Genomic DNA, 72089 nt, shown 5'->3' on the forward strand with positions numbered 1-72089 from the left:
AACTGCATTTCAGAAAACCATGGCATCACGGCTGGGTTTTATTTTTATTGGTTTAGTTGTCTGCCACCAATCCTGCTGCTGCTGGTTCTGGCATTTTTCACACACGCCTCTATGAGCTCACTGCCCACAGGATTTTGATTTGGTCTCCATCTGTCAAATAATGACACTATTAAATTGCTAAAAGAATTACTATGAAATAAATAGACTGAAACTCTAAGTACGAGCAATGTCAAAAATAATATTTGGATTTGTGTTGCATCTGCTTCCAGGTGTAATACGTTTTTAGATGAAGTTATTCATAACCTGGCTAAGTGGGGTTGTTATTAGAGCCTTGATGATGAGAGTCACTGTTCAGGCTTGTAAAATATGAGCAACGATTATTTTAATTTTAATCATTCTAAACTCTATTTCAGTGGCCATTGGTGCAAAACAACCATTTTCTCACCTGGATATCAACCACATGGACTGTGAACTTTATACAAGGTTACTGAGAATATGTATTTCAATTACCTTGCAAGGAAATTGATTTTTTTTAAGCAGGAAACAATTCCTTAGTACATAAAATCAGCCGCAATGTTTGTGTTTTATAAAGATTGCTCAAGTTCTTTGGTGCTCTCTATTTTGGAGGCATTTTATTTAGGCATCATACTAGCCAGAATATTGCTGATTCACTTGCAGTAAGTTAAAACTGTAAAAGTAGTATAGAAAACTCTACACCTTACTATTGCTCATATAATTTAACTAATTCATTGTACTATATTTATTCATGAAATTAGACACAATTTGCAGTAGGCTACATTTAATTATTTATTGAAGTATTCATTCAAAAATCATATATCTTTCAAAGAAAAAAATTAAAGCCCATAAAATGATAAGAAATGCCAACCAGAGATACATGTATAAAACACATGAGTCAAATGCTGAGCCCTTTAGTTTTTCTTTCCCTGCTGTTCAAACTGATTATCATTGTGCTTTACTGCACAAAGCAGTGATAAGATTGCATCAGATCACAAGATCTAATTCAAATCAAGCTAAGAATAGAACGCAAATATAAACTCTAGACATAACAGAACTCCTGAGTTGATACCAGAAACATGACACATTTATCTTAAAGATGCAATCCGTAAGTTTCATGTCCTACCTGGGATTTCAACAAACTTCAACCACTCTTACAAGACAGAATCCTAGCTTGGCCAGGGGTAGCCTCGGTACCCAGGCTTTTTTATTGTTTTGGGTTGAAAAATAGGCGAGGGGAGATATTGTGCTTATGAACTTCAGGTAGTACTACTTGTCAACCAGCAGGTGTCCTACCCGACACCAGGGTCTCCATTTCTCAATGGAAGAGTTGGGAGACCACCACCAACCACAGCAACATACTCTACCATACAGATTGGTTAAATCATGTATTATTCATTAAATTAAAGTTCCAGACTGCAGCTTTAAAGGACGACTTCACCCATTTTCAACCTGTCTTCATATAATTGGTCCTCACTAATGCTCATGATAAAATGGTACAATTTTTTTCTACTTGGTCTGTGCGTTAATAAAAATCTAAATAAAAAATGTGAAATCTTATTGGGGTTTCTGGACTGTCCACAGCCCTCATATGAGACACAAACCGAGTAGAACAAAATGGTACCATTTTATCATGAGTATTAGTGAGGACCAATTATATGAAGATAGGTTGAAAATGGGTGAAGTCGTCCTTTAAGTAAGCATTGATTGCTTAGCTCTACCAGTCTTCTTGATAGACAAAGCTGGGCTTGCTACACTAAATGCATAACTGCTATAAGGTAAAGGAGAGTACATGGGACATCATAGGAACCCGTGTCATATATTAGCCATTTAACTACAAAAAGCTATGAATATTTTCTTTATGTACTATATCAGTACTTTGTGTGCACTCCTTTCCCAATTCAGAGGCAAATTCTCTACACTAAATTGTATTTAATTTTAACCGCTTTCAATCTGATACCGGTTTCTTTTTTTCCTATTTTTACAAACTCAGAAACACGCCATGCTGTAACGTGTTGTGAGCTTGGCTATTTTCGCTATGAAAATAGGTGTGCCTTGAGATTTTGATTTGCCCATTGGTGTGCTTTAGGCACAAAAAGTTTGAAAAACACTGGTCTAGGGGTTGTGTAACTCCACTTTTGGCCTTAACAGCAATACGTTACTCTTCCTGTTAGTTTTTTTCTACTGTTCTTGACAAATATTCTTTTTCAGGTGACCCTGTAGTTTATGCATGATTTATCTGAAATTTGACATTTGTGGTTGTCAACTGCATCTGAGTTCTAATGAGAGGGGCGTGGTGGAGGACGAGATGGAGGAGGGGCTCTACAAGGGGGCGGTTCTTGAGGCAGCGGGGGCAGAGAGCCAGTTGGGGAGGGGGGTGTGGAGGAGCAAAGCAGGGGAGGGCTAGGGGGAGCATGCAACATGGTGGTTGGGGGTAGTGCTCTGTTTGGGGGTGGAGTGTAAGGCGGAGGAGTGATAGAGGCAGGGGGAGGAGTGGAGGGCAGTGGGGGGAGAGTAGACGTTGGCGATGGGGGCACATGAGTGAGGGGATGCGGTGAGGGGCCACGGTTGTAACTGTGAGGCAAAGTGTAGATGGGTGTAGAGGGATGGTTGTAGATCGGATAGCGAGGAGCAGGGTAGGATTTGGTGCGGGTGAAGTTGATGCACTTGCCCTGTAATTAAGAAAGGAAAACAAAGCATGATTAATTGTCAATCATAAACCATAGGTCATCAGTTTATGGGCTCATTTGTCATACATCCAGGTTTCGTAACCTATGCAACAAAATATGTGAAATGTTGCTACGGTTAGGAACAAAAACCTGTGCTGAATCGGCTTGCTATGGAAATTCTGTGGCTAGATACTGTGGCAAAGCAATTGTTTGGCAGATTTAGTAGGGTAGAACTCCGAGTAGATGGAAAGAGGAAATGCCTATGCTAGTCCTGGTCATGGAAGAAAACAGCTGGTCTGCCAAGGCCGCCATGCTGAAGTTAGGAGGAGTAGGGGGAGGTAGGTACAGTATCATCTGCACTTAATGGCTTTTGCAGGCAAGAGCATTCCTACAGGCTCAGGAGAATCGTAATGCTTGCTAAATCTAGTTTATTATGGTAAATCGCCTTTATCTGTATGCGATTTCTGTTAGGGCCTTCATCATAGTTACTACTTCTGTTTGTTCATATGATTAGGTACAGATGTGACATTTTTTTGATTTTTCTAGAGAAGAGATTTTGTCAGTCAATGGTTTCTACATTTTTTTGGTTAGTTTTTTATCCTGTGTCAAGCCTTGGTTCCAGATGCTTCATTAAGCCTTTTTCTAAGATTATTTAGTGTATATCTGGCAAAAAAGTCTGCCTGTCAAGACAAGACATTAACACTGTTATTAACTGCGTTCATTAAAATGTTGTGTCTGTCTACAACAATAAAATAAGACTAATCATGGTTCTTTACAACAACAACAATAATAATAATCTGATTAAACTTGCAGTGTCACTACATTTCTATCAGTTTAGATCAGGGACTTCAAATGGTTGTGTGGTTTTGTTGCTCACCTTGTCCCCAGGATGAGGTCGCATCACAGACACTCGATCATAGCCTCTCCTCATGAACACACACAGGGCATCCAACTTTCCCTAAACCAAGATGGTTTGAGATGATAATCTATTAAATATGTTGAGCAGTTGCAACAATATCCAACCATAAGCAAGTAAGAATGGCCATTACCCCTTAAGCCATACATCATCATACAACAAATCGCAAATAAATGAACAACTATTTTGAATTGCTGAAAAAGGTACAGATGCCTAGTGTTAATGTGGTTTAAATATATTTAAATGTAAGCAATTTCAGCAAATGTTTTGTCATTCTGTCATTTCTGAATTTGTAGCCCATCTGTCTGACATTGAATTCACATGTTTGCCTTGCCTGACACTCTGTACAACTTCCACTTGTGCTTGCCTATATAGCTCTGTCACATAATATATTGCATGCAAAAAGGCACAGTCAAACAGACGAGAGCATATTTTCTTGGGAATAACACCAGCTCAACAGATCTCATATCCAGAGCTTAGTTCATTCCATTGTCTGGTTCTTATTACTGTTGATCCAGCTGACTAATAATACATTATGAAACAAATGACATTAACCGTTTCTTGGTAACACACGGCTCACAGCTTATAGAAACTGAACATAGTTTCAGCTTCTAGAGTTTCATCATAATAAAAGGGCCTATATTGCAAAGTGTATTTAAATCCATCTGGAATAGGAATCACATTTTGAAATTAGGAGCATAGATGGGTTTCTGCACAACTAAGGGGCAGAAAGCAGCGCTCTTTACAGCTGCATACTGTATATGGAATGCATCTTTCTAGTTTGAGAAAGACTTTGATGTCACATTACTGTAGCTCCTTACATTAGCTCAGTGGTTCTCAAACGTTTTCTTTTCAAGGACCTCAAATTAATCTGTATTATATTTGTTGCCAGGGACCCCATACAAGATTTGTGTTGTTAAAATGTTTTTAAAATATTTTAAAAAAAGCAATGTGTTGTGTGAGCTTGTAGATCATATAGGTTTAAATTGGTTAATTGATTTTGATGCTATGTTAACTAATTTGGCTGGGGACCCCCTGGAACCCCCTCAGGGATCCCTGGTGGTCCCCGGACCCCATTTTGAGAACCATTGCTCTAGCTGACTCTAATCACAGCTGGTTTCAGTAAAAGCGGTTTTGCCCACTGAATGCCCGCACGAATAAACCGGTCTACCGCAAAATGTAAGATCTTGTCAGAATTTAAATGATAGTTACTGAGATTTTTTTGTATCTTTATGAAATCCTCTGAATTGTGTAACTGAAGAGTTTCTCTAATTCATCTTGTGTAGTGCATGTGAAAGGGTGTGTGAATTGCTGTACCTTGATAGGGGAATACCACTTTCGGGAGTGCATAGGTTTATGCATGCCATTGTTGTATGTACGTAGTGGAAGTGGGTCATACTCCTGTGCAGGCTTCACCACACGGCCATGTTTGGCCATCTCCAGTTTAGCCCCCTCCTCAGTAGAGCCTTTATCTCCCCAGTGGACCTGAAAAGAGACAGCAGCTGACAATTCTATACTGAATCCTTTCCACATTATATTTTCAACATGGATTGACTTTTTCTTTCTTTCTTTCTCTCTTTCTCTCTTTCTCTCTTTTCTTTCTTTCTTCAGCCTGAATATTTTGACATCCACAAAATGCTGTTAAATCAATAGAAGTTTGTTCCATGCATGAAATATTGAAAAAATGTATAATTAAGATTGTATCAAGTTCCAAAATACTGTGTGTAGACACAGAGAATGCCTCTCCACACTCTCAGCATCCAGCCATGACATTGATTGAAAATGAAACAAAATAGACAATAGACAGACCGAGACCACCTGAAGGTCATGACCCGTTGCGACCATAGCCTGTAAAATATAGGTTGCGACAAGTTGTGAGTTTCTAGATTCACTATTTAACCAAATGTTAGCCCCAGAATAGGGATGCTAGGTTTCAAGTGTTTTAACTTTAAAGGTGGCCCATTAATCATACAGTCTACTGTATGTATTAAACTAGCCTACAGTACTTTCTGTATAGGCTGTTTTTGTATAGCACTGCTGAGACACATCAATGTTTCCTCTCATACACTTTATGGGAGGGTAAAGGCTTGTTGGATGACAGCTGTCATTTTCAATCTCTCAATGTGTCTTTCACTCTAAATCAAATATCTTTACGGAAAATAGTTACTAGCTACTAATATCTACAAGTTCACAATGCGTCGCAATGCAACATAATTGGGACGCTAGGGTTCATGTGGTTAATTTATCGTCATATGACAAAGTATAAATCAGGCTTTGCTTTGACTTGGATATCCACATTAAAGGAACATTTCTCCTGCGTTCTTCCCACTTCACAAATTCCCTATCACTATTGATTTACATCTCCCATCATCACAGCCCAGTCCTGCAAGTTTGTTTCTCCACAGAAATGATTTTTTTCCCCTATATCCTATCCAGACGACTGGGACTCCCTCCTGGCTGGGTTACCTAAGTACTCCATTGTGTGTCGACAACTCTTCCAAAACAGCTACCACATCCTGTTTTATCTTCAACCACACTATATTTGTCCACATCACTCCACTCTAGCAGCATCCCTCTAAATGGTTCCCAGAAGCCATATTTTTCAACTGAAAAACACGTCACCACATTTTTCAGTTGAAAATAGTAACACAACACGACGCATCCAAGTATAAATTAGCCCTGCAATTGAAACCCAATAAATCTACGGTCTTATACCAGTGGTTGGGTCTTGGGACCCCCATGGGGTCCTTGAGAGGGTTCCAGGGGGTCCCCAGCTAAATGATTGATAATTAGGAACCAAATGGACCCTTAACCCGACCTGGCATCCTAGTGTATAGTTTCAATGTACAGATTATAGATTTTTGGGATATTCTACTGTTAGACTGGTGATAGGTTCTTGGCTTATGATCCTAGATTACTATTTCTATGCATTTGATGTATTACCTTGTGTTGTCCATGCTTACTGTAAATCGCTCTGGATTAAGAGCGTCTGCTAAATGCCTAAATTGTAAATTGTTCAAGGTCTGTCCGAATCTTGATCTTGAAAATCAGAAAATCAGTGATATTTTATCATATCACTGATTGATGATTCAAACCAGAGTGAAGATAGAGTGTCCCTACAGGGGGAGAAAAATGGTACAACATAGAGCAGCTGACATCAAGATGAAACCTAAAGCCAAAGAGACCAAAGTAGGAGAGTAGATTTAAACGGTTTACATACTTCCAAACCAACATCTGAACTTTTTTCGGCTGGCCGACCCGAAGAAAGTTCTGAGAGGACGAAAGTGATACATACTGCCACAGAACTCAGAAGAGTTCTGAACTCCAGACCCTGCCGACACAGTAATCTTCTCAATGAATCTGCTAGGCAACACTGCGGTTCACTCCGTCAGTCACTCGATCCACTGAAGCTGTGTAAAGCCATGCAGGGCTGGAAGGTTTTCAGACCTGGATATCCCTTTGACGCACTGAAGGAAACTTATCATAGGTGTATGGTTGCGTTTATATGCATGGTCACTGGAGAGGCGGATTTCAGAGGTGTTTGTACCTCCTGGAGGTTGGCTCGTGAGACTAGTACCTCTCCTCAGCCAACATCCCTTCAAAACTATCGCTGCTTTCACTTCTGGGCAGTGCTGGCAGAATGAAGCCTTTACACGCTAGGGCAGTCTAGAGTCAGAGTGACGTGGCCGTGGTCCTGCCTAGTAGCATTTATTTTCACTTTTTAAAAGGGCTTAAATGGTTAACGATAACCACTTAGGTGGTTAATATCTAGAAACTTCTTCAGAGCTGAGTCACTGTCAAACTCTATTTGCTCTGGTTGTGCAGCAGAGCCATAACCTTTGTACACACAGTTAAATTAACACTTTTTACAGTTGTATCTGAATGAACATTTTCCCTACCTCCATCCTTTTGATCCCCCCCACTCCACGGCCTCCATAATATGACGCGTCCACGGTGGGCCATCCGTTCTTCGGGTAGCCGTCCTCATCATCATCATCCTAAAATGTTGAACGATGAAAATGTACATTGTAAAATGCTGTTTTAACTCTGAGCATACAAATGTAAGCTGTCTGTCAACAGCTGACATCTTATGAGTATAAATTGTGTAAAAAAAAAAAAAACATCTTGTGCGTGCGTATATGTACATGTTATAGGCCAGCAGTGGGTTTTTACGACATGATCTATAGGAGGCTAGCTAGGCTAACTGTTCCTCGTTTTGCTGGGGACCATCTGGAATCGACTCAAGGACCCGCGGGGGTCCCTGGACCACACTTTGAGGACCACTGTTATAGAGGGTTTAAGTAGTTAAGACTTTTTACAGGCGTACAGTATCGATCCTACTGTATAATGTGAGGAACAAACTTACAGAGCTGTCCTCAATCACTGGAGGTGGGGGTTCATGGATAACCTGTGAGAAAGATAATCAAGATAGAATGCACTCTCAATGGACTGACTCATGAAAAACTAAATCGGTATCTTCATTTTCCTAGTATGAACACCCATTATTTATATTAGTGCACTTTTCATTTTAAACGACTGAGGAAGGCCCATTTCTACCAGGGCTGACACAAGTTGCTGTTTACATGAAGACCATGTGGTGTCCTAATATTCCAATATGGTTGACATACCACAGTGCAGCAGAGAGGCCAAAACCACCAGAGTAGAACGATTGTCAGCAGAAGCAGAAGGATGAGAAGAGCTATGGCCACAAAGGTTCCATCAGACTGGAAAGGAAGATAGACAATATCCATCAGACAATAACTGACAATAACTGACAATTGTGTTTACTACATACAGTGGTAATGGTATTGTGGCCTGATAGTGTGATATACTTTACATATTTAACATACTACTTAAGAGAAATTGCCAGGGTTTGAAGGGCTTAATTGGCCCCTCAGTATATTTCTTTATTGCTAACCCGGTATGAGCCTGCCTCTGCTTCTGGCAGTTCAGGCAAGTTTGCCAGTAAAGGCAAGCATGCTTTTACCGTTAGGGCCCCGAGACTTTGGAACAACCTGCCTGAGGAGAAGCCAGAACAGTGTCTTCTTTTAAAACGACCTCCTTAAAACACATTTTTATAGATTTTTTTTTATCCATTTCCTTTTTGCTCTTAAGTTCACTACAGTATCATGTTCTGCTGCCATTGTTTGTTTCTGGCAGCTATAAAGCACTTTGTAAGTTTAACATTTTTCAAAGGTGCTCTATAAATACAAGTTCTTCTTCATCTTCTTCTTCTTCTTCTTCTTCTTCTTCTTCTTCTTCTTCTTCTTCTTCTTCTTCTTCTTCTTCTTCTTCTTCTTCGTAGTAGTAGTAGTAGTAGTAGTAGTAGTATTAGTATTATTAGTAGTAGTATTTATAGTAACATAACTGACAATTACCCCAAATAGTGTTTTTTCCATTTCCTTTTTGCTCTTAAGTTCACTACAGTATCATGTTCTGCTGCCATTGTTTGTTTCTGGCAGCTATAAAGCACTTTGTAAGTTTAACATTTTTCAAAGGTGCTCTATAAATACAAGTTCTTCTTCTTCTTCTTCTTCTTCTTCTTCTTCTTCTTCTTCTTCTTCTTCTTCTCCTTCTTCTTCTTCTTCTTCTTCGTAGTAGTAGTAGTAGTAGTAGTAGTATTAGTAGTAGTAGTAGTAGTAGTAGTAGTAGTAGTAGTAGTAGTAGTAGTATTAGTAGTAGTATTTATAGTAACATAACTGACAATTACCCCAAATAGTGTTTTTTCCCATGTCTAGTTCATCAAACAGGGCCTGGTGTTCAGACTCTGTATTACTGCATGTATCTCTTTGAGTAGGTACAGGAAGAGTTTGTCACTTCATAAATAATAGAAAATGAGATATAACATGCTCAACCTGTTCTTGCCTTCTTTAATTAGCTTCTTAAATAATAAAATGGAACCAAATGGACCTCTACCACAGTAGTTCTCAAACTACGGTCCAAGGAACCCCAGGGGTCCTTGAGGGGGTCCCAGGTGGTCCCCAGCTAAATGATTGATACTGTAATTAGGACCTTTGTAGGTCTGTAACTCTGAGTGTACAAATGGACCTTATAGGTCCATTTGGTTCCATTTGTACAATCTCAGAGTTATGGGGGTCTGTGGCCTAATGTATACCAAAATGGGGGTCCTTCAAATAAAAACGTTTAAGAACCACTGCTCTACCATACAGATGGGTTGAAATGGATTAGTTCATGTTCCTTGCCTGACAATGAAACTTTACAGTTATTCAATGGATTGAGTACGTTTTTAAAATTCCAATTGTTAGTCCCTCTGCTTAAGAGCTTACTTACACAGCCGACTGCAGTTATTGTGACAGAGCTGGAGATGAAGCTCAGGCCATTATTCATGCTGACATGGAGAGTGGCAGACCTGTAAGAGTGTCAGAGATGATAAGGTGACAGCTGGAGGCATGTCCGACAAACTGTTGTTACCTCAGCTGTAACTAAGAAAAATAATACATTCGTAAATTGGCTAAAATGTTTGTTTGTTTTTTGTTTTATTAGAGAATAACATAACCTGTGAATGTCCTCCTAGTTATTCTGAGAACACACCTCATTTGTGTTTGACTGAACCAATCTACGGTAACATTGATTTTGGTACACCAATAATTTACAAATGTAAAATAAGAAATTGCCAGGCAGTCAAAGCTGCCAGGATATTGTTACTGTTATGTGATTTGTTGGTGATCTGATAATCACACTGTTTAAGTTTAATTATGACGAATCAAGTTTATGGGAAAACCCCAATGACCTTAATCATTTAATATCTGTGATCCTGTAATTGTGCAATTCACTGAAAAAAGGCTGATTTACGCTTTGGCAAAATAGTGTGGTACAACCAGCTGCAGGCCAAAAATAATACTTTTTAACACTTTTTTTCTGGTATGTATTTTTTGTCATGTGGCTCTTTGTTGCCGGATAGGATGACACTTTGTTGCCAAAGCATGAAACTTAAGAGAGAGAAAACACAGTTAAAGTGACATTTAATTATGTCTTTGCAACCACACAATATCTGAGGCTATGATTAATAGACAGGAATGATGAACAGAATTATTCACCCATTGCATTGAATTTTATTTAATCACTTACGTTCCCTCCCTCTCCAGAACAGGAGCTGGACACAACAGGAAGGTGTCTTTCACTACCAGTGGTCTTTTCACTGCAGGAATAGAATTAAGAGGGGAGAACACTGAAGTTTTTGTGTCATGGTAAATACAGTATGCTAGCATATACTGTATGGTTGGTGCACATCAAATGCGATGAAAGCAAAAAGTCAGAAAACTTCAGAAAGTCTCAAATCTGATATTAAATTCCTGAACTTCCCATCCTTATGGAAAATGAAGCAAACGAATAACGATTGTGGTTTATTTACCCTGGCTGAGTATGTGTCTAGAGTGTGCTGAGACGGTCATTGATGAGAATCTCATGCCCTTTAGACATCTGAGAAGCCTTAAGTAATACACCAGCTGATACAAAGCAAAGGAGGACTGTGACCATAGTTTGGGGAGGACATACTGAAAATATATAATATGGCAATATGACATTTCTGTGGCCAAAACAAACTTGGCTTGATAATGTAACATGTTTCTGAGTTCAGTAGCCTGCGCTGCGCAAAACTGCCACTATTCAAAAGTGCTGAGGGTCAGTTTCATGGTGAGTTTGATCAATGCCATACGATCCCCCACTGATGATGAAAAACTTTCAGTGTTATGTTGTAAAGCTTAACGTAATTTACTGCAGATGGAAGATGAAAGCCAACCTTAAAGTCACTGAGTGTTCAAGTCAAAAGCTGTCGATTTTCCAGTGCAGTGAGAGAAAGCTGTCAGCACACTGAACACACTTGGAAGTGTTGTGTCATTGTCTCATTGATTCATTTTCAATGTACTCCTACCGTGGAATGATAGGCTTTACCTTAATCATTGCCCACGTTCCCCTTTAATATAAATGATATAAAATATTTCTTTATGCAATTTGATTAATTTATATTAGAGTGCAAAATACAGGATTATTTTAAACAATGTGTTGCCTTCCTCAAACGGAGCTGTTCAATGGTCAACAAATTAGGCAGTTCCCAGAATACTGTACAGTACCGTATGTCCAACTTTATAAATGTGAAGCTGCGTAACTTAAAATATCTTAATAATATCTTAAATAATTGTACTAAACAAATCCTATCATTTTTATAAAATATATTTGTACATATTTACTTGAATACAAACGTGTTATTTGTATTGCACTATTAGTCTTGTCATATGAATTCGAAGAAATTATTTAAGTTTCCAACTACAAGCACATTTTTTGTTTTTTGATGGTGGTTTTGTTTAGAGTTCTGATTGCAGATGTGTTTTAACATCATCTCTTCAAAAAATGTAATTCTTAAACTTAGCCAGTACAGTAGTTGTCAATAAAGGATCCAAAGCAAAGATTGACAAATAAAATAAAATCTGTTAAAAATAGCCATTACTAAGCAGCAATACTGCAATACTGTGTGACAATTCAACAGTTGAGTCCAGGGAATTTGACTAATGTAATCCTTAATCAGGCTTAAATGTGATGATACTTACTCAACGTTACTGTGTCATTGATACGGAAGCTGCAGAGAACCTTTTGCACATCTCGGGCATGGAGGAAGCCATTTCCTTTGACTACGACCTGGAATGTTTCTATGGTGAAACAAAGGACGTAATACAACAGGAATGTAATATTTTCCATTAAGCACAGACACCAAATTTGACAAATATTCAGTCTGACCAGAAGCAGAGAGATAAAACATATCCCCACGGCTGATAACAATGATTGACCAGAGGGGGAATATTATATCAAAAACAGAGGTCTTGATTTCCCCATCATTCCCCAGCAAAAAACAAGAACCCTGATTAAAAACAAGCACTGGCTGATTTGGAATTGTGCAACTCTTACAATACCTCCTTCACAGATGCTAGACGGTTCTACAGCCAGTATCTCAATGCATGATTTCTTCAGGATCTGAGATGGGAAATAATGAAATGCAAAGCTTAACTAGTGTCAGATAAACTATTGTAATGAGCTACATAATCATGCATAAGTTCTCAAATAAGCTTTTGGTAAGATCGAAGGAGACAAATCCCTCTTTCATACCGAGCCAATGACCCCTTGCAGTGCTTGGAAGCCGTCATTCACAGGGAAGACATGATCTTTGCTGTCAGCAATAGTCCAAAGCTGTCAAGGGATATGAGGAGTAAAGCAAAGATATGTACATTCCTTTTTGTTTTTGTTTGCCGTGACCGTGAGGATATTGCAAGTGGGCCCGCAAATAATTGTCTAAACACTAATAAGAATGTAATAAGAATGATAACGTACTGTATATGTAGATAATGTATTTAAAACCTTAAAAAAAATGTTTTCATGGTAATACCAATAGATGGAAACTTAAGAGTATGCTACTTGATCCAAGCCACAATCGATTGATTGATCCGTAAAAATAAACATGCTGGGAAAATGCATGCGCCCCACCCATCTGACCACATGGTCAGATGGGTGAGCCGTGAACGTTACCTGGGTTTCATTGAAATCTTTTACTCCTACACAGTACACTGAGGCACCCAGCTGACGTGCTCTGCTGGCCTTAATTGAAATGAGACAAAAGACATATTGTGACAAAAAAGAAATATTTCCTGTAATATCATGGTCAGCAATATTAACCACTTAAACCATTTATCCTTCGTCTTATGACAAAAGGTCTGTTGCACTATAAACCAAGGACCATTCAGTTGTAAGTTATCAAATTCAAGTCACTAATGCCATTGTGTGAGTGTGTACTGTGATGGTGAGTAGGTGAATAGGAGATTGCAGAGAATATTTCTCCATCTGTGAATTATTATATTCTCTTGTGTGATCTTACTGTATATGTATTTGTAATTTTCGGATTATCTCACCTCTCTTTCTGCCAAGTCAAACTGATTCTCTCTAAGTTCACCATCCGTCAAGGCAATGATAACACTGGCTATACGGTAACCTGATACATACAAGCAAATGAAAAAAATCATCACCAAATCATCACGCTCAATGATTTTCATTATTTTTCTTTCTTTCTTTCTTTTATGCTAATTATTTCCCCTTTTCTCCCAATTTTTATGCCAATTCCCTGATTTGTGTAAGCTTGTTGTCACGTCACTGCTGACTCTGTTTGGTATTCGGACTGGTTGATCCTAGTGATTGTTTTGATACCACATGCCTCCTCCAATACACATGGAATGTCGCCTGCCGCTTCTTTTCACCTGCCAATGAGGAGCTTCAAACAGAAGTGTATAGCGAGTGTGAAGTGAAGGAACAGCCTATTCCTCCTAGTTCAACACCCCAGCTGACAGGTGCCCTTGACCAACCTGTGACCAACTAGTGCAGTGACAAAGAACTACAGTACCTCCCCGTCCGACTTCCCTCCCGCAAACAATATAATTGCATTTTGACTCCAGCAACTCACCCAAGCCTTCTGGCAGATGAGCAGTGTTCTTTTCACTAACATGGTCATATGACATAGTCAAAATTAGTCCTTGGCAGGCACGTTACATTAACTGTTGCAGGTATTACGTAGGTTAAGATTATGCTGTGAATTAGAAATACTGTTAAACTAGAAAAAGTGCTCCTCGGAGCACAGGTCTCCGCCAGGTCAGGTACGTTATTGTGGCCTCCTGGTGGCGCTATAATAGGCCAATGTGAAAAGGGTGCCATTTCTTCTTAGGCCTTTCACGGCAATCGGACACTGCATTCATGATTTGAGGCATTTTGTTCCAAAAATGTGTTTTGCTAAATTAGACCCGCTGGTGGCACTATAACAGCCTGTTATAGTGCCACCAGCTAAATTAAACCTGCTGGTGGTGCTATAACAGGGTACGGTGAAAAGGGTGGCATTTCTTCCTCGGCCTATTGGGAATGTGCGTGCACATTTTCACAGAAAGCGCACGCTGCATTCATGATTTGAGGCATTTTGTTCAAAACGGACCAATCCTGCAAACTTTGGAAGCCAACCTTAGCCAATCAGGATGGAATATGGGAAATCGGACAGATCCAGGTTGATCACATGACTATAGAGATACTGTGTACCAATTTGCATGACGTTTGGATACAATCTGTAGGAGTAATGTCAAAAAATGGGTTTGCACAAATCGGCCTCCTGGTGGCGCTATAACAGGCCCATGTGAAAAATTTGGTAGAGGTTCCGAATTGGCATCCAGGGAGTGTGTGTGCACAGTTTCGCAGCGAGCGGGCCAACGGTGCCGGAGATTAGCTGGTAACACACGGACAGGACACACTCACACACGGACGGACACACGGACGGACAGGGGGTAAAACGTACTCACTCGCCATGCCTTTCGGCCTGGCGGAGACAATGAATTGTGCAGATGTTGTTGCTGTTGACATCTTTATATGATACAGAATACTTGCTTTTATACTGGCCTGCTTCCTGACACATGAATAGAGATCCCTCTGTCTGCAGAAAGCATGATTGAAATGTAATCACATATAATCAATCAATGTAGCAAGATGGGAAAATATTCTACTCACCGTCTCCAGTCCCATAGTAAATTTGCTCACTGGCCTGTGGGAGAAAATGAGTGGTTGAACACTATGACACTTATCACCTCTACAAATGCAATCTACAGGTACCTGTTTATTTGTGTAGCTGTTTCCTAATACAGTATGTTGACAAAACCTCAAAACCTATACAGACTTCATCATTGGAAATCTCAATTAGGCGACATTAGATGCCCTTTAGATTTCTAACATTTACATGATTTTATGTCCAAAACAGTTACTTTTCAGGAAATGGACAAAATAACCTTTGTAGTTATTATAAGTCACAAGCTCTTGTTATTACTTTTCATTGGTTCAATATTTATGAAACTCACAGACAGACTTAAACAACTAAAGCCAGTGTTTTTTTTTGTTTGCTTTGTTGTACCTGATCATTTAAACATATTTCTTATTGCTTACCGTTGCTTACCTTGTACTTTCATATTGCCGTGGCCATTTTTTACCATTTGGGATCATACATTTTATGTAATTCATGAAATTGATTGCAATATTGAGCAACGTACAGTATGCTGAGCATCATCAAGAATATTGATGTGTATTTATTACCCAAGTTTTACACTTTTGCACTTCAACAATTCAGGGTGTACAGAGCACGGTAAAATAAAACGATGAGAAAACATTTTTTGGAAAGATGATTTAGTGGTGTACAAAATCCCTTAAGCAAAAGTTCCCTCAAGTGCATAATGTTGAATATATTTTTGCTAGTATGGTTCAACAGCTTATACTGTACATGTAAATGTACAGTATTAACCACTTAAGCTCTAAATACTTAACCAATCCACAAGCTCACAATGCATCATGATGCGACCCTTTGAAAACTTTTTTTTTTTTAAATAACTCTTACTCTTTCGAACCCTTTGTTCATGAAGGTATCTCCACCAGGCTGTACCATGCGTAGCTCCTCAAGCCCAGCCCGAATTTGCTCTCTGATCATAAATACACAAACATATTTAACAACATTGGAATACGAATGGCTATTGTCACAATAAAGAAGCAAAACAAATATATTGAGGCATTAGGTGTGCATGTGTGCCTTGCCTGTCTTCAGTAAGCTTCATCAGAATTCTTCCTTCTGTTGAAAATACAATGAAGGACATCCGTAGCTGGGGACTTCAAAGAAGAGGTATTGTATTCAGCATATTGTATTGTATTTACACTTACCCATTCTTTTCTATTATTTAAACTGGCCTTCACTGTGCACATAGGCCTACCTGATGAACTTGTGAGCAAGGTGGTCAACAAAGTAATAGATCTCATTCCAATGATGCTGCACACTGCCAGATCTAGGAAGAAACAGAGTGATTCAGGTTGAATTGCACTGTACACATACAGTCCTGTACTTAAACCCCATTTCAACAATAGCAACCAATAGCAGATCTACAAGTTAACATCATGTTACATAACAATGCATTGTGAGCTTGTAGATCTCCCTTTTTTTTTCTTTTTACTCTTTTATTATTTTATCTTCACCTACTGTATGATGACATGCCCAAAATAGGGATGCTAGGTTGAACTTGGTTATAATATACACTATTCAGTGGTTCCCAAACAGTGGGATGAGAAACACTTGTGTCACATAGTGATACTATGTGTTGTAGAGGAGGTGGTGCCTTGAAATGTTGACTGTTGCCCTATGATGTGCCTTGGTCCAAACATTATGGAAACCATTGCACTAATGCATTGTCAGTAATGCATTATTTGTCTGTACAGTAGGGCCTACTGTATCTCCCAGAGCAAAACCAAATCCTTATGTTCTCTGTCACTCCATCTCAGTGCCCTTGTGATTAGAGTGTGGGAGGTCGGGGTTCAGTCGTGAGTGTTCATACCAAAGACTATAACAATGGTACTCAATGCCTTCCTGCTTGGCACTCAGCATCAAGGGTTCAAAGTCCCTGCAACATGCTAGTGCCATGTCCTGGGGTGTACTTGTCTTGGTCATCAGGATGCCTCATGCTAAGGAAACAGGAGATACGATACTGACCTAGTGGCCACATGGCTCAGGAAACGTTACTTCCCAAGGCTACTTACTATGTTCTCTGCCCATGATGTATCACTCTATCATATGAAATGTAGTGAGACGACCATGGCCATGATCGCTTGAGTCAGTGTCACCAAAGCAGTCTGCATGACTCTTCACACATCAGCGTCCTGTGTTGCCATCATGAATCCGTAGTTCTTGGTTTCATGGCCATATAGATTTCTATTCCATTGATCTATCTTGATGAGGTCCACTTATAGACACAAGAGTGCAAAAGACAGTATGTTAAAGGGTAACCAGAACGCTCGCCCCAAAACACACTCGCCCCCATTTCTTTCATGGACCGCTCGCCCCCATCGGTTCTTGTATTCGTTTTACTGAGGTTAAGGTTAGGAATACGTTTAGGGTAGGCTAAGCATAGTTTTACAGAGGTTAACTTTAGGAATAAGGGCACGGTCACTACGCACTTTAATTACCTATGAGGGTGGATTCTGCCAATGATATTCAATGGGAATGGCATGGTTTGATGGTCCTGCGCATCTTTCTGTGTGTCACGCACGGCGGCACACCTTGCGGGCTACGGAGAGGGTCATGAAAGTGAGTGACAGGTGCGTCACTATTATTGGGACAGAATGTGCTGCAAGCTGAGTTTATCAGCCGTGCCCTAAGGCTACGTTTAGGCATAGCTTTACTGAGGTTACATTTAGGAATAAGGTTAGTATTAGACATAGTAGTTTTACTGGGGTTACGTTTAGGAATACCTGGTGGCGACCGTTCCTATGTCGCCAGATTAGACCTGAGGCGAGCGTGTTTTGGGGACAGCGTTCTTGTATTCAGTAAAAGTACGGTATCTGTGTGTATATGAGATGTAACTACTGCACGCAACTGCAAAGAATAAGAGTATACTATTTCAGTCAGGCAATTGAACAGCCAACATGATAGCAGGGGAACTAAAGAAACAACAGGTGGAAGCTAGGGGGTTGTAGGGCAAAAGCAATCAGCAGTAAAACAGGCCACAGGTACAGTAAACAGCAGCAGCTAGAGTGAATGTGAGCTTAGCATTCAACTTCTTAAGCCCTATTTCATACTTTAGAAAATCTCCTAAAATAGCCTATCTATAAGCTCACAATGCTGTATGTAAAGTGTCAATTTTCACAATTTTCACAATTTGTGAACATTTTCCTCTATAATGACATGCCCACAATATGTAAACTAGGTTGAAAGTGGTTAACAGATCACCATATCACTATCATGGACACCTGACACCTGAGGTGCATGTATGCCTAAACGTGTTCGCCAGCTCACTTTACTGTATATAAGGAAACCTTTATTTCAATGGCTACTGTATGCTGTTTCAAGGACAGATGAAAATAAAAAGTGGGTGGTTAATTTCAAGTTTTAACAAATGCTTTAGCTCCCAAAAGACCTGTTACAGTAGCAGACACTCCTTGTTAAAATGAGAGGAGGGTGGATTGTGGGTAAGGCAATGTCAGAAACTAGTACTATGAATTTCTTTAAACATGCAACATGCATTCATTGACTTAGCGCAGTATGTTGATGATCTATTGTCTCTTATCCAGTACTTGTTATTATTATTTTTATTTGTTTACCCCGCAAACATTAATTAAACTTCAATATATGAAAAGAACATTTAACTTTGATTATACAATGAACAAGCAAACAAGTCAATATAAAACTTGAATGTTCTTTTTTTTACCATTAAGACCCATTCCAAAAATGACAAAAATAGCCAATCTACAAGCTCACAATGTGTTGCAATAAATGTGTTGTGGCTGCATAATTGACAATACTGGTGTCGCCAAAAAAGCCAAATAATTGCCGATATATCGGCCAGATGGTATACCGGTCAGGCTCTATATGCTATCTCCTTGGATGAACCCAATACTGTGCCAAACCTAGCAGGTGCAGATTCAACAAAGGAATCAACAAAAGCCTGTGCAAGGGGAAAGATGGCAATTAAGGACTTTTGTGAGGTAAACATGCACAACCTCTATAATATTTTTCCCTCTGCACTGCCTCTCTTCTTCTCCCTCCCTTATGTTTCCATTTATGCTGTGATGCCTGTGTCCCAGGCCAGACACAGACAGCCAAAAACTCTGGAGCTTTGGAACATCTGGCTCTAATGGAGAAATGGTTCTACAGGCAGGCACTGAGAGGAACTAGATGTGGTTTTCTTCTGTCATTTTCTTTCATCTGGACTATGACAGCAGCAACTGTTGTAATGCAATATTTAGTATAGATGCAAGACCATTTTATGTCTAGACATTAACCAATATTTAATTATCACATTTCTAAACAATGTAAAGACATATTCATACAGGATATTCCAGACATGCATACACTGAATATATATTGCAAGAAAGTACAGATAGGGAAATAAGCACGTTTGGCCAACTTCAGTACTGTCAGATCACAGCCATGGCCAATGAAAACAAGCGTATTGACAATATTCCTACCCAGACCACCAAAAGGGAGATACAATATGAAATATTGGATGCACATCACTGTGAGAGGGGGGGTTAAGAGCCTATAAGTATATTTTGTGGCACCTGCAATATGTATTACAACTATTTTTGATGAATGATTACTCACAGTGCTACAGTAGTATAAGTAATTAACTATGATTAGCCATAAGGCAGGTACCTTGTTGCATCCATAGCATGGGTACTGTTGTACACTACTGTAAGTCAGATAAGATAATGTGGTTCTGTCAAAAATACTGTGAGTCATCAAACGTTTACTGTGGCTTTGGATTCCCTACCAGAAAACTGGTGCATACATCTGCAGCAGAAAACAATATCTACAAACTCACAGTAAAAATCAGGCTTAAAAGTGGGGGAACTCACTTGTCCAATACAAAGTAGAGGTCAAATCCTCCATAGCAGGATGACCCTGCCTCCCTCCTTCCATGGCTCTGTCCTAGGCTGCCAGCCACAAGGACAATCAGAACGATACCCAGCTCCGCAGCAACCAACACCTGCCTGCACCAGCACTGCCGGGACATTACCCCAACTTTAGGGAGAAAGCAGTACACAATCCAAGAAAAAGTCCACAAATTCAAAATGCTCTCCAGGAAGAATCTTGAAACTCTTTCTCTGTAGACCTCAAGGCACTTTGCTGCAGCCTGCCATCAATGCTCCCACAGCAGATCTCCAAGCTTAAAAATGCTCACTCCTGAATCAGTGTCCCATTACCACAACAGAAGTTGTGAAGCGGGAGAGGAGGAGTGAAGTTGATGGGACAGACAGTGGTCTGCTTTCTCTCTCCCTCTTCCTCTCTCCCCTCTCTCTTTGTAGCATAATGTTTCATGAGTTTACAAACCAAAACAAAACACAGCACAGTAAATTCACGATATACCTTTTTACAAATCTGTTCTTTCGTTTGTTTACTTATACAATATGCAACAACTTACAAGATTCCTAGGTGATATATACACTATTCTTGCTAATACTTTTCCTTTGTTTTGTTTTCTTTATTCTTTTTTTTTTTTTTTACTTCTTTCTCGTTGTATTCTATACTAAGCATCAGTGCCACTCAGTGGTAAACAGTGGTACTATATTTCACTTTGCCTAGAAGAAAATGTATCTACGGTATGTTGAAATGGCAACAAGATATTACATTTTCTAATGTAAATTTGTTAAACAGGCCTTGCTAAATCAATCAGCAAAAGGATGTGATCATTAGGCTATTCATTTTGGTCCTATAGCTACAGACCTTCACTGCAATTACGTTGTTGGGTCATTACAGAATTGGAGGAGAATTTAGGCATCAACACTTTCCAAACATCACACACAAATCGGTAGGCCTACACATTATCTCTATAGTCATGTGATCAAGATGGATCTGTCCGATTTTTCATATTCCATCCTGATTGGCTAAGATTGCCTCCCAAAGTTTGCAGGAGTGGTCCATTTGAACAAAATCATTAATGAACACCTCTACAAAATGGCCTGTAATCACTACAGTAGCCTATGCAGTGCACAATAGTGAGAAGGGAGTGATTTCAGATGAAGCCATTCACTTAGAAAATGTCTCAAGAAACCATCATGATACCTTTGAAACATTGATCCCTTCAATTTACGTGTAGCCTATTAGGACTTTAAAGGTGCTGAGTAGGCTACTGCTACTCCATGAAATATGGACACTTTAACTCTGTGGGAACTCTGTGGGGAGAAATCCAAAAAGCAAGTGCGAAACAACAGCATTAGAAACTCTGTCTGGGGGCTTTTATGCATCCGTGCAAGAAAGGGGCCCATTGTCTCGATAATGCATATTATACCATACACACATATTAACCACATGAAGCCCAGCATCCCTATTCTGGGCATGTCATGATAGGCGAATATTCGGTGAAGATAGATAAACATTTGTTGAAAATAGCCAACCTACAAGTTCACAACTTGCTCATAACGTGACGAGTTGTGAGCAAAGATTTGGTGTGAAGGGAAAAAGCAGGGGACCAAGTACGGACCCATGGGGGACCCAGGTCTATGAAGTATTTTTCTTCACACATATTATGTCATGTGACATATGAGCAAGATAGGGGAGGGGAATCGAGTCAAATTATTCCCTTTGCACCTTTGAAGGTGCAAACAAAGGTGCTTATCGGTCAAATACCCGGATGTGTGTCTCAAAGAATAGGGTTAAAGTGGTCAATGCAGGACACACAGCACCAATGTACAGTATGCTCAGCTGGGCATGGGAGCATTGTAAGGAGCATTGTTACAAATAATTGATCTATCTATCTGTCAAACACAAATTTCCAAATCTTGTTTGGGAAAACAATTATGTATATATATATATATATATATATATATATATATATATATATATATATATATATATATATATATATATATATATATATATGTATGTATATATATATGTGTATATATATATATATATATATATATATATATATATATATATATATATATATATATATATATATATATATATATATATATATATATATATATATATATATATATATATATATATATATATATATATATATATATATATATATATATATAGCCTACTGTACAGTTTGCTTCAAGAAGTGTCACAATCAAACACACTGTAGTAAGCCATCATCAGTCTACTCACCAATGGGGTGGATCTTTACACATGATCGGCCTCAGGGTGCAAATTCCTCGACCCCGGCTCTGCAGAAGCTTATGTGAGCTGGGCATTTCTATCGAACACTGGCTGTGCGCCCGGTCATACTCAGTGTGTAAAGTAACTAAGTACATTTACTCAAGTACTTGAGGTATTTTCACTTTACTGGAGTATTTCCAATGTTCAGTACTTTTACCTCTACTCCGCTACATCTCAGAGGCAAATATACTTTACTTTTACTTTGTAGATTTAGATTATTACAAAACATACAGTAGGCCTACCCATTTCAGCCCTACGTACATTTCGGCCATTTGAAAATAGCCGATCATGAGCTCGATGTATGGATGTGATGCATGCAGCTTGTAGATCTGCTATTTTCAAAAGAGTTTTTATTCATTTGAAAACTTGTGAAATGGGACATTCTGCATAATGACTATTTTCTACTTTTGGTAGACCTACTTTAAGTACATTTTGATACCAATTAATCTTTTATACTTTTACTCAGGTACATTTTTAATTCCGGACTTTTACTTGTAACAGAGTATTTCTACATTGCAGTATTGATACTTTTACTTGAGTAAGAGTACTTTTTCCACCACTGGCGTCGGTCCTACTGTATGTCAGCGAATCACTGCACTAGAATGAAGACATGTGGAGAAGCAGCTCTGTCTGTGTTTATGAAGCGTCCGTCGTTTCTGCATAAACTTTGCGCTCTCGGCCGTTTCAACCCTGACAACAAGTGCTGTTTCAGTCACACACAGTGTAGGCGAGGATAAGTATAACCTGATGGCTGTCGTTGCTAAGTGTTTGTTCCTGCTTTGTGCTCTACGCATTTTACTGGCGGTTCATTTGGAATTGATGGACACAGGAAATCTAGATCTAGATGATGCTCCAGATGTCATCGACTACAAGGATCCTTGTAAAGCTGGTAGAGTGTTGTTGTTTTTTAAACTCATCATTTTATGATTTAATAGGGTTTATTGTAACTGATATCTGTAGTCTTAATAGCCATACATGTCAAAGCCTTCAACTTAAACATAAAAACTTTGGAATTAATGACTTAATAATGACTTTGATGTAGCCTCATGTACTGAAGAAACTGTATAAAAACTGTACAAATATAATTCTTAAATCACTTACTATTAATAATGTAGAATCATTTTTGCACCTGTCCCAAGTGATTGTTAGGCTACTTAGAATCCTCTGGCATAAAGGTCGACAATTTAGGTGACTTTAGGTCATTTTCATGACTAAAAGTCTTAAACGGTAACTTTGCAGTAGGACAGGTCCTACATTTTGACTGCTGTTCAGTAACTGCAGGTGCATGGTTATGTGGCCTAGCCCTAGTGCCTTCAGCAGTGGAGACAGCTACCAACACTACAGCTCAGCTAAAACCTTTATGAACTGGATATATCCAGAGCAGCTTCTGTAGTTCAAAGGTAGTTATTTGAACTACAGAAATATAATTAAGTTGAATGAGAGTGCATACTGTATATATTTATTTTTTCTTCTCACACACACACACACACACACACACACACACACACACACACACACACACACACACACACACACACACACACACACACACACACACACACACACACATATATATATATATACACACACAGTCCGTATATACATATATTTGTTTTTTTGACAGGGTATCAACGTCTCTCATCAGTGTTAGGTTGATTTAACAACCACATTGTGTTATATTTGTTAAATTTGGTTACTCTTGTACACTCATTATTACAAATGGATAAATTAACACGATTTTACTGTGTAATATCATGTCAAATCAATGAAATACTCCATGTAGTCCATCTTGTGAAGCACAGTTTCTAAATTGTAACTTTAATTTAACAACCACATATATTTTAAGCATAATCCTGCCAAATAGGCAGGAAGAGGAAGGCTAAAAAATAGTCAAAACATTTAAAAAAAACATAATTCCAAAATGTATCTTAAATTTTATATCTTAAATATCTTTGCGATGCCTCTGACTTCTGTAGCCACTGAAACATTTGTATTACAGCATGATTGAAAATATGGATTTTTATTAAACTCAGTTAAACGTTTTGATAATAATTTTGCTATTATGAAGCCTTTGGCTGGTTGATGCACATTTCATTTGAAACTGCTTGAAAACAAACGTTCTTCCCCGAGGCTGTTGCCTGGAGACCATAGGTCATTGAGGCCATGTCAGAGCAGTCCACTGGTGAAATCCCTCTAGCTTCAGTCATTTACAGTCACCATTTGCATGAGTGAATTCACTTCAAAGGCAGACACAGGGCCTGCTATATAGTTGGACAATCAGGACTTGCTGGGTTGTTACATCACCTGAGGAAATTAGGGACTTAAAGTTGTTTTTTTGTTTCTGTTTTTTTGGTTCCTTTAGACAAACAATTTGTCAAACCATGTATACAGTAACTAAAATAAATACAAAACAATAGGCATACATTATAATGGGTATAAAAAGACTAGTATTGCACTGTTATATTAAACTAAACATACTTTTGTGTTGTCAGGCTATATATCACTCCATGCCTTTGCTATTGTGTGTCATAGTGTGACATTATATAGGCATTATATATTAGTTTTTATGCCTGTGCTGGAGCACACAGCAGATCTCAGACCTGAGGTTACCGTTATTATTAAGGTGGATGCTGCTGACCACCAGCTGCAGTCGTTTGACAATGTGTACAAGAGCTTTGAATGTCTGGTAGAGAAGATGACGACGCTGCCCGTGCTTCTCTCAGGAGAGACCAGCTGAGAGGATGGCAGAGCTCGAAGAAGACACATGTACAAAGACGACCCTTTCTGCGTCCCCACTCGACACAGGCGCCTTAACTGTTAAAACAATTGGAGGACCATTGTACAGAACTTCCAGGAAGACCAGGCATTATGAATGCTTATAATTGTGCTCTCTCGTATTAACAGCAGTGTGAATTAGCTCAGTGAAAGTATTTTCACAATGCAGGAAAATCCACAATCTCAGATTCTGAGATATATCAATGGCTTTATGCAGTTCAGAGAACTCTGGTTCAACCTTTGAAATCACATACAGTAGCTGCTGTACACCACCAATTTATGCATGTTTCTGTGCGCTGAATTGTTGTTCACACTGCATTTAGGACATGTGTGTTCTTCAAACACTAGATTGTGCTTTTTCCTACCAGTGCAGAGATAGCCCACTGTATACTAACCACATGGCGGCATATGAACACAACGAAGCTGACCTGTGTTTGCTGGGGATCAATATGGGAACGACGTGGTTCAAATGTGGATATTGGACTTCATGTGGCCAGCCTGTGCTGTGACCTCAGTCGTCTATGACTTATGTATGACATATGACTCAGCCCTGCTGACTTAAAGTTACATATTTCAAAATGCATTAAAGCAATTTTCTTTTGTGGAGGTGCCGTACGTCTTTGGCCTACTGGCAGTGTGCACAAGAAATGTGGTGCCAATCGGTCGAGTGGTTTGCGAGATTAACTCTGGACACACACACACGCACGCGCGCGCACGCACGCACGCGCACACACACACACACACACACACACACACACACACACACACACACACACACACACACACACACACACACACACACACACACACACACAGTCAGAAGACCCTCTTATAGACAGCTAGACTCCAGAGCCACGCCATAAAAATAGCTGAATGTGAATAGAATGTTGGTGTTGGTGTGTTGTGCTCAAACAAGCAGTTATGGGTTCACTCTGGAGTTTGTTCAGTCCATTTGTCCATCATGACCTACAGTTCATTTAACTCACTGTTCAAACAGTCAATATAATGAGCACTGGTCTGCTTATCATGGGTGTTATCTTAGTGTGTGTGTGTGTGTGTGTGTGTGTGTGTGTGTGTGTGTGTGTGAGAGAGAGAGAGAGAGTTTTCTTTGCATGGCAATGTACGTGCATGTATGTGTGTGTGAGTGTGTGTGTGTGTGTGTGCGCGCGCGCATGTGTGTTAGTGTGAATACCGTACAAGTGTGTTCAATAAGTAATAATAAAAATAGCTTTGAGATTATTTTGGTATGACTTTATCCACTTAATTTGTGTATTATTCAAGTCGAATTGTTATTATTATTTAATGTTTTTTTGTTTTTTTTAAATGTAACCGTGATATGTGGACATACAGTATTCCCATGTGTCTGACCTAGCTGCCTTTTGGGGAGACATAGCCTTGGACGAGGAGGACCTCCGAATGCTTAAAGTGGGCCACATCCTGGATGCTACGCGGACCACCATCAACCACACAGATACAGGTATCAAGTACAAAACCACTGGTTCTCAACGTGGGGTCTGGGGACCCCCAGGGGTCCTTGAGAGGGTTAGTAGTAGAGGTAGTTAGAAACCAAATGGACTCAGAGAGTGTACAAATGGACCCTTACAGTGAGGATTTTACAGAGTAGATTCTGGTTCCAGAGATCAAAATCGTATCAAATGGGTATTAGTGGCGTAATGCCTATCAAACTGGGGGCCTTGAAATTAAAGAGGTTGAGAATCACAGCTATTAACAAGAGTGATTTATGTTTTGTATCATTATATTGCATTGTTTTGGTGGACCCTTGGAAAATTGGCACAGTGAGTTCAATGAGTAAGGGTGGTAACTTGTTTTTGCTTTGTTGCATTTGTGACAGTCAACAGCTCCACTTCCACTGAGAGCAGTCAAAATGACAAAGCTACATATAAACAGAGCCTCCCTCGATGGAGGAGGGCAGCTACCTCCAGACCTGAGCGTGTCTGGCCAGATGGCGTTATTCCATATGTGATTAGTGGCAATTTCAGTGGTGAGTCCTGAGTAAATAATATTTTTTCCCCCTTTTCTAACAACAATAGTATGGCTATTGTATAATATATCTATGCTATAACATATTCCTTTTAGGAAAACTTACTAATAGCACTCATCAGACAGAGATAATGAAATATTCCTTGTAAACCTTTTTCACTATGTATGTAGACAATACTGAAAGTAATAACATTCAAATGAATCTGCCAAGCCAATGCTTAATCACAATGACAAAATATCCTCATCCCATTCAGGTAACCAACGGGCCATATTCCGCCAGGCGATGCGCCACTGGGAGAAGCACACATGTGTAACTTTCATCGAGAGGACAACTGAGGAGAGCTACATAGTTTTCACATACCGACCGTGTGGGTGAGTTGGTGCACGCTCACTATGATATTACTGAAAACTATTTTAACCACCTGAACCCCGTATGGTTGAGCGGAACCCCTCAGGGCTCTAAACTAGTCTGTTTTCTGTTATTGTGGGGGAAGCTTTCGCAGAAAATAGCAGATCGACAAGCTCACAACGCGTTGCGACGCGTTGTGAGCTTGTCGATCTGCTACGGATGCTGGGGTTTAAGTGGTTAATCGTTGAGGGGCCACACGGCAAAATCCTCAAGTTAATTTAAAGGGATATTTCACTTTCAATCATGTTTGAGGTCATTTTAAGTACTACTCAGGCTTTTGTGAGCACCAGAGACTGTTTTTAAGTTGCTTGATTCAGTATTTAGATATTTGATATTCATTTTAATACATGAGGGGGGCATGTTTTTTGATTACTTTTTTCAATAATGTTTTAAAAAAAATGTATTGTATAATTTCTTTTCATTTTCCCCCAAAAAACAATGAAAAAAGTAATTGAGAAAACACGCATTAGAAGGACAATATCAGTCATCACAACCAAGGACGGGTGTTTTCGATGAATATATCATGATTAAAATGGAGTTTGAAGTTACAATGGGTTTTTATAGGAAGGGGGCTTATAAAATGCTATAAAATGAATATCAAATATCTAAATACTGCATCAAGCAACTTAAAAACTGCCTGGGGTGATCACAAAAGCCTGACTAGACGTTAAAATGACCCTAAACATGTTTGAAAGTGAAATATCCCTTTAACTAACTAACTAACTGTAAGTTAAATTAACACTGAAGATTTTGGTGTGCGTTTGGATTCAAGTGTTTCTATGATTTTATTAATTGAGCCTAACAAAGTGCAAGTATGCCACTTTTGTCTGTGTATGCATTTCAGCAAATCTATCCACCAGAGGGTGCTCTAAATGCCAAACGTTTTAGTTGAACAGAAGGGTTATTTGTATTAAACCATAAAACATTATCAAGAGTTGTTGTCCATTGAACTGGGCTCATAGTGTTGTTTATTATTCCATCATTTTCTGTAAAGATTTTTCTGTATAGAGGGATTTCTTTTCCCTCTGAGAGAGTTCTTTTCTTTTTCTTCTTACCTCTCCTGCTCTATCTTCTCTATCCTTTAATCTTCCCACGAAAGCTACAAATGATGGAGTACACTCGAAAAAAAGAATGTCACCCACTTCTTTACACCTGTAATCCTATGATGTGATAATAAAGATTATTCTGGTCCATGTTGACCAATGAAGGTAGTCATTCCCTGAAGAAGACCGTGCGTGGTCGAAACGATGGTTTCCAAATAAATCCTGCATTGTGGCTACGAGTGTGCAGGCTTTTTCTTTATTTTCATATTTACTTACCAAGGTCAGCAGCACCTCACCAATACTGGTGTGCGCCCTCCTCCCTTTTTTGACCAATGACACCATGTGGTTGACATTGACCAAAGAAATCTCCAAAGACCAGTGCAGACTTTTTATGGTGTGGCGCTTGAAGAGAATTCACGTGTGTGTCTGTCTGTCTGTCTGTCTGTCTGTCTGTCTGTCTGTCTGTCTGTCTGTCTGTCTGTCTGTCTGTTTGTCTGTCTGTCTGTCCGTCCGTCCGTCCATCCGCTCGTTCCGCCATCCCTCCATATTTGGGAAAGACATCAACATGATGTCAGAGATGCACAGGGAAGCCACACTGTTATTCGACCCTATCTTGATTAATGTTGCTGTTTCCCCAAAATTATTTTGGGGAACAGCATACGGTACATATTTCGTAAACAAGGCCAATTTGTCTCTACAGGTGTTGCTCTTATGTTGGAAGGAGAGGTGGTGGCCCTCAAGCTATCTCTATTGGGAAAAACTGTGATAAATTTGGCATAGTGGTTCATGAGCTAGGCCATGTGATTGGCTTCTGGCATGAACATACACGTCCAGACCGTGATGAGCATGTCAGCATCATCAGGGACAACATCCAGCCAGGTAATGTTTATGCATGGGTGTGTGTTTTACTATAGCATACTACTGTACATGAAATGCTTGAGTGGCTATGGCTGTGCTTTCACATAAATGTACATAAATTCCACTTTATGTGAACATTTATAGATGGTAACTTTAAAGTGCTTGCTTATTTTTTGTTAACAAGATATGAAAATATATTATTATTAATTGAAAAACAAAAGCAGAAAGTTTTGCAGGCCTTAAGAACTGTATGTTGGTGACAGGTGTAGGAATGCAAAAAAGAACAAAATCCCACACTGGCTTCCCGTGTATAGGCTACTATAATATGTGGTAGCAATATTTATAGACTGTCAATTGTATGTATTATTGTGTATTTGTCATGTAATGGCAAATATTAATATCCAGTCAGTGTGAAAGTAGTCAATGTATTTGAAAGATTCAGGCAGAGTAGCAGCATACAGATCATAAGGAACAGGCCTCCTGGCCTGTTCCGGCAGCCCCTCGGAGCATAAGCCTCTTCAGCCCCATTCTCAGACAGTTCTTATAGTCCACTCTAACAGAGATGCTATTCTAAATAGTCATATAAGAATATATTCTAAAGATAAGGACGACACACAAATAGTTACACAAGTACATATTTGCTGACAGAAGTGGCTGACTAGCATTGAATGAGATTGACAAATACACAATAATACATACAATTGACAGTCTATAAATATTACTATCACAAATACACACACCGTCTTCCCCTGTATAGGATATCTTAATGTCTTCAACATCATCAGGCAAGAATTAACAGAAAGTAAATCACAGTTTATGTAGGCACCAACATAGACAAGTACAGACCAATAAGAACACTCAATTCCAAAAGAGACACCGATCAGTCAGTTTGTGTCATGACTCAACTGGTTCACAAACAAAATAATAGCATATTCACATCAATATTATTTACAGTACATTGATATACATTGTTTATATTTGGAAACAATTGAAATCAGTCTAATTCACAACATCACAACTGGGGATAATTAATCATTAACGCAGTTCAAATCCCCACCGCTTGGTAGCATATGGACCTATTCTTGGGATCCTAATATAGAGATATGATGATTAGCATTCAAATGTACCACAGTGAAATAATTGTGTCATTCGCTGTATGACACTTTTGTAGTCACTATTCCTTAGTTTGAGTTGCCTTTTGTTTTGTCAAACATACAGTATGGTAAGCCGCAGGGACATCTTAACATATACACCACATGTGGAAGGTGATAATGTATAATATATAATAAAATTAAAAATTAAAGACTTGCGCATAGGAAGTAGCATTGGGAACCAACCGTTCGTGAGCCATGTGGCCCAAAGCCATAGGTCAGGAGCTTATCTCCTCTTTCTGTAGTGTGAGCCAGCTTGATGTACAGTACAAGTACATCACCTGGACATGATGCTAAGTTGCAGGGGGTTACCCCCAATCAACCCTGATGATGAATGCCAAGCAGGGAGGCATTGGGTGCCATTTTTATAGTCTTTGGTATAACTCTGCCGGGGATTGAATCCCCCAACCTTCCAATGTCAGGGTGCTGGTAACCTTCCACATACAGGAAAACTGGACATGGCAGTTTGTGGATTTTTATTATTAATATTATTATTGACTTTTCTAGCCTCCTATTGAATTCCAGATTCTCCATGTACCAACAGGTCAGGAGTACAACTTCTTGAAAATGGAGCCAGGAGAGGTTGACTCACTTGAAGAAGTATACGACTTTGACAGCATCATGCACTATGCAAGGAACACATTTTCCAGGTTGGCACATACTGTTTCTCTAATGTCTTTGTTAATTCAGTTAGTATGTTGTATTCCATACTGTATTTTTAAAACCTATATATACAAACGTTTTTTATAAGTAATATTCATTTTCACGTACATGACTAAACAGCTTCACTGGACCTGGACTGGTGGTTAATCTTTTTGCTCAATGGCACTAAAATTGTATTTCTTTCGGGAGAGGAACATTAGCCTAACCCTTCTTGTTGCATTAAAACCCCATTTATTTTCATACAATGAAAATATTCCTTCAGGAGTTGTTCCTTTGAACAGTACAACTTAACTTACTGCTAAACAAGCACTGTGGGAAGCCCCAGGGGATTTGATCCTTATTGTAGTGGTTTCACAGTAGCTCCTTTTCATCTGCCTCATCCGTCTCGTGCATGACGTTACCCATGTTGCCTTTTTCTGTGTTTTGCTTCTTTTTTTTTTTTTTACCTCCACTACTTTGCTGGTCTGGGTCATGGAGGAAAGCCAAGCTAAATAAAGCGGGGCCAGTTTGGGCTTTGTGTGGGACAATTTGGGCTAGAGTGGCCTTGTTCTCTGGCATTCAGGATTGGGCTCCACTGAGCCGGCTGGCACTGACTAAAGCCCTCATTCAACCACTCTGTTTGCACATGCTTGTCATTCATGGGTGCATTACCATGGGAACTGTACAAGAGTGAGCCACTAACTCAGGATAGAAAATAAAAACATCAAGGTGTTGCGTATGAATAGGATATGAAAAGATATTATAGTCTAGTAATAGTAACAGATTAGTTTCTTTCTATATACTGTATGTATTGAAAATTGTGAGATTTATAGCAGCTAAAGCCTGTACGAGAACAGCAATGTCTGGCATAATATTTAATCCATTTTTATTACTACAGTAATCACTCTTCCCTGATTTTTTTATTTCTCTCAAACAGGGGCGTCTTCTTAGACACAATCATGCCACGTTATGATGTCAATGGAGTCAGGCCTCCTATTGGACAGAGGACCAGACTTAGCAAAGGGGATATTGCACAAGCCTGCAAACTCTACAAATGTTCAAGTAAGACCATTTTATGGGATACAAATTTGAATTAGGCTTTTTGCATTTTAAGAGCCAATTGAGGATTGCTCATTTTGACCATACTGTAAGTTTTTTATTGTTGTTGCTGTTGTTTTCATGTCTTCGTCTCATATTTTTGTTATGGTGTGTAAATATAATCAAGTTTTTGTCTCTTGTTTATGATATTATTATGCCACATGAAAGAATGTGGGGACAGCCTACAGGACAGTGTTGGAAACTTCTCTTCACCTGGTTTCCCCAATGGCTATGAATCCTATGCTCACTGTATATGGAGAATTTCTGTTACACCAGGAGAAAAGGTGGGTTGATGACATAAACGTCTGGAAAATTCAGATTTCACAATATAGCATATTGCATACCTTGCAGTACAACACATAATACTTAATCATGAGTTGGATTGGCTGAAATTTGACACTGTCTTAGGAACCTCTTGAATCCCTTGTCTCTTTGCCTGTGTATCACTGTGTATTTCTCACAGATAATTCTGAACTTTACTTCCATGGATCTCTTCAGGAGCCACTTGTGCTGGTATGACCATGTGGAGGTTCGAGATGGGTTCTGGAGAAATGCTCCTTTGAAAGGTCTTTACATGTCAGCCGATTTAGAGTAGACTTCCTCACTACCCAAGAAAGAGAACAATCCAGACCAAAAAGTAATAACAATAATAATGCAACATAATAATAATAGTACATAATAATAATACAAAATAAATCAAAAAAAGATTGTACCACAAACGGTTCAAGAATTATAGGTAGCCAAATTGAAAGGTTTGAGTGGAGGTTCTTCCTTGGCCTGTTGGGAGAGTTTGTGCAAAGTTTTGGGCTGTTCAGTCCAGCCGTGCCCGAGGTTAGCTGCTCACTAGGCTGCACTAGCGCTCCTGTTTTTGTGTATAGAGGCGCGGAGAGATTGCGCCTGATCCCATTGGTTCACCGATCTGTCCGTCAACCCCCGCCCCGTTAACACAACATTACGAGCGACGCCCACTGCACTCTGGTTGGTTGGGGAAATGAAACACTTCCCATACCGGGTACACCGACGCGCTCCTCCAGGCTTTTATTTTTTAGCAAAACTAAATAATAAAAGCCTGGAGATCGAGGCTAGCTGCTCACAGACAGACGGAGAGGCAGACTCACAGACAGAGAGACTCACAGACGTAAAAACATAATCCGCGTCCCCGGCCATTCCGGCTTGGCGGAGATAAAAATGGCCATTCCCAGGATTAGAAAGCTGTGTTGTCTGTTTTTGGTAATCTGGCTAACTCCAACTGCATGGTACAGGTCACTCACTTTCGGTGCACGACACAGCACCCAAGTATACTATCTTTGAACATAGTGATATCGAACCAATGTACAGTAGGACCCTAACCAACATAGCACCTTTTATTATTTGTGTAATATGCCACAGATAAAAACAGCCTTCCAAGACTTATTAGCCAGGATAGGTTTATTTGTGTAATTATATAAATTATGTAATTTATTACTTATATATATTTTTTTAATGCATAAAATGTAATTTTCAATCAGATTTCCAATCTGTATGGTAGAGTAGGTTAATACAATATAACTTATACGATTGGGGTGGTTGTATTTTGTCTCCCTGCTCTTCTATTGAGACATTTAGATCCTGTGTCTAGGTGAGACACGACCTTTGACACAATCTTGTTTCTGGTTTGACAAAAGATTCCATTTATACCCTGAGCAAGCAGGCAGGCTCTATTAGCTGAGCTCAATAGCAAAAATGTCAGCACTTGCGCCGGAAACCGGCTTCAAATCCAGGGTAGGAGAGGAAACATAGTGCAGCTAAGCATGATACAAGCATGACTAAATACAAGCATGATCATTTCTTTCATTTCGTTTATCACAACAGGCCGTTTCTGTGGAGACAAGCTTCCAGAACCGATCATATCAACAGACAGTCGACTGTGGATTGAATTCAGAAGCAGCAGCAATTGGATGGGAAAAGGCTTCTCAGCGGTTTATGAAGGTGCCATATTCAAAAAGGACACACACGCACACGCACACACACACACACACACACACACACACACACACACACACACACACACACACACACACACACGTCACATACCAGCCTTTATTTCCCTAGGTGAGCACTGAGCAGAGAGGTACAAAAGGGTGATAAGCTTGGCTGACTGACCAGCTGTCTTCCCTATAGGTTATAATGCAGCTGACCACTCAGCCTAAACTAAAGCCATATCTTCCCTAGGGTTCATTTGGCAGCTAGTCTCTCAAGCCAGCCTGTCTCTTCCACAATGTCTTCAGAGACATTCTGTCATTCCACCCAGTCAAAGTTGACTAGATGACAGCTTCTTCTGCCGGTGTCACCCATTGAAATAGCAGATCTACATGCTCACAATGCGTCACAATGCGATGTGTTGTGAGCTTGTAGATTGGCTATTTTTGGTGCTCGACAGGCAACCAAGTATAAATCAGGCAGAATAAACATGCTATTAATCCCAAACTGGACAGGTAATAATGTCTCCACAAGGTGGTGTTTTGCCTCTCATACTGATTGCCTTTCTGTTTTAATCCAGATTTATCTTCTTTTCTTTTTTTTTATTCTAGATGCGATGAGTCACATTCTCAAAAAGTTATTTTAATGGACCAACACCATTGTGCAACACAGTGCTGTATAATTTAGGCTTTACTCTCTCCCTATGCAGCCATCTGTGGCGGAGAAGTGAAACGAGACAATGGCCATATCCAGTCCCCCAACTATCCTGATGATTACCGACCCAGCAAAGTGTGCATGTGGAAAATCACGGTAGCACAGGGTTTCCATGTTGGCCTCTCCTTCCAATCATTTGAGGTGTGATATTGAGGTGTTACTGTCATATTGTGAAACATGGATGTATGCTGGCATAATTTCATAAAAAGGACATTATTATTTTTAGAAAATTAGTAATAAGTATGTATTGAAAATTTGGGAATACCAAATACAATGGAACAGGTATACAGGTGTGTGTGTGTGTGTGTGTGTGTGTGTGTGTGTGTGTGTGTGTGTGTGTGTGTGTGTGTGTGTGTGTGTGTGTGTGTGTGTGTGTGTGTGTGTGTGTGTGTGTGTGTGTGTGTGTGTGTGTGTGTGTGTGTGTGTGTGTTAATTTAGAGTACTATCCCTCTTTTTCTACAGCAAATGTGTGATAGCCATGCAAAGTAGAGAAGCCTCTACAGTAGATACAGGTTTTCTTTAATGTTTTTGTCATTTGTCTGTTACACCCTCTCAGCATGTGAATAGGCTACGCTTTGATCTTGTGTGTGTGTAATGATCCTGTACTGCAATCTCACTGTCTCCAATGTAGATCGAGAGACATGACAGCTGCGCTTATGACTACTTGGAAGTGAGGGATGGCAGTTCTGAGACCAGCCCCCTGCTGGGACGTTTTTGCGGCTATGACAAACCAGATGACATAAAAAGCAGCTCCAATCTGCTCTGGATGAAGTTTGTTTCTGATGGATCAGTCAACAAAGCAGGCTTTGCTGCCAACTTTTTCAAAGGTCAGAAGATATCCTTAATCCCCAAATTAGTGGGCTTGCCGGAGTGAGCACACTCATTTTCTTCCACCAGGCTTTTTAGTTTTAACTTTAACTCAATGGCAGCTCTATTTGTTTGCCAGTACACACATTGTCCACTAGATGGAGCCATACACAAATAAACTACATTAATCAGCAATTCTGAACTTATAATTTTAACAGGGTTTTGATTTTGCTTTTTTTGCTAGAGATGGATGAGTGTTCTAAACCTGATAATGGTCACTGTGAGCAGCGCTGTTTGAATACCCTGGGCAGCTACAGGTGTGCATGTGACCCTGGCTATGAGCTGGCTCCGGACAAACGCAGCTGTGAGAGTGAGTATAACGTGGGCCAACTAACCCTGACCTGACACCCTTTTTTCCCCTCTCCTTTGTTTAAGATATTTTTATAGGCAATTATTTACATAGAGAGACAGGAAACTGAGGCTAGAGAGAGAGGGGAACACGTGCAACACATGGCTCTGTGACGGCAATACAGTTGTATTATTCATTTATTATTTAATCAAACTCAGCTTCATTCTCATATGACTGTATTTTGAATGAATTCATTATAAGCTCACATTGTAATGAGCATGCCTCAATGGTAGGTCCCAGAGACAGTAAACACGTCAGCCTTGTTGTAGACAAAGAAGACTGATATAGAACAAACACTTGTGCAGTGTGGTGCACTTTCATTTACATTACTGTAAATTTAAGTGCGACCCGTAGTGTTTATAGGAACGAGGATTGCCTTGACAAAACATTGTATTGGGTGTTGGGTCCATTTGATCATTCCCTGGGGTTAGATTCGTATCCTCTAAGAACTCAGCATTTAGTCTTCTGCTCCAACTTTCACATCGTTGACCACTAAATTCAGTTATTTTTTTCTTATTGTCATCTGTTGTATCCAATAAATATAAAATAAATACAGTGGTAATTCTATATTCTCTCCCCAAGGAAATACTTAATTTCTACAACAGGCTCTGTCTGGAATCAAACCAGAGATTTTGCAACCATATGGTTGCTGTTTCTGTTTTCATTACCTATGAAATTAACGTTATAAAACCAATACATTTACTGTATGCCCACTTTAATGGAACAGCAGAATCCTTCCAACATTTCTCACTAGCTCCCCTGATGGCCATTCACACTGTATTAATCTCCACATTTTCAAAAAATCGCCCAGGACGTACCCGGTAAAGATTTCTGTCACAATTCCGACATTAAAGTCAACCGTGTCTCTCACCAGCAGCTGCCTGTGGTGGCTTTATCACCAAGTTGAATGGTTCCTTTACCACCCCTGGATGGCCCACAGAATATCCCCCCAACAAGAACTGTGTCTGGCAGCTTGTGGCACCCATTCAATATCGCATCACTCTCCTGTTCGATGCATTTGAGACTGAAGGCAATGATGTAAGGTCCATCATTATATCAGTTTGTTTTTGCTGTCTTTATGTCTGTATTCTTTAGATCATTGTTTCTCAAACTTTTTTGTCTTTCAGTACCGCCATTTATGAATCCAAGTAACCCCTTTACCCAACCCTTTACCTCATTACCCTTATTTTGCTTAGAAAATATTTACATCAAAAGTCAAGTTTTGATGTCAATATGTTCAACATAAAACCTTTCTACCTTTCTATTCAGTAACAGTTGTGCTAGTCAATTTTTAAATTTAATTTGGTAGGTTCATACAAAGTGTGTTTGTCTGGGCAAATCAAAATTCAGTGAATGGTCTAAAACTGGGCAGAAACCATTCAGAAATCTTTAAGAAACAACAGCATCGCAGAACCAAAGCAAAGACTTTACGGCTGTCCTTCATAGCAGGATCGTATCAAGACGTTTTTTTTTCCAAAGCAGTGGACATAGGTTTGTTTGCTCTAGTTTTCTCCAATCTCTGCTGTTCTAGCCCATATATTGAATTTAGATGTCCCCAGACATATCAGTATTGACAAGCAGAGAGGTCTCTCTGCTTGTCTGTCTACGCAAGGCTACCCTGGGGTACTAAGTAAGCCTTTCTGGTGTTTGCTTCAGGTGTGTAAATATGATTATGTGGAGGTCCGTAGCGGGTTGAGTTCAGACTCAAGGCTTCATGGTAAGTTCTGCGGAGCAGAGAAACCTGAGACCATCACCTCCCAGCACAACAATATGCGGATTGAGTTCAAGTCAGACAACACTGTGTCCAAGAAGGGCTTCAAAGCACAGTTCTTCTCTGGTGAGCCATGAAATGTAAATTATTGAGGCTGTATTCTGTTATAAAATGTAACTGTTATAACAATTCAAACTTCATACCCCCCACCAGATAAAGATGAGTGCTCCAAAGAGAATGGTGGCTGCCAGCATGAATGTGTGAATACATTTGGGAGCTACACTTGTCAGTGCCGTAGCGGTTTCATATTGCACGATAATAATCATGACTGCAAAGAAGGTATTTATCTTTTCTCTAACATGCCCATATTTGCCTTCATGTGTTTAGTAAGATTTCATAACTTGTTGACAGGATGGATCAAAGGATTACATATTTATTTTAGACATTTAAGGGCTCTATTTTTGTCTGTGTACGGACAAACTGATGACCCCTGGTCATGACCAATCAAATTATCAGGTTTCTTCATTACCTTTAAGAGCAGTACGTACCAGTGTGTACTGGTAATGTTCACAGGTCACAGTGTCATGGAAGAAAAGCCTCAGAAACACATTTTCAAACTGATGTCCTTGTGTGGGAGATCAAACTAATTATCTTGGGAGGAATTAACAAATGCAGTTAAAACATCTGGCACTGGTCCAATGAAAAGAGTTTCTCAGTGTAAAGCCCAATTCACTGCACAGGTGTGTTACCTGTTCATGAGAAATGTCTATATAAAATGGGGCTGGTACACTCTGAGTAACCTTCGAGTACACAGGACTATGAAAGGCAAAAGTCTGCAGAAAGTCAGCTGGACTCTCCATCCGTGTACGTGTCTGCTCCCTGCTTTAAACACTACATACAGTAAGCACCTGGAGAATGGTTCAATGGTGTCCGACAATGAGCCAAACAGAACCTGGTAGGATGTGTAATAATTTATGTTGACTAATTAATAAGCCTTTTATGAAGGAGAAATCAATATGGATATTATGCCTTCAATATTCTCTGTGCATCATGACAGCATTTAACCATTGTCACCTGTGGGTTAGAAAGCATTTTTAAAAGCAAAGTATTTTATACATTTTTCCTTACGTTTTTTCAACTATTTTTCCCAGCTTGAGGGATTCATACCAAAGTGAAACAGACAGGCAGAACATAACGCAGGATTGTATGACTTTGGAGACGGCTGCGCCTCCGACCAAATAAATGGTGCCAAAAATAACAATAGGTGAACACGCGGCTTTCTACACACCAGTAGACCTGGTCCACTTAGGCAGAGGGCACAAATCATGGTCCTGGTTGATGGCAAAATTGCAGAGCATTCTGATTTGCAAATGACACACCCCCTGCTCCACCTCTCATTCCACCCAATGAGTCCACCAAAATATTAAACACACAGACGGGAAGAAACGTGCCACTATACAAGCTCACAACACGTCGCATTGCGACGTGTTGTGAGCTATTTTCACTAGTTTGGGTCCTGGGGAGACTTCTCTTTTGGGTCTCGAGTTAAAAAGTTTGGGAACCACTGGTCTAAGGTCCATAGTGTCAGTGTCAGTTTAGGCCTGCACATTCTTCTTTCTTCTTCAAAAGTAAGTGTGCGTGCGTGTAAATATTTCCTTTCTCTTGTAATATGCCCTGAACGTTTCAGGTCTCTTACTGTAAGTAGCACAATGTTTTGACTAGTGGTATTGTTTTTCATATGTGTTTTGTGTTGGCTCTAATCCCAGCGGGCTGTGACCTTGTGGTGAACAGTGTAATCGGCACAATCAGCAGTCCAAACTGGCCTGATATATACCCCACCAAGAAAACATGTTCCTGGTCTCTGTCCACAACCCCAGGACATCGAATCAAAATAGTATGTTTAACTACAGTGCATGGGTTATATAACAAGTTGTTTTGTTTTGCATTGAAGGACGACTTCACCCATTTTCAACCATTTTTCTTCATATAATTGGTCCTCACTAATGCTCATGATAATATGGTAGCATTTTTGTCTACTCGGCCTGTGTCTCATAGGAGGGCAGTGGACAGTTCCTAAACCTGCCTACCAGTGACATCATCGTTAGGCAGGGTTTTTTTCTTTTCAAACAAGATTTTTATTTTTTATTAATCTGAGAACAATGGCTTCCATTATAGCATGCTAACTTTCCAAAAAAGAGAAAGCCTGCAGTCAGTTTCTATTAGTTTGGATTCCCCATTGATGATGTCACTGGTAGTCAGGTTTCTGAACTGTCCATCCTCTGAGACACAGGCAGAGTAGATTTTTTTTTTACCATAATTATCATGAGCTTTAGAGGACCAATTATATGAAGATAGGTTGAAAAGGAGTGAAGTCGTCCTTTTAGTGCAACATTGTGTAAAATTTAAAGAGGCGTCTTGAAATCTGCTACTGCAGATTATTCTCCATCAATCTTTTATTCTCACTATACTGTATTTGAATCTCACCATACTGTATGTGAATCTCATTCTTGATTCTCAGGCTTTCAATGAAATTGACATGGAGGCTCACCTGGAGTGTGCCTACGACCACCTAGAGATCTTTGATGGACATGATGAACTTGCCCCTAGCCTGGGACGCTTCTGTGGAACCAAGAAGCCCTCTCCAGTCATTTCTAGTTTCAACGATATGTTCCTGCGCTTTGTCTCTGATAATTCAGTACAGAAGAGAGGGTTTGAGGCGTCACATAGTGCAGGTGGGCATATAGCATAAAGTAACTCTCAGCAGAACAAAAAAAGCCAGACCGTGTAAAGAAAAACAATTCTCAGAGGCCATGTAAAAAGTGAAATGGGAGTTTTCTTTTTGAAATGCTGCATTCCTCACTTTTACAAGCTCCTCTTTTGGAATATGTCTCTAATTTTGTGGTATTACATTCCCAGAGTGTGGTGGAAGCCTTAAAGCTGAGGTCAAGTCTAAAGACCTGTACTCCCATGCCCAGTTTGGAGATAACAACTACCCTGGTGGCTCTGACTGCCAGTGGGTGGTCTCTGCAGAAAAAGGCTACGGAGTGGAGATCATCTTTCAAGTTTTTGAGATTGAGGAAGAGGCAGACTGTGGGTATGACTATGTGGAGCTGTATGACGGTGCGGACATTAAGTCTCCGAGGCTGGGACGATATTGTGGTTCTGGGGTACGGTTGACGTTTGAATACTCCAGATTGATTTGCTTGTTATGGTATGACAAAAATGTATGTAATAACTCTTCTCTCCCCTCTCTCTTTCTTTCAGCCCCCTGAGGAGATCTACTCAGCAGGGGATGCAATCGTTATAAAATTTCATTCAGATGACTCTATCAATAAAAAGGGCTTTCATGTGCACTACACGAGCACAAAATTCCAGGACACGTTACATGCAAGCAAGTGACTGTTCTACTTATAGTACATTGAGACTTCCCACGTAATGATTGGACACATCTACATCCCGATGAGTGAAAGTTCCAAACTCCAGCCCACATATTCTGCAATCACTACTGTGAGGAATAAAGCATGCAGTGACATTGATGTTTTTGCAAGTATAAGTTAAGCATTAGAACAGATTGACCAATTGTAATTAGTGTATGCATTTAATTTATGTCCAAATATGACTAGAGCCTTAATGTGTACTGTATGCACATAAATCAAATCTCACTGAATTTCCAACAACACAATCTCTCTTGCTTGCTTTTCCATCATGTTAAACTGGAAAATAAACACTTCCTGTTCTGTCAGCCGTAGCCCCCAAAAACTATGGAGATTAATCCCATAAACAGGCCTCTAAACACTAAACACATTTTCTAAAAAGTCTGTTGGATGCTGTCACACACATTATATTTATTTTTATGTAAATTACAGATGAGGCTTCACTATTATAACACTATTTTTGATCTGTAGGAGGGTACAAACTTAAAAGAATAACACATAAATGTATCCTAAAAGATACAACAGTCATAGTGTTTAATGACAAATATTTATCATATAATAATATTAATAATAAACTATTTGTATAGCACCTTTCATGACATGAAATGCTGCTCAAAGTGCTTTACAGAGCAAGAATACAGTTACAGAAAAAGTACAACTAATATGGAATACATAATTCTACATACTGTATATGGAGGTTAATTAAGGCTATACAAAAAAAGGATAGCACTTCATATTTGCTTCAAAATATCAAATATTCAACTAAACAGAAGTTTTCTGTTCATTGTTTAATTACAACCACAAAAGTAATTTAACAAGTGCCAGTAGATCCATTTGATAAAACTGTATGGTTAAAAACTATTGATGAGATAAATATTTTTTTATTTATTTGGCAGATACAAATCGTTATTATTTTACATTGCATAATTACTTATCAATTGTATGTACAGTAATATTAATTCCCTTTAATATGCATTTTGCAACTTGTTGCTTCATGCTTGACAGCCTTGTAGAAACTTTGAGGCACATTTTGTTTTTGTTTTTCTTTGCTTGCTCTGTTCTCTCGCTGCAGGGCACAATTTATCAGATTTTTGGCAAAAACACTTTGAGAGGCTCATTTTCATGCACTTTGTCTAGGAAGCCCAGATTGAAGTATGGATACAGTGTCTCTGTAAAGGTTTCCCGAAAAGTGTAGAGGTGAGTCATGCTCCCTGCATTATAAAAGGACACTAGCCCTCTCTTGTAGTCCAGATACACTCCAATCCTAGCCAAAGGGTCCTCCAGGGAGAGGACAGTAGGGGGAGAGGTGCCAGCCATGTACTGTACTCCGTAGGAGAGGGAGAGAGTCCAAAAGCCATTTGCAGGCAAGGCTTTGATTACTCCCTTCCTGGACACTGACTCCCGAGCTACCCCCACAGTCCACACTGTGCTGCTGTACACCTCAATCTCCCAATAATGTCGCCCGTGGGTGAATCCCTGGCTGCCTAGAAGAGACAGGGCTGCGTTGAACCTGTGGGGGTTGTCCTGCACTGCGTGGTTAAAGGTCTGGTAGCGAACACAAGTGAGGGAGGAGGTCAAACTGAGCCAAGGGTTGGCTGTGCTGGAATTAAATGTGATCGCTGCTGGTACTGAGAGCAAAAAAAAAGAAGCAATAGTTTAGACTGATTGTTTCACTGTTCGATTCTACGTTTATATAATGCTAAGAATCTGTCAACTTTTATGTTTTTTTTTTTTTTATCTGCAAGCTCACAACACAACGTCACATTGCAGTGCATTGTGAACTTGTAGATTGGCTATTTTTGCTCAATATTGATATGCCCAGAAAAGGAACGCAAGAGGTTCAAGTGGTTACTTCTGTGTATGTAGTTTCTTGTATACTGTACCTGGGTAGATACTTCCTTTCAGGGATTTCCATACTCTGTACTGCAGAGGCCCTGCAAAGCGACCTTCACACAGACTAGGAGGTGTAAGTGTAGGTTTCTCAAACTTAAGTGATGGCCTGCAAAAAAACAACATCATAGTTTTCAGCACAAAACTGATCTGGAAGGTAACAGGGATAATGTGCTGTGTGTGGTGAAATCAAATCCATGCCTTACCTCTGGAGCAGGGTTTTTATACTCTGGAGAAAGATATAGAACAAACAAAGGAGAAAGACAGTCGATTAGTTTGGCTGTGTCTAAAAGGAGGGAATTTCCACATTACATCAGTGTCTGGGCTCATGCTCTCCCTCCCTGTGGGATCTCCTCATGACCAGGGGAAAGTCCCACATCTCAGCCAGAGCCTACATCTGCACTAAGCTTCTTATCCTTTTGATCGAGGAGCGAAATCACTGGCCAAATTCCTGCCTGCGCTCCACCCTCTTGCTTGCTCCAAAGTCCATTGTTATCAACACCTAGTTCTGTTCCTATGAAGTAGGAACCCAAACCTTAAGTAATTCATATCATTACATTAGCATAACAAACGCCACAGATTAGGGTAAACACCTTTTAACCAAATCTGTTTTTTGTTTTTCTCATGGCTCTACTGTGTTTTTGGTAGCCTATATCGTAGACCAGTGGTTCTCAAAGTGGGATCCAGGGACCCTCTGGTTCCTTGAGGGGGTTCCACATAGACCCTTTCATGTCTGTAACTCTTGAGAGTGTACAAATGGAACCAAATGGAGCCATGCGGGTCCACAGTGTATGGGGTCCTTAAAATGAAAAGTTTTGAGAACCAATGTCCTAGACAATCAAAAACGTAGTATATTATAACGTTTTAAATCAAAAGTTTATTGTTTATTCCGCAAATCATCTAACTGTTGTTAATAACTGCCAGATAAAAGACGAATAATGACTCTCATCTCATGAAAGATGAATTATGGATGGGAAACGTCCTTAATGCCTGTTAATGTCTTTGTTAATTTATTTCTTTAGTAACTCTTTGGAGCACACCTAATGTGAACCAATGGTCTTAAAGTCCTATATTTGGCGCCGGCCTCTTTCTCTTCACTGCCAGACTAAATGTATACCTTGCAATATTAAATGTTTGAGATGAATAGCATGACATTTTGATCTTGGCTCTCACCCGGAGCAAAGAGAACGGGTCCAGCTCCTTCAGCTTGTCCTCTATCTCATGCAGGGCTCTCTGCAGACGGGATATTTCCACACACAGTAAGGCCTTGTGCTCATCCAGGCGTATCAGTTCTCTTCTCTCCTCAGTCTTCAGCTTCACCTGCAGTAGTTTTTCTTCTTGGTACAGGAACTGGTGCAAGTCGCTGAACTGGGCCTCAATGCGCTGTTTTAGATCAGCTGTGTGCTCCTGAGTGGGCGTAAGGAGTGGTCAGTTTCAGCAGGGCTGATCATAACATTGCTGTTTCCCCCAGGAGTGCAGCGATTGCACATAGTTTAAGAGTTGAGTCATGTTGATTCCACTTTGTAAACTATTTCCAGCTTTCTGACATTAGGGTGCATTCACTCACTTGCAAATGTGTTTTTATATTGCTTTAACTACTTTAACCCTGGTGTCTCTATTTGGGGGAAATAAAAAGAACGATTCTGAGCTTATACATGGGCTATTTTAGCTATTTATCGTATGACAAAGCACAGGGGGCTTAAGTGGTTAAAATGCCTTTATAGACTGCCATGGTGCTTTTCAATATTTTTGTGTGACGCAAGAGTCAAAATTCCAATGGTTGGTTAATAGTTAAAAGTGATTGACTGTACATTAAGTTCTGAATTCCTATGACATGAAATCTTACTTTCGAGGCACTTTCCACTCACCTTGAGTTTTCGGACCTCTTCTTCAGCCTCCCTCTCACATTGCGAGGCTGTGTTGAGCTCAGCCTTCAGTGAGTCCATGGAGCTGTTGAGAGAAGCCTAGTCCAAACAAAATATCATTACTGCAAGCTGGTGCCTAAGTCAGTCCAATTATAATTCAATCGTATTTTACCCCAATCAATATTCAGAGAGGGAAGATGAATTTGTTCGGGACTTTTATTTTGAGTATTATTATCTGCAATTTACATCACAAAGTAGGCTGTTGAACCAGAATAATTAAAACAAATGTCATAAGAGTTAGCTTATTAACATAATTATTTTATTCTGCCTATAGATGACATTTTAAGTCCACTGACTTTCATTCTGGTATTAGAGTTGAGGGTTAGGAGGGTACTTAGATATGCTTACTCTGTATCTCTGCTCAGCCTCTTGGACACACACCATGGTGTGGTTCCTGTGCTCCTGGGAGAGCCCACACACCAGACATACAAGCTCCTGATCTTCTTCACAATACAACTTCAGCTCCTCCCTGTGCCTGTTGCAGTGTGGGACTGGGGCAGGCACTCTCTCCACAACAGCTGGATCTCCTAGTCGGCCTGCAGCATCGCTCTCCTCCAGCCCCTGGCAGTAGCTCTCCACGATGTTGGCGACGATGCGGTTGGGCCTGTAGCTTTGTCCCGGGTACACCTTCCGGCACTGGGGGCAGGAGCCGGTTCCTCCTTGCCCTGAGCCCCGGGGGCCAGCCCAGTAGCCAGCGATGCATGCCTGGCAGAAAGTGTGGTCACAGGGCAGTGAGACCGGCTGCTTGAATAGATCCAAGCAGATGGAGCAGGTCAGGTCTCTACTAAGTCTCTGTGCTGACGTTTTAGACACTTGCCCAGCCATGGCAGGCGGCCGCAGCTTCTCCATGCCAGTTTGCTTTAAAAAGTCTCCCTCTTTTGGTTTCCAAATGGTCTTGTCTGGTTTTATTCCCTGGTTTAACTTTTCTATGTTTTGCAGATAAACTGACTGGATTCTCTTCACTTCTTTCTGATTGTTGTTCATTCCTTCTCTGTGATTATTCTTCCCTTTGTCTGGTGTGTGCAGCTGTTGGGACCTCTTTGTCCTCCTCTCTTACAGTGTGCGTGTTTAGCTTCTCTCTGTGGGCTGCAGTCTATCTTTGCCTGGTCTTCGCCTTCCTGTTGACTGTGGGAAAGGAAGGGGGTGGTGGAGGAGGCGGCCTCTGCCTCTTGCTCTCTGCTATAATGTGGGGTTCTCCACAGGCCCCCCTCTCACCTCCTGCTTGACGTCACATCTGGTCAGGAAAGGCGGGCCATGGATATTCTATCCTTGGATTGTTTGTTTAGAGAAGCCTGCGCAGTTACTGCAAGACGGCCCTGCTTCTCAGTATGAACGTGTGGGCTGTTAATCTACTGTACGTAGCTTCAGAAATATGTAAATCCATTTTGTGTGACTGAGTGTGTGTGTGTGTGTGTGTGTGTGTGTGTGTGTGTGTGTGTGTGTGTGTGTGTGTGCGTGTGCGTGTGTGTGTGTGTGTGTGTGTGTGTGTGTGTGTGTGTGTGTGTGTGTGTGTGTGTGTGTGTGTGTGTGTGTGTGTCTGTGTCTGTGTGTGTCTGTGTGTGTGTGTGTCTGTGTGTGTCTGTGTCTGTGTGTGTGTGTGTGTGTGTGTGTGTGTGTGTGTGTGTGTGTGTGTGTGTGTGTGTGTGTGTGTGTGTGTGTGTGTGCGCGCTCGCGCGTGCGTGTGTGTGTGCGTGTGTGTGCACGTGCATGCGTGTGAGTGTGGTATGTGTGGGGTGGAGGATATACTGCACATCCTCTTTGATGTGTGTGTGTGTGTGTGTGTGTGTGTGTGTGTGTGTGTGTGTGTGTGTGTGTGTGTGTGTGTGTGTGTGTGTGTGTGTGTGTGTGTGTGTGTGTGTGTGTGTGTGTGTGTGTGTGTGTGTGTGTGTGTGTGTGTGCGTGTGCTTCTGTGCATATTTGGGAGGGGAGAGAATGAGAGAGAGAGCTGTGTGAAAGCTGAAAACTATAATAACAGATGTCTTGTTTCTTTTTTAGGTCACGCTCTACCCACTAACTAATCACTGTGGTTAAAGGGTAAATACATCACATAAAGATTTACATTATAAAATAGTTACTGTGTAGTTACAGTATATGCAAAAGTGCCTGTTTTAATTCTACGCAAGTAGCTAGACACACACATGTACAAGAAACAGAGACACACACATACATACATGTACAGTAGGTGTCACGGTCTGTCACCTGGCCTGGCCTACATGTCTGGCAGCCACACATGTGTCCTGTGGTTGCTGGGTGTGGCTGAGGAGTCAGGTGGCCATGTCAGTGGTTCTCAAACTTTGAATTAAAATCAGACATGTCCATAAAACAAACCTGATACGCCCATATATAGGCAGGACCACGATCACGTCACTCTGACGCAGACATATAAGCAAACCCGATACGCCCATATGTAGGCATGTCACTATGACTCAGACATAACCATAAACAAACCTGATACGCCCATATATAGACATATCACTATGACTCAGACATAACCATAAACAAACCAAATATACCCATATCTAAGCATATTATGGAGATCCGGTTGTCCAGAGCCACAGATCCGACCGCTATGCCCATATTTGTGCATATGGGACCGACCGACTTCAAACTTGGTTCGCGCATCGGCAAGGACTCGAGGGAGTGCTGTGCCTGCCGCAGAGTCGTTCGAATCTGCGGTTGTCCAGAACCGCCGATCCAAATGATGTGTTCATATATGGGCATATATTGATATCCAGTTGTCCAGAACCACCTATCTAATCAATATGCCCATGGGCATGCCAATATACAGAGTATGGGCATCCCTTTTGTGTCCCTAATGACATCAGGGATGTCATTAGGGACACAAAAGGCACACAGACAGGTACAACGGGTACTCTGACAAAGCCTTCGACACTATGACTCAGACGTAATTACATTTTGGTCGGATTGGCGGTGTGACGTACTGTAGGTGTGAGGGACGCGTAGTGGCCCGAACCTCTAGTTATGTTATATTTTCTTAATATTGCATTAAATGCATTGTGACACAAGCCCAGAGAAACATTTGCCCATATCTGTCATACAAAAGTGTATTGGGTTATTTACTGAACAGATACTATTGTTACATATTGGCAACATTAGTTCTTGTCATACAAGCAAAGTATGACATTTATTCAATACTATTTTCCTCCGTTTTTCTCTATATTGGCACAAGAGTAGTGAAGGTAACAGAGGCCACATGCAGGCACAGAGTTTGTGCTTAGACTAATTGCTTATTAGGTTGAACGGTACCTGATTTTTAAAAAGTGTCTGCACTATATAATTAACACGCAAGAGAGATTAGGATAGTTGAGTTAATTAAAAAAGGTTAAATGCCTTGACAGTATAAATCCTTTGTACTTCATAGGTCAGGTACATTTTAAGTAGAGAGGGAGAGGGAGAGAGACAGACAGACAGACAGACAGACAGATAGAGACAGAGAGATACAGAGACAGAGAGAGAGAGAGATAGAGAGAGAGAGAGAGAGAGAGAGAGAGAGAGAGATCTTATAGATATATGAGCTTGTAGATCTGCTATTTGCACTGTGTGACACCGACATATGACAAAATATAAAGGCTAGGATAGAATGCGTGCGTGCGTGTGTGTGCGTGCGTGCGTGCGTGCGTGCGTGCGTGCGGTAAAATGGAGAAAATAAAACATTTATGGTAAAAAGGGCAAAGTAACACATACAACATACAATACACATCCTCAATTAAACCCTACATTGTAAGGCACCAGGGCAGCTACACTGTAAAAGCTTTCTGGAAGTTGTTAGGTTAAAAATAACTCTTGTGTCTGCGGGAGTGCAGTATACCCACAGGAAGACATGCTCCCTGAGGCACAAGAACAGACAGCATGAAAATATAGATTTTCTTCTAATATTATTGCAAAGGCAGTTATGGAGACAGACACAGTCCATCATGTTTTCAACCCTATTCTCCATGAGTGAATAATACTGTATGTATTCTACAGTCTTTCAACAGTTATCCTTAACAAGCATCTGTCAAACTCCTGCAAAGTACATCCTCGTAGTCCATGACTAAGTGTACCAGAGTCCATGCAGGAGGCAGTAGTAACAGACCTTGTGCAGTGCAGTGTGTGTTGAAGTTCTCATGGGTGGTTGACTGGTTGTGGCTACTGGCACAAAGTTGCTTTGTGGTGTTCCGTGGAGGGATGAGTCTGTGGCTGAATGTGCTCTTCATCTTCGCTTGCTCATCATAGAGGGGATAGGATGTGTCCATCAGGATAGCAACCAGCTTCCTTCTCATCCTCCCCTCTGCAACTACCTCCAGATTGTCCAGTTTGTTGGCATCCCTTGTGTTTATGTTCCCCTAATAAGCCATCCCAAATACAATATTTTTTGTACAGTTTATTATTCATGTGTACATCCAGTCTCCCAGGAACTGGTGTCTACCACCTCCAGCTCCCCTCGGATGGTGGGAGTTGGGGGCCTCTTCTTGCTCCACTGCGGTAGTCCAGTACCAGCTCCGAGGTCTCGTTGTCATCTATGATGCAGCTGACAAGGAAGAGTCATCTGAGAACTTCTGTAGGTGGCACATACTGTACTTACTGTACATAGGTTTAAACGGACATCAGTAGGCTACTACACCACACTGTCCTCCACTTTTGTGACTTGTGCTATTTATAATATACTTATGATATATACAAATATACATAGGCTACTTAGATTGTACAGGATTCCATCATCACATCACAATCTATGATCACTATTCTCCTATTATTTTGAATATTATTGTATTTTTACTGTTGTCAAACTGTTAAGGAGATATGTAAAATGAAAATGTATGTAAGAAAAAAAATATGAAAGAAAACAAATGTACACAGTAGCCTACAGCTAAACTCATAGTCTCACTCTGCCCTTCCATATCTCAGTTTAAAAAATATCGATTTTCATGTCTTTGGAATACATTTTCAAAATGGTAATAGATGCATACATTCTATCAAATCATTCAAATTAAAGGATTTTCTATAGGCTATATTTAGACAAAAAGGGAATTTTATTGGGATCTGTTCAATTGAACCCTACCTCCATATAGCCTACTTACTACTAATTATGTTTCTATAGTTCCATAGCTAACTTTTTTCTTTTTACTAAATATATTTTAAATATAGTTTATTTTGATGTCAAACGTTTTTCTCTGTCACATTATTATTGCTATGATGATGATGATGAATACTTTAATTAATTTATTAGGTCCCCCCCCCCCCCCCCCCCTCTCTCTCTCTCTCTCTCTCTCTCTCTCTCTCTCTATCTCTGTCTCTCTCTCTCTCTCTCTCTCTCTCTCTCTCTCTCTCTCTCTCTCTCTCTCTCTCTCTCTCAGTGTCTGTCTGGATGTAGGTGAAAGGAATCTTTGAACAGTGAACAGTGTAGAGAGAAGATCGTCTCTGCAAGCTGCAGCAATTTCCTGCAAGACAGCAAGACAGGTTTGACATAATGCAGGTAAATACAATTTATCAATTCACTTTTAGCAAAACAGTTGAGCATGACATTGTTTTTATTTTATTTTATAACAATCATGACATTATTTCAGACACAGTAACTATTAAAACATAGCATTATAAGTCGTCCTTCGAGTTCGTTGTGTCGTTAACCCAAGGCACTTGTGGTATGAGCTGTGTAGGTTTTTGCCTCCATGGTGGAAAAAGTACTCACATTTGTATCAATTCTGCAATGTAGAAATGCTCTGTTACAAGTAAAAGTCCTGGATTTACTTGAGTAAAGTACAAAAGTATTGGTATCACAAAATGTACTTAAAGTACCAAAAGTAGAAAGTCACTGCAGGCAAGAAATTATTCGTTCTCTTTCACAAAGTCATTATGCATGAATGTTGAAGCAAATGTGCATAATATGGGAATCAATCAAAGAAGTTCTTATTGTGCTTGAGTTTCAGTTTAGGCTAATCTTTAATCATCACAGCTGAGCTGTGTTCTGTCTAGTAGTCAACCATGTGTAGTAGGCTTGTATGTAAACTATGAAAGCTGTCTAGTCCAGTGGTTATCAACCTTTAAAGCCTGCGAAACCATCATATTTGAACTGGGGACCCCCCACCCTGACAAACAGGCACTTGCAGAGTGGGGGGGGGGGACTTTTGGTGCTTGAGCACCTGCCCTTTTGCCTCTAAGTGCCCTTTTCTCAAAAGGAATAAATAAATAGAAGAATATATATATATATTAATGGCCTGCCCAACACCCGTGGCCCTTATCGAGACAAACATTTTACAAATAATTATAATTTCACTTCAATTCAATTATTTCATTTAAATGACCTGGCTGCCATCAGTCAGTTTTACTTTTCACTTGATGCAGTGATGTCAAGTGCCCTCCCACCTCGTTAACCTTGCAGCTGCAAACAACTTGATTTGAGACAGGCAGCAAGCATGGTAAGTTCACTCCCCCATCAATAAAGTGTTACTTTTACATTTCTTGTTTTGTGCAGATTAGTTACAAAACTTAACTGAGATGTGTTCATTTCATGGGCTTTTGTTAGCTTAGTTTGTACAGAGACAGGTTAATTGTTTCCCCCTATTTCCAATCAATGTGATAATTAAGTTAACTGCATGGCTCCTGGCTGTTGCTGCAGAAATGTCTTGCTACATTCCAAGTGCTTGTTATTGCCAGTGACAAGCCCTTGGAATGTAGGAGTTGAGGCATTTAATTTAGCTTGACTCGGTTCCACAGATAAATATTGTGAAAATAGCCGATCTACAAGCTCACAACACCTTGCAACGGCGAGGCATTGTGAGGTTGTAGATCGACTGTTTTCAAATTTTCTTATATTATTTGACAATTTGGCCAATGTTTGACCAGTTTTTATAGTATAGTTTGCTGATTACTTTTGATTCAGTAATGGGTATTTTTCTTTTCTTTCTTTTTTTTTTCTTAAAAGTCCTTAAATTGTCACTTCACTGTCATGTGGGGACCCACAGGTTGAGAACCACTGGTCTAGTCAACCATATATAGTATATAAACTATAATAGCTGGGACATTTTCATCACTTCTCCTCACAGCATTTCGGCAAACTACAAAGAACAGTACATTTAATTGAATTCAAATGACTACTGTAATGCCATATGGGTAATAGATGCTTCCCTGGTGTGAACCACCTAAAGTTAACCACCTAGGGTTGCATCCCAGCTGCTAGATTAGATTAGATGTCCTTTATGGTTCACAAGGTAAATACATTTTGCTCAGGTCAGCACAGACAAGGCAATAATACATACACCACAGTTAAAAACAGGGTATCTTGAAAGTGGTGCTTCACAGAGAGCATTGCATCTCTCTGCCAGGCTGGGTTCCCTAACCAGGGATGAGTAAGTTGTGAGTTGCAGACGTCAGGACCCAAGGTGGGGGGAAATAGCATTTATACGACAGGCGGTGCAACTTTGCATATTTCTCATTTGTAACTCAGAGAAAAATGAAAATGTATGTTCCATTTTATACACGCTCAGAGTGTGTACAAAATGTTAACAAAAAAGTTAAAACTCAAGATTTACAGTGCATACTTTGCAGTTTCTTTCTTTTAAGGAAGTTCTGCTATGTAGAGCGCTGTAATCCCTACACTGGGACTGGATCTGAAAGACAGCCCTCAGAACCTTGACGGCATAGTATCCCTCCCTCACACTAATGAGCTAAGCTTTCAGTGCATCCACTAAAAAGGGTCTCTCTGTGGAGCACATTTCTCCACCACTGCTGTCTTTTTTGAAAACTTGATGATGGTGTTGGAGTGTGTGTACAGCAGAAGGCTCAGCACGCAACTCTGGGAGGCTCCAGTATTGAGGGTGAGGGTATTAGAGGGTGCACAGTCTACATTACCTGTAGGAGTACCTGGAGTGACAAATATCACCCTCCCCGCATGGATTCCTTCCCCTGAACACAGGCCAATATTGTGTTCAGATAGACGCTCGGCCAAGCCGAGCCGCGGTATATTCAAACCCCTAGACTCTGCAGTGGTGGTAAGGTACTTTACCCCTGTGCCACCCGAGCGCCACAGCAGGTGTTTACAGTATCTCTAAAACAATCCTATTTATATAACTGAGCTGGTACAGTCATCTCGGCAGGCATGGTACACAAAGTGTGTATGTGTGCATGTACAGTATGTGTGTGTTTGCGTACTCACTGCGTGAGCACGCACGTGATGTGCATTTAAGTGTGACATATGCACTGATCAGTGGATGGAGGTCGCTGACTGTGCTTCTTAGGACATATATAATAGGGTGGTACCAAACACATTGTACACATGACTGCCTTGTTTTTAATAATGCAACGCTGTGGATGTCAGTCCCCACCAGATCACCTGCTCTTGAGATGCTCAGTAAGCAGTAAGTGTGTGTGTGTGTGTGTGTGTGTGTGTGTGTGTGTGTGTGTGTGTGTGTGTGTGTGTGTGTGTGTGTGTGTGTGTGTGTGTGTGTGTGTGTGTGTGTGTGTGTGTGTGTGTGTGTGTGTGTGTGTATTTGAGGATGGCATCCAAGGGGCTACACTTTTTGATGGTTGTATGTGTGTATGAGTCCTAGTATTTTGTATGTTGGCCAAAAGTCATCTTCACCATAGTGGCGGACTCTGACTGATATTTTATTGATGGTGTTTTAGAGTGTGAATTATTGAGTGAGTTTCTCAATGCTCTGTAAGTCGTAGCATCCTTTCATATTTCAATAACGAACCTGGGGACTCCCCTATACCCATCAGCAGACAACACAGACACGCATAGACATACACCCCCCCCCCACACACACACACACACACACACACACACACACTATATACACTAATTATAACTTATGACAACAGACATATATTTGGTTGTGCGATCCCCTTTGCAAGTTTAGTACTTGGGCTAGTAGACATTCATATTCAAATGTATGTCTAGACTGAAGAAGAAATGAGATTAGACCTTTGCCACCAGGGCCCCTGGACTTTGGAATGACCTGCCTGTGGAGTTCGGGCTTGCAAATTCAGCGTTTCCTTTTACATCACTTCTTGAAGCACACTTTTGCCGATTTGCTTTTTGCTGGTTTTGTATTTTCTTCTTGTCTTCTGTTATTTTTTCTTTGATGTTTTGTAAACCACTTTGTAGGATTCAGCTTGGCGTTCAAGTGAGTAAAAAAGTGGATCAAAGCTCAGCGATGCTCTAGGGACATTGGGGAAAAAATTACTGCAAAAAAAGGTTTTTGAGGACCTGAGACGTACTCGCTTTGTAACATTGTCAAAGTGCTATATGAATAAAGATTATTATTATTATTACCCTCTATCTGTGGTGACCTTTTTACCAACCAATTCTTCCTCTCTTCCCCAGGCTGATGGGAAAGCGATCGGTGGTGGCTTGATGCCCGATGCCAACGGGAAGGATCCAAACCCGGGGGGCAAGAGTGAAGAAGAAGAGACCAAGTGGCAAAGGCCACGGATTTCCCGTAAATCTCTGATGGAGTGTTGCCTCGTCAAGTGGATCATCAACAGCACCACTCCACAGGGGCCAGGTACTAAGGCAGGGACATACAGTATACAACCAGACCACCTTGACTCACTACTGTGTGGTATTCACAGCACCTGTATGACTGCAGTGAGCTTTCTGTGTCTTGGTGTGCTAGCAAACTGAAAAAGGGAATTGAAGATGGAGGGAAGGGTAGAGCCACACCAGAGAAGAAGGGCTTTCAATCCCCTGTGCTACTGAATACATGAATTCTAATGCATCTACCCTGTCTACAACTATATTTAAAGCTCCATCTTATTTCTCCCCCCCCCCTCTCTATGGGCTGTTAACAGCCTCTTGTCACTTAATGCCACTTTAGCTTAACAACTAATCATTCTATCAGCGGAACCAGTACTGCTATCCTTCTCACCTCTTAGTCTGCTTCAGTTATTTATTCCACTGTTCATTGTGGTCTTTTCAGAATTACGCTGTCACCATCTCTCTGTTGCTGTAATCCACCCACTCCCTTTATTTATCTTGCCCTCCCCCTGTAGCCCCTGCCCCACATGTAATTCCTGAGACCTCAAGAGACAATGAATGATGGTATTATATAATGCTCCTCCAGTGTTAGACTTCTATTCTGGATATTTTACTTGTGAAACCACAGACAACTGCTTTACACAAAATAGCTTTTCCTTCATGGGAGTTATTGAAATCCTTGTAGAATATTTATGTATCACATATTGAGAAGTGGGCCATCCCTAAGATGGAGGGAGCAGAGAAGAAAGAGTCTGTGACTGACTATACTCCTGTTATGCTCCTGCTTTCTTGGTTTATCTAAATTATTGACATCGCCCTCTTGTGCTTGCAGACAGTGCAGACATAATGTGATGGTCGCATGCATTTGCCAAGCTGAAGAAACCCTCATACCTCATCTATCTAGCCAAGCATCAATGCCTTGAATCTTTAGCTAGACAATGATGTTGTCATTCATTTAAAATGTATCTTACATGTGTATTACATGTGTTGCTCTAGCTTGAACCACTTTCAACCTGGCTTCCCTATTTTGGGAATGAGATATACATTTATTTTTATTTATTTCATTTTTTGTAATTGTTTAAAAGAAATTCAAAAAATTCAAAATCTTCAAAGAATAGCGAAAATTGCAGATCTAGTTTTCTCACAATTTCATACAAAAGTCTAAATGTTCTAAAAGCAGATCTACAAGCTCACAACGCGCCACGCATCACAACACGTTATGGGCTTGTAGATCGGCTATTTTTGCTATTCGTCATATGACCACAGAATAAGATTGGAGTGAGAAGGAGATTGCTACTTTCTTCTGTGGTCTGTAGATGACAGATGTTCAGCTTTGCTGTGGTACCCTAGAGAGATTCCTATCCATGTTTGTTTTGTCTTCAAATGCACCTGAATGGTAAAATGTGTGAATATTCCTGGGAACTCATGTGCAGTACTGTGTCAGTAGAGTAATTTGCCATATCCCTCATTTAACCCAAAGTTTGAAGCATCAGGTGAGGTGTTTGTGTATCTTTCAGCCCTGTGGCTTTTGATCTCAATGAGCATCTTTCAAAATGTACATGCATTTATAATGAAAGGGCTAATAAGACAAATCAAAGTTACCATTTAATGCTGCTCAATATTCTCTATGTATTGCTCAAAGGATATGACATTATAATAGGATTATAAGAATTCATTAGTCTAACAGAGTAGTCAGGGTTTGGTGTAATTGCATCAATCCCCACCACGTCCAGACAGGGAGAACGAGGGCTGATAAATATTGCAGAGCAGAGATCGCCATCTGCTGGTTCTTAAACATTACGGCTTCTTACTGTTACTGTATGTTTTTCTGCAGCAGTAATTATCTCTAGGTAGCAGGTACCGGTATCACTCTCATTTAGAAACATGCTTGTGTGAGGACGTTTGTTTCACTTTTTTGTGAACTTTGGGAGGATAATATAACAGTATTTGGTAGTAGAATGGAGCTAAATAGAAATGATGTGAAAATAAATGAAAGAGCGCAATACAATTCCGTCTGTCAGTTTTACAGTAAAGCTAATAATAATAATAATAATAATTACTATTATTATTAAAATTAATACAGCGTAAAACACTGTCCAATTAGGTGGCTTCCTGAATGAATGAGGGTCTGCCTTTGGCTGCTGCTTATGTTCAAGGAACAATAGTTTTCAGTAGGTTTTCCATTGTCAGTTTTTCTACTTGGTAATTATTTCCTTGTGGCACAGTAAGGACAGGGGCGGTTGTCTGTGAATGATTTGAATAATCCCACTGCAGTTTGTTTTGCTTTCATTTAGTTTTGAAAGAAGAAGAAAATGAAGAGTTTCAGATGATGTGTAATATTTCAAAAAGACGTTTCCCTTGCAGGCGTTCCATTGATTTGACTGGTGCATTCCACAAACGATAACCATTCATAAAGACAATAAAAAGTACAAGGTTCAGGCCGCTCGGGTAGCACAGTGGTAAAGTTTCTGCGCACCATCGTGGAGGCAGGGGTTTGAATCCATCGCAGTACATCCAGCTTAGTCGAGCGTCCATACGAACACAATTGGCCCATGTGTGGGGGAGGGAAGCCAGATGTGAGGGTGATATTTGTCACTGCACGTACTGCACTCCTATGGGCTGGGGCGGCACCTGTCAGCAGGGAGTGTTGGGAGGAGTAGGTTGAAGGCTCTACGTCATTGGCATTATGACTAAAAAGGGGTAAAAAGCAACAAAACAAATAATTAAGTTCAAGGTTCACACTTCACAGTAGTTAGAATAAACACATTGTCAAACATTATATAGCTTAATCATTGCTTTTAGCTCTATCTTTCTGGTGAAATGCTTTATAATGAACAACCATCTGCATTGTGTGTTAGGTTTCAGCACACAGTAAGGCCTGGGTCATTGAAGTTAAAAAGAGGTGACTGATACACGTCAGGAGGTGTGTGTGTTTGTGTTACAAGTTTGGCTTAAGGCTTTCAACGAAGGAGAGAGTCCACACACTGGTTAAAAATACAAAATGTTTTTTTATTAACCTATATACTGTATTAAAAAAACAACAAATAAAATGCAATGGACCATGTAGCTGCATGGTGGCTGGGGAGAGAGTGAACTCTGCCAGAGCAGCTGCTTAAATAGAGATGATTGAATTGTAGACCTAATTGCCAAACACATAATCTCTGTGAAGTTTATAAGACAACTGGTTAAAAACATGTATGAACAATGATATTTTTAATGTTGTGGCAGCAAACACAGAGACGAGAGCCATGCTGTTGTGTATATTGGAGTTTGGCTCCTCATTTGATTTAATGGAATAAGCATACAGTACATGCCTAAGCTAATGAAATATCAGGAAAGGATCAAAATAATCACTGTTTGGGCTGACCCTTATTCTTGGGAGCGTAGTACATGTATACAGGCAAATAGTACAGAAACTGCAGATGGCAGACCTCTCCAAGAGCAAAGCCAAGCAACTCGCAAAGTACTGCTCTGTTTCTGCTGTAATTGGAAGTCGATCTGTCTGTCTGTATGGAAGAGGCAGTGTTTATTGTATTCTTATTAAGACATACAGTACATATGATGAATTACCCTATATCGTTCGGGGATCTAATGATTTATATTGTAAATCAATGTTTGTAAATCAATGCCTTCTTTATTGCTGCAATGAATACTAAATAGAGTTGAGGTCAAAGCATCAATTAAGAGTGCAGGTGGTGGTGCGTGGTACGATGGAGAGAGCCGTGCACACACAGATGCTTGCCCAGGTGACACTGCTGCATTTATACAGCTTAGTGGGCAGCTATGTGCAAGTCACATCTTTAACGTTTAGCTGTAATTCAGAAGCCTCTGAAAATGAGTAGTAAATAAGGCGGATATCTGGTCATTTGACCATTTCCGTATCCCTGTCTAGTTCCTTAACCACATGAACCCTATAGCGTCCTTATTCTGTAGGGCGAACATTCGGTGAAAATTGCAGATCGGCAAGCTCACAATGCGACACAGCACGACACACTGAGCTTGTAGACTGGCTATTTTCAGCAAAGATATTTGGCAGAGGGAAAAAGAGGGGGCCTAGTGTTAGACCCCTGGAGGTCTCTGGTCAATGAAGTATATCAAATATACGTAAGTGGTTGTGTTGTGCCGCGTTGTGAGCTTGTAGATCAGTTATTTTCTCTATATTTGAAATGGGGCTTAAGTGGTTAATTCATAATGTACTTTTTCCCTTCTTAGAAATTTAGTGGAGTCAAAAGTACAATATTGGTCTGTGATATGTAGTGGAGTGAAAGTCGTAAGTCACTCACGTTACTACATAAGCACATCATTGCTGCTTCGTTCACAAACTGCACACGGTAACTTCAGATTACTACTACTACAGACTACAGATTGTACAGGGACGCCATGCCATTATTAGACCCTGTATTGTTTTAGGTGATATGCATGTAGCTTTTTTTCACCTTTCTGAAAAGCTTATTATACATGATGAAACATGTATTTTTCTGGAAACTATGCTGGTCAGATGCCAAACAATTATAGGCCTATCATTATTCTAACATTTCATTATTGCCACATATACCATACATGGTTCATATCTTGGAATATAATCTAATGCAGAACATTAGAGGCAACTAAGAGGCAAATAAGTGTTTAATTGATGGTGAGAACTCCTGTGCCTTTTTTTCCTTCTTTTTTTGATTGGTAGTCTGGGACTCTGCTCTATAATGTTCCTCTTACCACAGTTGTTAAACGTTGATGGTGACTCGCGAGATTGATGTTTGCACCGTCTGCAGCTTTGTACTTAAGTCTTTAGTATTTAATAGGAGAACAAGGATAGATCAGCACTTAGGGCACATTACACCACAATGTAATGTTACATTAGTAGTAGTAGGTTCTAGCAGTAGGTTGTATGAAAAATAAACACTTTTGTTAAATAAATGTAATAATAATCATTGCATTGAAGTCATACATTCATTTTTGTAGCTCTGTTGTCATTCAGAGTTTGTCTATGGTATGTTAGAACTTCGATTCCCAGAATTCAGTTCAAAACTGGAAGGAATGCTGAAAAAAGAATGCTGCAGGTTCCCAGCGCCCGAGTATATTTTTTTACACGTCATCAGAAATGGTATTTATAAAATACATAAATACATACATTTCCCGTACATTTACCTAATTTTGCGTGTTTGAGGCTGACACTTGCGAATAGAAATCATGTTTAATGGTGACAAACACGTGGAATGGTTAGAGTAAAAAATATACAAGTGAAAGATTATATATATTTTTTTTAATTAATTGAAAAGGTTACACAGTATGACTTTAACCATCCTGTTAATGTAATAACCCCTTGTTATTGTAATTATTAAGTTATTATTAGAAAAAAGGATTACATTAATTGTTGGGAAATCTGTCACAGTAACAGGGTTTTTGTTAAATAATGATTATATACAACATCATTAATCATTAATCGTTAATTGTGTATTACCTTAATGAGAAGTTAACATAGTGATGATTTACAACTGTTCTCTTTCCGTTTTATAGTATTGTAACTATACTATGTAAGTAACTACAACTTATATAATGCAAAGTTAAAATACTTTAGTTGTTAATTTGTTTAGTAGTTTGACTCAGACATTAGGGACAAGTCCACATGGAGTTGTCTCATGAAGAGATACTGTAGGCTACATCCTCTTGTCTGCTGGAATGCTTTTCTGGCTCTCTACCATTCCCCATTCTAAGACCAGGATTTTACCTCTCAACAATTGATTTACCCCCACCACACCACCTTTCCTGCTTAATCCATTATGTTGTGCAGTGTCATCACTTATGAACTATACTCCTCTTCTTGTGTAGTCTACTTGTCTTTCATTGTAGCAATACAAACCCCCACTGACATCTGAACATTGTGTTCATCAAAAGAACATTTTCTTTCCTGACAATGCTACAATACAGTACAATACTATACAACACATTGTTTTAAACAACACAATCAATACACAGTAGCAGAATATGACAATTCAATCTATCACACTTCCTGTGCATTACTGGTATAATGCAATTGGTGTTTATTTATTCTACACCACAATGTGACAAGTTAAGCAGAGCCATAAAAGCCGGTTTGCCACATTGATATCTGCTCTGAGTGAGTCCATCTGACTGTATACAGTATCTGAATGATCCAGTAGACGCAGGCAGCACTACGCAGGGCAGGGCAGTACAGGCTCCTTCACTAAGTGCTGTTCATATTCAGGCCATCAGCAGATGTAGATCAATGCTTGGTTATTGCTTTACTCCTTGACATGACTGGACAAATAAGGAATGCTTAGACCATCATTCAGAGACTTTTAGTAAAATAGAATACCTCCTGTATACCCAGCCGAAATCAAGAGAGAGACAGAGGGAGAGGCAGAGACGGAGAGAAGAAAATAAAAATATATAAATAATAATATTGGGAGATTGGAGGCGGAGCCCTGAGTGGCTGGAGTTGACGGACAGATTCTAAAAGGTACGGTCCAGAAGGTGATATGCAGGGGATCCGGCCAGCAGCGACAGAGATGAAATGTTTGCTAGAGGGAATGTCTATGGATAACTTTGGGGAATTAAGACTGTATCTTTATGAATTTGCTGGCTTTCAACGATAGGACATTGTGGACTTTGGACCTATTTACTTGAAGAAGGATGCTTCACAGTTAATCTGTTAGGTTTTGCTAATGGGCCAGATAAGTGGTTAAAGTTTGAGTCAGGATTTTAAGTTAAGTGACCTATGGAACATAATTGTAGATGCTAATAGAAAACTCATAAAAAGGATGGGTCAGAGGCTGTAATGTGAGTGGCAGTATAGCTGATGGTATTTAAAGGCTGATATATACGTTTGTAATGTAGCACAGTCTAGGCACAGTCACCAAAAAGACATCATCGATTTCTAGAATAAGATATTCTCATTAAGAAGCATCTTGGAACCATGGAGGGCATGGAGGTGTTTGCCATCGCTGTGGTGTGTAGCCTATTTGTTTTTGTGCTCAAACAGTTTGGCATTTGTGAGAACTCAAAAGAAGGTAAGATACAAAACGAAGCAGAGAAATAAGGAGAATAAGAACAATGCTCAATTGTGATCTTGATTTAATCAAATAACGCATGTAAGAAAATTGCATGGTCAATAGCTAGATAATAGAAGACAAGTGTTTACTTGTGTGCATTTCAAGAGTTGAAACTACCGTAGCTGTATTAACTGTTCCTGAATTTGTCCAACTCTCGCCCTTGAATCTCTCCCTTGTCTTTCTCACATCTGTCTGTCTTTTGTTCTTGTAAAGATGGTGAGTAATCATACATGTGACCCATTCTAAAGTTTTCGGTTTGTTTATGCCATGTCTTTTGTTTCTGGCCCCACTCACTGTTTTAAGTGGTCTATTTGTCACAGTTGACCTCATGATTGCTGCCCCTTACTCACTCCTTTCTCACTTGTTAAGTTAAACACATCATATTATTTTGTGGTAAATTCTAGATATCCTTGTTTCTCCCGAACCAGTACACCTCCAACCTACACCTCTAACCCATCATTTAGTACAACCCTTTAACAAATGTTTCCTTGACATTGTGCTTCCCTTCCCATCTTTCTTGGCCTGGCCTTGCACCCACTCTTCCTTTTTTTTTTTACCTTTATTTCCTTTTCTTTCTTTTTTGTCTATTTTCATACTGCTCTTTCCTCCTTCATTCCCTCACTGCCCTGTCCACTCCCTACCTCTTCCCTCTCCATTTCTCCTCAACAGACACCATTGACAGTGAGCTGGAGCTATCAATGGTGCGCCACCAACCTGAAGGCTTAGAGCAGCTCCAAGCCCAGACCCAGTTTACCAAGAAGGAGCTGCAGTCCCTTTACAGAGGCTTCAAAAATGTAAGACTACGTCTGATAGCATAGCTCAGTCGAGTACTGGCCCGGTTAACTTACAACAACTATTAATGTAATTCCTCGCAAGAGTTTTTCTTAGAATACACTTTAATATTATGTGGGTTCAATATTAAGTCCCATCACTATGTAGGTTAAAGACCCATTTGTTGTACAACTAGCTTTGTGGCCAAGGAAGTAATGTAAATATGTTGAATGTGTAAAAAAAAATAAACACACATTATATACAGTAGACCTGCTGGAAGAGATTGGAGATCAGATTGGGATGAAACTTTGCCCAAATATGGAGATGACTGAAATCATAGTACTGACGTCATACAGACATAGATTATTGATGTCATAGACTGGCCACTTGACGTCCGAGATCCACATGAAAACCATGCAGTTTTATTTTACCCCGTCTTGTTCCCAGGCAACATGCATTAACTAATATTCCCAAAGGTGGTCAGACACAATCACATCATTTAATATTGAAAAATAAAAAGCCAAAAAATGCAATATTCAACTATCATAAAGTTATAAGTTAAGTTCAACCAGCACAGAAAGGTGTGAAGCCCTACCCCTATTTCCCCCGTCCTCATGTGAGTCTTATGGTTACATGCAGTGTCACTCGCCATGGCATGGCTGACCCCATCATGTCAGCAGTTTTTGATGACATCAGGCACCCCATATATCCATATTTAGTCCATCTGTTCCCAAGATAGAGGACACATTCATCCACACTGCATTCTTCAATACAAGGACCTCCATATTTCATATTTTAAAGGATGTTTTGTTCTGGACAACCGCTGGTCTGTCCGAATTCCCACTCGGCACAACACACGCAATGTATCGTTCTGGGCCTCAGTGAATCTTCGCTTTCTGGAGCTTGTAGAGATGTTGAACAGAAGAAGCCTCAGAATGGAGCGTTGTGAATCCCTGAACCATCTGGGATCGCTCAGAGATTGGAGTTTAAACCGACCCGCGCCCACTGCTCAGTTGAACCAATCAGCGGCAGCTACGGCCAGGATCTTGGCGAGACCGGGTGTGACGCCATCGAGAAGCGAATGTTGCATTGTAGTTCTTTCACTATTCATCATGGCCGCTACCACGGACAATAAAATGCCTTTTATGCGCAGATTCGTGTTACAAAAACTGCAAAAATCTCCTACCTCCATGATAACTTTTTAGCTGCTAACAAACGATGCTCATTCAAATTCTTGTTCTGTTTAGTTTAGTGTTTACTTTCCTGCTGGTGCTGGCACAGCTACAGTACTATACGTAATGTAGACTCGTCAATATGATTGGTTGGAGTTAGCACGCCCAGACGATGATAGACAGGCGGTCCCATCCAATCACCTGCCATGTAGCTTGAAAAAAAGGGACCGCCCGCCCTCTTCAGCGGTTGGGCTACTGAGATACCAGATGGAAGTAGGTTGTGAAACAAGTGTGAAGCAAACTTCTTCCATCTGGCGGAGTCAGGTTAACAAAAAGTAGCCCAGGCCTGTGCTTTAAGTGGGATTCAAACCAGTTTAGTACGGTGCCAGAAAATCCCACCCAGTTTTCCAATCAGTCTAGTACTATATTAGGTATTTAGGTGGCCTGTAGATATTTAAGAACATAGCTTGAGAGGAGGAATTTAATTGAAGAGCCACATATTCAAAAGAGGAAACAAGACGAAAAGTGACTTCTGACTTTTGAAGGCTAAGCCCATCTGTTCTAAAAAATGTCCAAGAAAAAGTTGAAATTGGCAATAAAATGCACTGACTGGATGGTACATGCAGTTGAAAGCCATGTGTTCAGTGCCAACAATCTGCTGAATCTCTCAACTCCTCTTTTGACTGGCAGGCCACTGATAAAAAAAACATCAGCATTCAACAGATCAATACAGTCTTGTTTAGCTTTAATTTAAAGTCAAGTGTAATGTAGGCTAACTGCAAACATTAAACTAACCCTAACAAACCATACTAATGAATTAGTGTTTCGACAAAAGGTTACCAATGTTAATAGAAAAGGATTGAAGGGACAAATTCAGAATCCCAATTATTAGTAATGACATTTTCCATTTCAACAGGAATGTCCAAGTGGGCTGGTGGATGAAGAGACATTCAAGACTATTTATGCACAGTTCTTTCCACAAGGGGGTATGTATCTGGCAGCACCACTTATTTGATTATTTAAACATGAATGGGGTTAGCTAATCTTATTTTATCCAGTTCATTTAGTGGGAGTTCTTCCAATTGTTCCAGTTCAAACTAGTGTTTGCTTGTGTCTTATGGTACATATACAACCAGTTTGGCATACTGTACTACCTTTTTTAAACACTTGGTCTAACATAATGTTAGACCAAGTGTTTGGCATTTAAATTGAACAAAGTTATATATTGTCAATCAGTTGTCAAATATTTTAAATTAGTCAGCTAAGATCAATAAAATACATGAAAAGGGAGAATTTAAGGTTGGGATGAGAACAATGAATCTAAACTCACCTTAAAATAACTGAATTTTAAGGTGAGTGTTGAATTCGTTTTTATATATATATACCTTATCCAGAAATATTGTATTTCTGTTTCTGTACTTTGTTTTTGTTTTGTATGGTGTTTTTATTGTGATATGGATCCCCCTTGGGTCTGAAATAAAGATTGAATTGATATCCAAAGCAATCTCCTTTATAGTGATAAGGCTAGAAGAGTAAGCTAGTTTTCCTCCTAGGATGGCAGGGGAAGACTTGTGAATAATTTATGAGTCAAGTGTACTCGTATATTAGGCGTCAACCAATCATATCCCAAACAAGGCAGGTGCACCGATAGAAGCAAGCTTGAGCGACCAACCAACCAGTGTGATGGCCTCGCCGTCTGATTTGCATACCGACAGGGTGGGGTAATCGATTAGGATTCAGTTCAAAACTGTACATAAATATACAGTAGTTGACAATGAGTCGATAAACCTACTTTTGGTTCAGAAAGGTCAACATTTAATACATCTGTGGTTTGCAGAAATATAACATGACAACGTGTGTGTCTGCCATTACAACCAAAATGAAAAGGAGCATGTTGCATGAGTCTGAACACAAGGTCATAATGAAAACGAATGTGATTGAATGATTCCGAACATGAGGACACTTATTCATTATATGTAAGTCTTCCCCTGCCATCCTAGGAAAAAGAAATGCAGTGTATATTAATGTAATTCTGTGTTCTGTCCACAGACGCTACCACATATGCACATTTCTTGTTCAATGCATTTGACATGGATAGGACCGGCTCAATCCGGTTTGAGGTAACATACTTCTTAATTCAGAATCAGAATCAACTTTATTGTCTCATCACTGGTTTACAGGTGAAGAGAAGTGTTTACAATTATTTTTTGGAGGGAGGGGGGTGTCAGGGAGAGGGAGAACTGGGAGAATAAAATAAAAAAGAAACTAGAAACTAGAAACTAGAAAAATGTGCTCCTGGACCCCAGGTCTCCGCCAGGCCAGGTAGCTTATTGTGGTTCAGCAAAGTTTGGAATCCAGTCACAGATGGAAGAGCATGTCAAGGTGCAAAAATAATAACACTCATAGGGCAGAAACTTCATGGGTTTCGAGATATTTAAGTAATCCCAAGTAAGTGTGTAAGTCTGTGTGTCCACCGGAGACCTGTTATAAAAGCGTCCACCTCTATTTAGTGCTGACTTGTTGTCGAGTTGTCTCTCAATATGTCTTTGACATCTATTAATGTAGGGCTTGATCAAATCTACACCTACTGATTGTAAAATCAATCCTGAAGAAGGACCGCACTAAAGTATTGGTTCTGGAATGCAGTTATTTTTTTAATCCTCTGAATTGTTTCCACCCCGTACATTGAATTTAGATGTCAGCAGACGCATTGGTAGGCTAGGCTACTTCTGGCTATGCGAGACTAGTTGTCAAGTTGAGCATTAGCATCAAGCATTAAAGCTGGCGTTGTCTAACAGTTAGACAACGCCAGCTTTAATGCTTGATGCTAATGCTCAACTTGATAACTAGTTAGACTCTAACTCTGTACGGTGATGAGCGCTGCATTCAGACAAGGTGAAATTGTTTAAATTTGAGAATAGGTCAGCAGCGCTATGCACTAAATGAGGTCAGGTCACTGTTTTGGGTGTGCTAGAAGTGCTTTATTTCCATATGTAGTGAATACCAAAACACTGCCAGTGAGTTTGTACAAGTCTATGGTAAACACACAGTCTGCCACCAAAGTTTGCGACCAAAGCCCTGCCTATGAATTGTTGGTAATATGTTTCTTATATTCTCTATTATTGGTAGGGGCTGTCAGGAATTTTGATGTTATATTTAGAGAATATCTTTATTGTGCCAGTTAGTCCTAACTGATGGCCATTCTTTTTGTAGGACTTCGTGATAGGACTATCTGTGTTGCTTCGAGGTTCTGTGACAGAGAAACTTCGATGGGCCTTCAACCTATATGACATCAATAAGGACGGCTACATTACTAAAGAGGTGCGGCCAGGCTGTACAGCCCATACAACGTCATGCAGTCTCAGCCTCAGCCTCAGCCTATTACTTGATCGTGTGTAAATCCTTATCAGTACATTTGCCACTTTTCTATATATGTGGACTTACAAAACACTGATATGAAAAGGAAAGTCTCTATAAAGCTAGATTTTGCTTTAGTATTAGCTGTTTTATGACCTAACCGGTTCATTGCGAAATCTGTGTTTATTTTACCTTTTTACTAATGTGTGTCTGTCTCTCATTTCTTATAGGACATGTTGGCAATAATGACATCCATTTATGACATGATGGGCAGGTATACCTTACCAGGTGTACGAGATGATGCCCCCTTTGACCATGTGGAAAAATTCTTCCAGGTACAGTATGACGTCTCCATTGTCAGCAGAACCCAGTATAATATAATGCCAGGCATTTTCATTTCCTTACATCTTTATTGGAATCTGGCATTGCGAATGTCATTATAATATTGTTAAATGTCCCATGTCACTGGGCTCTGTATAAACAGGATAAATCAATTAGAGATCAGCACATTAAAAAAAATGTAAATGGCTTAAATGGCACGCACGCACGCACGCACGCACGCACGCACGCACGCACGCACGCACGCACGCACGCACGCACGCACGCACGCACGCACGCACACACACACACACACACACACACACACACACACACACACACACACACACACACACACACACACACACACACACCCACACACACACACACACACACACACACACACACACACACACACACACACACACACACACACACACACACACAGCCTTAACTTTCCCTGATTAGTTACCTGCCATAACTTCCCTAGGGCTAATATGGCAGCTGACCAGTTAGTGCAAGCCACACACCCAAACTGTCAATGTGTAATGACAAATCAAATAGAATATAAAAGAAGAAACTTGAAAACTGAAACTTGAACTCTTTTGGGATATGGTACAATTATAACTATTATAGCTTTTTTCAGAAGATGGATCGGAACAGAGATGGAGTGGTGACACTTGATGAATTCATAGAGACCTGTCAGAAGGTAATCACATTATTCATTAATTTCTTGGTTTTAAGTGTTATAGCGGTTCTGTGACACCATTGAAGTTGATCTTTCAAAGACATTGATTTGACACATATATAAAGGTATCTTAAAAGAATAATCCACTGTCAAATATAAATATTTGGCCGTAGTATTTATTTGTTTGCTGTGGATTTGTAATGAGTTTTTAAAGTCTTTTGTACTCACCATAGTGCTCATATATTTTCAGCCATCCATCCTTTTCTCCATGCTGGACACAAAGTGCCAACTTGCCATCTACAGTACAGTTCAATGCAAATAATGGGGGATAACTCCATAATCCTTGTTCATTGGATAATAAAAGAACTACTCAAATTAAATATCAAACTATGTAGCATCATGTTAGCTTTTGCTGAACTGTGGAGAGGTTTAATCTGTGTGGAACTGAACTCTAGATGGCAAGCTGCCTGGCCCTGTGTGTCCAGTGGCCTACAGTATTAAAAGGATGGGTTTACTGAATTTCTTTTACTTGAATAAACAAAAATAATCTTAGACCAATTGTATGTTCTTAAATATACAATATATAAATGGATCAATACTTGAAAGTCATTATGCCTTCTCTTTGAAGCTATGTGCATTTGCACAGTGACATTTGGCTGACTGCACTACAGAGCCATAGTGATTCTGATTTCCTATTTTTCCCAGGATGAAAGCATAATGGCCTCCATGCAGCTGTTTGAGAATGTCATCTAGGGACTAAGAAAAGGAAAAGAGTAAAGTTTTGTATTTCTTCCAGTTGTAGACTTCCTTATCTGATTGGTCAAGAACCATTAAAACAATTGTAAAAACACCATTGTTTTGTTGAGAAAAGTCCAAATCACATGGACATTTTGAATGAAATGCATGGCAGTTTGTCCTTCATGTCCACAAATCAAGAGAATACGTATGAACAAATTAATGGATCATGAGCATGCATGTTTGCCTGACACTTAAGCATGCCATGTAAACCACATGAATTGCAATTTAATGTAATTTTAAAATGTATTGGGGTATGGGTTGAATTGAACAAATTGCATGTTGAAAAAGCACTTGTCTCTTAGCTCAACAATATCCACTCTTGGCTCTCTGATAACAAATTGTCATGATCTCCTATTTTATCAACAAGAATGCAATGCGGACTCCAGCTGGAGCCCTCATTCAATGTCATTTCGGCTATGCTTGCACCTCATGGTTCACTAACATCTCAATGTCACTAAAAACAACATGGCAGACCTCTCAAAACAAACTAATAAGACTACTACTAGGCCTCTCCCCAAGGACGAACCTCCTCCAGCCCACTTTGCTAGTCTGGGTTGGCTCAAGGTAGAAGACAGAGCGCAACATCTCCCAATGGCATGCATCTGGTCTTAAGATACTCAGAGGATCAGTGCCCAGATTTCTGTCAATCTCTGGAGCGAGTAATGCCCATGGGCATGACACCAGAAGGAGATCACCTGACCTTGATCCCCCAACATTTGGCTGAAACATGCCCTCCCAAAAGACATAAAGGTTCTCGCCTCCCTACCCAACCTCAAAACTAACCTAAAATAATTCCTGCCCTCAAAATACAAGTGAACATAGTTTAACTCCTTGACCATCTTGATAGTAGAATCCTCTGCCCCCGCCCCCGCCCCTCCTTTCTCTGTAAATATACCTTATGATTCTACTGAGCTTTATTCCAATATGTTTTGTATTGTATTTGTATTGTATTGTATGTATTATGTATTACTGATGAATTGAGTACAATGGACCACAATGGAAACAAGCCCCTGGGGCTTTTTGTGTCCTTTTAGCATAACCTTTGACTGTACTACCTGTACTGTTAATAATCGTGTTAATAAAGTATTCAATCAATCAATACATTCTAACTGTAATATACTGTAAAGAAAACAATTTTGTTTCTACATATTCCAGTGCTAGCCTGGGACCAGACGAATCTGCCAGTGCAAAAATAAAATTGCCACTTGGCGATTTGGGTCTGGCACTGCTCCGTTGTGAATCCATTTCCTGCTCCAGAAGTCTGGGGTGACCAATCAGGGTCAGTATTAAAATATGGGAGACTGTGATTGGTAGTTGGTTTTAGGTCTAACCAATTGCGTCCAGAGCCATTGTTTTGATCCCGCCCCCTTGGAAAAAAAACGTCCTCATAGAAGCACCACGCAGTGATATAGTCTGGCTACGCGAGGCTACTCCAGTGCAAGACTGATATGCAGTCACGTTTGTGATGCTGAAAATGTAATTATTTATTTGATTGATTTAGACCTAATGAAATAAATGTCTGCCTATAAATAATTACAGTGTCTGTTATTATTAGGGTGCGTACAGAACAAATCTTCTAAGTGTCAAGAAATATGGTAGGGGTTGAGACAATTTTTTTTGTTAATCTACTTTGTAGAACATAATCTTTTTGTGTGTACTAGTTGCATTCCACATCCAGGGAAGGCCTTGTGGTGTCACAAACATCTGCATGATCACGCAGTTGAGAGTGAATCAGTACAGATACTGGGATGCAATGTCAAACCTTCATGTACAGTATAACATTGTGTGTTCGTATGATTATGCTAAATATATTTAGTATAGTATAGTATCACTAGTATAAATCTGCAATTTGCAGATTTATACTAGGCCAGATTGCAAATCTGTCTGTCTGTGTCCCTTTTATGCCCATATATGGAGATCCCTGATGTAATCAATATGACGTACTGACATCATAGACTGGCCTCAAAAGTACTATGATAATTGGTACTGCACTAAGTACTCTGACAACGGGTACAACAGGTATTGCATAACCAGAGGGGTGTGTGTTCCCATCACTCTAGTTTAATGGGAAAGTAGCAAGGAAATGAGACATGAAACTAGAAAAAGTGATCCTCGGAGCACAGGTCTCCGCCAGGTCAGGTAGGTTAGTGTGGACCAGCAATGTTCTGAATTCGCCAATCAGGATGGAATGTGAAAAATCGGACGGCTCTGTCTTGATCACTTGACTATAGAGATAATGTGTACCGATTTGTGTGATGAAATAAAATAATAATTTTGCAAAGATCGGCCTCCTGGTGGCGCTATAATAGGACAATGTTGAAAGGGTGGCATTTGTTCCTCATTGTAGTGCGAATGTGCGTGCAAAGTTTCACCGCAATCGGACGCTGCGTTCATGACCCTAGGGGTTGTGTGTGTGTGTGTGTGTGTGTGTGTGTGTGTGTGTGATTGTACCTGATTGTACCAATGAGCTGTTATCTGAGCAAAATACATGATTTATGCAATTATACAAAATTATACAAATCAAAATGTAATACACTATTGATTATAAAAGATCTATCTAATCTAATACACTATTGATTATAAAATATCTAACACAGTCTAACATTGGTGATACAGGAGTTCTGTAGCCCATTGTTCAGACCCATGGCTGTTCCCAGGACAAGCGAAATCATAACAAATAGGCAGAAACTAAAACAATATGAGGCACAGCGAATTTTAACCATATTGACATACAAACGGAAATGGTATAAAATGAGACCTCTCGACAGCATTATGTGTTAAGTTAACTAAGCACTTGGGTCAAACCAAACCAGCATGTGTTCTGTCTCACAGTTACCCACCGGTAGGGTTAGGGTTGGGCTAATTTGTAACCCAGCAGTTTTTTGAGTGAAGCATTGTGCACAAGAGATGACTTCATAAGGATGCAGTCCTTGGAAGGGAGCAGACCTGTATGGCCAAATCATGTGGAATCTATTCTTGTATCAGTAGGTTATGTGGTTGGACTCGGAAATGTCTGGCGGTTTCCGTACGTATGCTTCAAAAGCGGTGGAGGTAATATCAAAAATATTTTAAAATCTGTATGCAACTAGAAATAGTATAGACCTTACTGCTAAAGAACTGAATGCTGCAGTCTTACTTAGGAAAGTAGGAGCAGCAGCATTAGAGCTTTCCCATAACTTCCATGCTGACTCAGCATGGATGCTGAGCATTATACTATGTAGTATCAGCCAGTCAGATACTGGTTAGCCAGTCAGATACTGGGTAGCAACTAGCGAGTCACT

At 40.0% G+C, this 72089-nt stretch overlaps 4 protein-coding genes across 5 annotated transcripts; 2 read left to right on the top strand and 2 right to left on the bottom strand.

Annotated features, from left to right (window-relative positions):
* Positions 1-794: 794 nt before the first annotated feature.
* Positions 795-20399, bottom strand: LOC311038349 (anthrax toxin receptor 1-like). Its single transcript, XM_084047826.1, has 18 exons — positions 20017-20399; positions 16383-16454; positions 16210-16281; positions 16016-16097; positions 15142-15175; positions 13515-13594; positions 13135-13203; positions 12718-12798; positions 12525-12585; positions 12165-12263; positions 10690-10759; positions 9892-9970; positions 8229-8324; positions 7967-8008; positions 7500-7598; positions 4918-5085; positions 3562-3642; positions 795-2687 (listed from the first exon to the last, which is right to left on the bottom strand). The coding sequence occupies exons 1-18, from the start codon at positions 20172-20174 to the stop codon at positions 2295-2297; spliced, it is 1836 nt and encodes a 611-aa protein (XP_083903952.1). The 5' UTR covers positions 20175-20399; the 3' UTR covers positions 795-2294.
* Positions 20400-23149: 2750 nt separating this feature from the next.
* On the top strand, positions 23150-41359 carry LOC311037873 (bone morphogenetic protein 1-like; the record flags this gene model as incomplete). Its single annotated transcript, XM_084047165.1, has 20 exons — positions 23150-23219; positions 26478-26582; positions 26958-27107; positions 27361-27478; positions 29259-29437; positions 31112-31217; positions 32147-32271; positions 32476-32591; positions 32771-32873; positions 34159-34275; positions 34976-35121; positions 35612-35807; positions 36032-36157; positions 37071-37234; positions 37853-38033; positions 38121-38246; positions 39674-39801; positions 40426-40639; positions 40824-41074; positions 41172-41359. 20 exons carry the CDS (start codon positions 23150-23152, stop codon positions 41304-41306), a joined length of 2856 nt encoding a protein of 951 aa, XP_083903291.1. The 3' UTR covers positions 41307-41359.
* Positions 41360-41635: 276 nt separating this feature from the next.
* Positions 41636-46344, bottom strand: trim69 (tripartite motif containing 69). The gene is made up of 6 exons (XM_084047496.1): positions 45505-46344; positions 45100-45195; positions 44405-44638; positions 43438-43460; positions 43225-43340; positions 41636-42969 (listed from the first exon to the last, which is right to left on the bottom strand). Exons 1-6 carry the CDS (start codon positions 46138-46140, stop codon positions 42425-42427), a joined length of 1650 nt encoding a protein of 549 aa, XP_083903622.1. The 5' UTR covers positions 46141-46344; the 3' UTR covers positions 41636-42424.
* Positions 46345-54484: 8140 nt separating this feature from the next.
* Positions 54485-68771, top strand: LOC311037717 (calsenilin-like). 2 transcript variants are annotated; one of them, XM_084046982.1, is made up of 8 exons: positions 54485-54662; positions 62374-62498; positions 64564-64633; positions 65697-65767; positions 66861-66968; positions 67235-67339; positions 67969-68031; positions 68716-68771. In XM_084046982.1, the coding sequence occupies exons 1-8, from the start codon at positions 54512-54514 to the stop codon at positions 68761-68763; spliced, it is 741 nt and encodes a 246-aa protein (XP_083903108.1). In that variant the 5' UTR covers positions 54485-54511; the 3' UTR covers positions 68764-68771. The 2 variants fall into 2 exon arrangements, with proteins under 2 accessions (XP_083903108.1, XP_083903109.1); XM_084046983.1 differs by having other exon boundaries at positions 54578-54683.
* Positions 68772-72089: the final 3318 nt, after the last annotated feature.

This window comes from Gymnoscopelus microlampas (assembly GCF_963454915.1).
Source record: "Gymnoscopelus microlampas genome assembly, chromosome: 21".
NCBI lineage: Eukaryota > Metazoa > Chordata > Actinopteri > Myctophiformes > Myctophidae > Gymnoscopelus > Gymnoscopelus microlampas.

Coding starts and splice junctions, on each gene's coding strand:
- LOC311038349 (XM_084047826.1), bottom strand. CDS start 20,174: ATGTCCCGGCAGTGCTGGTGCAGGCAGGTGTTGGTTGCTGCGGAGCTG. Junction 16,098..16,209: donor ATGAAGCTTACTGAAGACAG/GCAAGGCACACA, acceptor ATTTATGATCAG/AGAGCAAATTCGGGCTGGGC. Junction 15,176..16,015: donor TGAACAAAGGGTTCGAAAGA/GTAAGAGTTATT, acceptor TTTCTCCCACAG/GCCAGTGAGCAAATTTACTA.
- trim69 (XM_084047496.1), bottom strand. CDS start 46,140: ATGAACAACAATCAGAAAGAAGTGAAGAGAATCCAGTCAGTTTATCTG. Junction 43,341..43,437: donor ATAAAAACCCTGCTCCAGAG/GTAAGGCATGGA, acceptor GTTTTTTTGCAG/GCCATCACTTAAGTTTGAGA. Junction 42,970..43,224: donor GAAAGGAAGTATCTACCCAG/GTACAGTATACA, acceptor TTTTGCTCTCAG/TACCAGCAGCGATCACATTT.
- LOC311037717 (XM_084046982.1), top strand. CDS start 54,512: ATGCCCGATGCCAACGGGAAGGATCCAAACCCGGGGGGCAAGAGTGAA. Junction 54,663..62,373: donor CACCACTCCACAGGGGCCAG/GTACTAAGGCAG, acceptor TCTCCTCAACAG/ACACCATTGACAGTGAGCTG. Junction 62,499..64,563: donor TTTACAGAGGCTTCAAAAAT/GTAAGACTACGT, acceptor CCATTTCAACAG/GAATGTCCAAGTGGGCTGGT.